The sequence below is a fragment of the Peromyscus californicus genome, unplaced genomic scaffold (assembly GCF_007827085.1).
Source record: "Peromyscus californicus insignis strain IS unplaced genomic scaffold, ASM782708v3 Scaffold_2__1_contigs__length_46816999, whole genome shotgun sequence".
Taxonomy (NCBI): domain Eukaryota; kingdom Metazoa; phylum Chordata; class Mammalia; order Rodentia; family Cricetidae; genus Peromyscus; species Peromyscus californicus.
Genome location: NW_026294540.1, coordinates 3,085,147 through 3,155,071, shown reverse-complemented (window position 1 = coordinate 3,155,071; position 69,925 = coordinate 3,085,147). Strand labels below are relative to the sequence as shown.

Sequence of the window (69,925 nt, the reverse complement as noted above, 5' to 3'; positions counted from 1 at the left end):
GTGTGCTGTGTGTGGGTTTCAGATGGGGGTGCACTCTGTACTCAGCTACAACTGCAGCCCGGGGGGGGAGACAGCAGGAATCTCAAGGCCTCTCTTCTCCCTCCTCCCACACCTGACCCAAAACTCCAGGCCACATTTCCAGGAACCCGTGCCGGGTACAGCCCTCTGTAGATAGTTGGACACGGAGGCACCTTGCCTCCTCTTATGTTTGGGGAGCACCTGTATCTTGGGAGAGTCAGGAGGCCTAACCAGTCCGCTGCCCTTCATGGAGGAGGCAGCTGCTCCACCCCCGTCAGGCTGATTCTGTGCACAGATGAGACCCATGTAGCCCAGTTTCAGCTCTCAGGCCGGAGCTGATGGTGGCCCTGCTGTGAAGTGCCCTGTGAGCTGAAAAAGCCACGTGACCATGGCATGCCTTACTTTCTTCATCTGTGAAATTGGTTTGGTGACCCTGTGACCTCCAGGGGTAGCCATGAAGTTGAAGCGGTAACTGTGTAAGAAGCCCTTTCCTTGGCCCAGTGTATAAAAGTCTCATCTTGGAGATAGGTTGTGCTAAGTTAGGGCATAAAAATCAGGACTCCTGATGTAGGGGTGTAGGGCAGTCATGCTGCAGGAGAGCAAAAGTCAGCAGACTGCAACCCACAGGCTCTTTCCGGCCCTCTGTCTGCTCTAGTCAATAAAGCTTTATTGACATTAGCCATGGCCATTCTGTTATCCTCTGTCTGTGGCTGTTGCCATGTTAAAACCTAAGACAGTCTGTAGCTCCCAGCTGGCCACATTTACTCCCTGGCTCTGTGACCCCTGCAGGCAGAAGGGGCTGACAGCACATACCTGAGGAGGAGGGTGCCCAGAAAGGCCTCCCTCCAGGAGATATACTTTTCCTGAGTCTTGATGATTAGTTGGGCCTCACGGTATGATGAGAGAATTCCAGGTACAGCTCTGCTGTGTGCTCAGGGCCTGCTAGCAGGGCATGTGACCAAGGCACAGAGACGGTCTTGTGGGGGGAGAAAGGCAAAGTCAGAGCAAGGCAGCTCTCACAGAGGTGTGCTCACTGTCCTGGGAATGGAGGGGGGGTCCTAGAGGCATCTGTGGACCTGGGCTTGGGCCTCCTTCTCTGCCATCAGGCAAGGCTGGGCCTGAAGTCTGGGGACCCTGAGCAGTCTGTCTCATTTCAAGGCCAAGGGACAGATCATGCTGAGGGATCATGCTGACTTCACACCTCCAAGTCACCTCATCCATTATCCCTGCACTGCCCAACCATGTCAGCAACTTCCCTAAGCCCTGCCTGGGCCAGGGGCTCTCTCTGTGGGACTGTAAAATAAGTCAGCTGCACACATAGACAGACAGATAGACAGACAGACAGACTCACACAGAGGCAGGGCAGCATGGCAGACGGAGGGCTGGAGGCCGTGTTGCCCTGCCCTGGAGGAACCAGGGTGTGGTTCTCCCTGGACTTAGACAGGCGTTGTGGCTTCAGGTCAGAAGAGGCCTCACCCCAGTGGCTGAAGGAGCTGAAATCCAAGAAGAGACAGAGCTTGTATGACAGACAGAGCCTGTATGACGACAATCAAGCTTGACCAGGTAGGACCCTGGGGATGGAGTGGGGGGGGGCGGGCGTGCTGAGGCCCCTGGGGTCTGGGAGCCTCAGGAGGGAGGCGGTCACAGAAAGGTGGGTGTTCTAGATTCCTGTAAAGAGCCTGGCGAAGGGCATTTGTAGTTGGAGTTTTCTCTCCGGGGCCCGCCAAGCCCTGGCAATCCGACAGCCCACTTATAAAATAAACACACAGACACTTATATTATTTACAAACTGTATGGCCATGGCAGGCTTCTCGTTAACTGTTTTTATATCTTAAATTAATCCATTTCTATAAATCTGTACCTTGCCACGTGGCTCATGGCTTACCGGCATCTTCACATGTTGCTTGTCATGGCGGCGGCTGGCAGTGTCTCCCTCCGCCTTCCTGTTCTCTCAGTTCTCCTCTCTGTTAGTCCCGCCTATACTTCCTGCCTGGCTACTGGCCAGTCAGTGTTGTATTTGTTGACCAATCAGAGCAACACACTTGACATACAGCCCATCCCACAGCAGACATCAGGTAACCGGGGCTCTGACCTCAAGACCTTGACTTCCCTGTTGCCCTCCAAGCCCCTGGGAAAGGCAGGGACATGAAAGGCCGGCTTAGCCGGAGAAGTTTCAGAGGTTTGCATAGGGAAGTCTGTAGTGTGCAAGCTGTGTGATTAAACTTTAATTGGAGACTGTTATATAATCCGTCCCTTGGTATCCACCTGAGATCCATTCGAAGGCTCCACTGCACCAAGATCTGAGGACCCTAAAGTGCTGGGTGTGAAATGTCTGTGGTCTGCGTAGAACCCCCACATCCTCCTGAGCACTTAAGTCGTATTTATTGTTATATAAGCACGTGGTGTGTGAGGGCACGTGTGTCATGGTGCATGTGCAGAGAACAGTTCTGCGGAGTCAGTTCTCTCCTTCCACATGTATGTGGGACCCAGGGATTTGAACTCAGGTCTTCAGGCTTGCCTAGCAAGCCTCTTTACCCCCTGAGCCATCTCGCCGGCAGCCCTTGAAGTCACCTGGATGACTTCTGACACCTCATACAGTGTGTGCCGGTGGGGTGGTCTTGTCAACCTTGCTGTTGTCTAGGCGATGCTGTCACATCTGCACATGCTCAGTAGAGGTGCATCATCACTGTGGGGTTGGCTGACCGTGCAGATTGGGGGTGGCCAGGCAGGTAGGGCTGAGTTTACTTAGAAGTCATGCACTCAGATTGCTGCGTGCTCTGCTGTCTTCACCTGCAGAGGTGGGGTCCCTCGGCTTACCTGAGAATGTAAGAGATGGGGGGAGTACTACTGTGCCCCCACATGGAGAGTGGGGTGTGTACTGTAGAAGCTGGCCTGGGTGTGCTCAGGAGAGGCCTAACCCCTGAATCACAAAAAGCAAAGCCCGGCCTGAGTGGACGTGGTACTGTTTGGACTCTGCAGGCCCCACCCTGTTGGTCTGTTTTGGGGTGTTTCTGGGGTGGGGTGGGGGGCACTCCCTGGAGCTCAGAGTCTCATGCTAGGCCAGTGCCCTGCAGATGCTTCTCAGGGCTCCCCCGCTCCAGCACTGTCTGTCGAACTCTAGATGAGGCTAGACCATTCCCAGCAGACTGTGCGTTTGACTGCGGGGGCCAGAGGGGGAGTTGCAGATATGTATACAGCATGCGCCACATGTTTACATATATGGATGGACAATGTGTATATATATGGTATATATATATATATATATATATATATATATATATATATATATATATATATATATATATATAAAATCATAAATCCAAAGGACGAATAAATTCCCAAGCAAGGCTACTCCAGGGTGGTGGTGGAGGGTTTGGACGGGGTCTTGTCTGGATTCCATGTTGCTCAGTGCTGGCATGGAGTTCAGCATACGTGCAAGCACACACAGGGTGCTGTTCTGGTCCCCACGTGCCCTGTGCTTATGACCCATCCTCCCGAACAGTCCTTGCTTCGTGGTGAGTGTCCAGAGCCGTCTGTTGTGATTTTGAAATCGGTGATACAATCTCCAGCAACCCCACTGGAGGAAGTTAAGGCTCAGGAGGTGATATTGCAATTGGCTCATTGCAGCTGGTCAGAATGTCTGCCCCGTGCCTCACTAAGCCCCTCCAAATCCTTCCCTGGGGGTGGTGACACTCAGGAGGTGCAACCCAGGGCCTCCTGCACCATCGGGGTGCACCTGAGCCCCAGCATAGACCAAATGCCCTGCTAACCAAGGACTGTCCTCTCTCTGCAGACGGGACATCACTACACCCATAAACTCAAGCCTTAACCGCCGGACGTCAGAACCCGAGGCCAAGCCACCCGCTCCTCCCTGGCCAAGCTCACGTGCCTGGGCCTTTCCGCCCTGAAGACACTGTGCTGAGCCCCATGTGGGTCCCCACAGGAAGACCCTGCCCCAGGACCCGCTCCAATCCCCAGAAGGATCTTCCAGCTCTCCTTGCAGAAGTGGATTGGCCTTTGGTGTGACAGTATGGCCTCTGCATACACCTCACAGGACCCTCTCAGCTGGAGAAGAGACCCTCCCTGGGCAGCCCTTCTGGAAGGACTTGGACAAGCAAGCTTGAAAGGCTCTCAGATGGCCAGGGTCACTGTCCAAGCATTACACCGGTGTCTCCCGGGTTTTGATTTTTTTTTTTTCTTCTTTTTGACGGGCTCCTCTTACCCCACTTAGAGCCTGTGTTCATATTTATAAGCACACACCCAACACCCCCGCCCCGTTCTGTCCGTACACTTACTCTCCCTGTGGGGCCGTGTGCATAGTTGGCCCGTGTCTCGCAGCTTCCGTGGTTGCTTTAGAGGGGGATAAAGCAATAATGCAGCCAATCTTCTTTGAAACTTGACGTGCGCCTGTATCTCGGCATGGACAGACAGCGGGAAGGGACGGACAGTGTCCAGTTGCCTCAGGTCGTCTGACCCCTGTCCACGCCTGTGAACGCGTGTGAGTCTCACCCTTGTCCAGGTCTGGGTGGCTCTCCTGATTTTTCCTGATTTCCTCCCCCTCAGTCCCCAGTGTTACGAACCTCAGTCTGAATGGTCCGTGCCTTGGCTGCTCGCATACCAGACCTGATCCGGGCGTCTTTCCTTCTGATCTTTTCTGAACACCTGTGTCCTGCTGGAGTGAAGCCCCAACTAAGTCAGCTCAGACCGGACGCAGCCCCACCCCTGCCATCCGTGACCTGCCTGGCCAAGGGATGGTCCAGGCCCATCTGGATGCTGATCTAACTGAAAGGCTCCTGCAGTGGGAGCCTAAGGCCGGATCCTGGGCCACAAGGTCTACGATGCCCTCCTTCGCATTCTGCTAGCTGAATGCTCACTCCCGGGAGTCTCAATCCTTCTGTTCTCTGGACACCCACTCGGTCTCCTTTCCTTTTGGAAGTCCTCAAGGCCACATCAGAAGCTCCAGCCCCAGCGGTCACCCCAGACATGCCAGGCCAGCCGCCCACTGTGCCAGCAGCTTCCAGAGACCTTTCTCCAACCTTGCCTTGGTGACATGCTTGTGCAGTCCCAAGGTGGTCCGTGGCTGTGGAGGGCCCTGGGTCGGGTGTTCTGATAGATGCCTGCCTGGCACTTGTGCCCACCACTGCCCTGACGTTCTCAGCGGCAAAAGTCGCTCTCTGTAAATCCGTTACTTGCCAATGGTGTCAAGACCTGTTCTCTCTGTCTTCCCACCTCAGCTCCTCTCTTATCCACCCTCTCTGCTGGCTTTCCTGTTGGAAGGGTGTGGTGGGAAAGGGTGGCAGTATTTGATATCATTGGGTTAGGACAGTCACCTGTGCCTGGGGGCTGAGGTGTTCAACACCAAGGAGACTGCAGGCCCCACCTGCACCCTATCTGCAATCCCGTCTGCACCCCCCTGCACCTACCTGCACCCCCATCTGTACCCCCCTGCACCCATCTGCACCCACTTGCACCTCCACCTGCACCCCCCTCCACCCATCTGCACCTACCTGCATCCCCACCTGCACCTCCACCTGCACCCATCTGCACCCAACCCTGTGCTCTGGCTACTGACAAGAGCATAATGTTCACATTTTCTGCATTCTCTACCTTCCCTGAGCTAGTGGTGAGTGGCATCCCTGAAATCACTTGGGGCTCAGCCTCCCTGCAGACGCTTCCATAGTTCCGTTTTCTGTGTTATGTTTTTGGATCCGTTTTGTACGCTGCAGCACTTTTGATCTGGTAGTGGCTTGCCCGGGAGTCCCTTTAAAACACACTAGCAGGCCTGAGGGGGTGGATCAGTGGGTGGAGTGTGTGCCCAGCACACAGGAGGTCCTGGGTTCTGTCCCCAGTACCACATAAATCGAGTGCGGTGGTACATACCTGTGATTCTAGCACTTGGTTGAAAGGAGGAGGGTTGGAAGTTCAAGGCCACATAAGAGAGTTGGAGGCCAGCCTGGGCTGTAAATCTGCTCATACAACAACAACCAAAAACCCTGCAACATTCTCCTCATGCTTTGACCCTAACTTCTCCTGACTCCTTCCTTTGTCCTGGGCGTAAAGAAGCCCACGGTGACAGGAAGTGTTCTGTCTTGAGTATCGAAAGGCGGTAGTGGAATCAAAGTGACCTTCCCTGTGTGTCATTACCTAACTTCCCGTGCTTGATTGATGAGAAATCAGTGTGATTCCACAGGAAGACCCACGCACTGACCCCCCAGAACCCAAAATCTGACAATCTCGCTGGGTCGGGAGTGACCCGTCTGGTGCCAGTTGGCCACGCCCCCTGTTTAGAGTTGACACAGTGCAGGGAGCAGAGGTCCGAGCAGCTGGACCCTTGAGTGAGTGACCCATTTAGTTTCCTTTTCTAAACCAGGTAACGACTCTGGGTGACTCAGTGTGCTGTATGCTACTCCTTGGGTTTCTCTAGGACCCTCCTCTTAAAGGAACCTAAGATGCCTTAAGCGTGTGCAGTTTAGACATCTGCATCTCCCCAAGCCCCCGCTTCCTGGTAACTCTGGCCGTGTGCACAGTCCCACGCATGCTCCATATGACCTCCTCTTTGCCCATTATCATGTTGACATTCGGCCTTTGGAAACCACCCCCACTCCCATAGGTAGGTGGTCTCCCACATTGTCTCTGGCCTCACACGCAGAGGCCTTTGTCCTGTGAAGTCATATGGCACTGTGGGGAGTCCTCAGCTCCCGCAGAGAACCAGGTGGTCCTGGGGACTTGGGAGCCTAGTGTGAAATTTATCTGATGGCCTCATGTTGGGTGGAATGCAGGGACAGACAGGACCAGAGGGGTTTGTCTTGGAGAGGAGCAAGCCAGATTTCTGCCTAGATGCACATTTTCCTCCTTCAGTGAGACCACCCCTAGGAATAGGCCCAGGTCCTCAACCTTAGCTGCTGAGCAGAGATTGGAAAAATCCTAGTGTGGTTTCCCTTAGGGAAACCCAGCCAGTCGTGGGGGGCGGGGGCAGGGGGTTGGGGGCAAGACCTGCTCTGTCAATCCTGGCTTTAACAGGCACCTCCTGGATCTAGGCTTGATTGAAAATTGAAAAGCCACGCCTACCCATGTTAATATTCAGGCCCCGGAAAGTCATTTTCACAACAGAGATGTTGTGCCCTCCAAATGTGCCTTTGCCCCACCATGTGTTGATAGGGAGCTGATCTCCAAATATCTGGGTTTCCGACCTTGCTGGGGATAGTCTTGAGGTGGAGGGAGCCCCAGGAGACTAGCAGGGCCCACTCCACACCTCTGAGTTTGCCTTGGCCTCAAGCCCCTCAGCGATAGAGGACACCATTGACATTTCAGGGAGGTCACGTTCAGGAAGGCTGAAGCCATGTCAGAAGGCAGCAGGAAGGATGAGGCTTCACTTGTCCCTGTCCCGTGGCCCCCATTACACCTCAGAGCATCCTTTTGTCTCTGTAGCTCCCACAGGAAAAGACACTTCACAGCCTGCATCCTTTACCCTCCAAGAGTCTCCTTAAACTGTTCATGTCACCTGTGCCCTGACAATCGCTGGCAGTACCGAGCCAGCTAGAATCTCTGCTGTCCTCTAAAGGACAATCCACTCTTTTTAATGTTCTGGTCCCGTGTCGCCTTACAGATCTTGTTATATGGGGCTCACAGAGGTAATATATTGATATACGGAAGGCATTTGTACCAAGTTGTTTCTTATTCTGTTCAAAGAGTGATCGTGGTCCTCAAACATGCTTTGTATGCTGGGGCGGGAGAGTGGAATGATATATGTGACTATAGGGTATATTTTCCTAACTGTTCTTCTGGGTCCCGCCTGGGATGTTGGCGACATGGTCGGGAAGGACTCGCAAGATGCACGTCCTGTCTGTGGCAATTCTGACAGCTGCCTTACCAAGCCACAAGCTGCAAGACTTCTGGAATGACGGCGGCGGCGGCGGCGGCGGCGGGCAGGGCGCTGCGGCCAGTCCCAGGAAGGACCTAACTGCGTGACTGAGAATTCATCTATAAAAACCTATATTTTTACTGTCAAAACAAATGGGGTTTCCCGGACTCCGCAGTGGCCGGATGCCCCCCACCCCCCCGTGCTTTTATATTTTGTCACCGTAGGAGGTTTTCTGGCACAGACAAGCAGTCAGGAATCCAGCTGACTGCATCAAATGGGGTGAACTCTGCATGTGCAAACGGGGCACACCCAGACTCCAAAAATAGTAAATAAAGCCCTCACAGCGGTTGTGCTGTCAAAGCCGCGTGTCCTCGAGTGAGCGACGGGGTGGGGGTGGGGGGCTCCTGGGTTGACAGGGTCTTCCACACGGAGTCAGGCTGACTTTTGTACCGAGCTGTGTCCAGGCAGCAGGAGGGAGCCGCAGACAGGTGGCCGCCCATCATGGGAGACATGGACACGAGACCGTGACCACTGAGGCCCCAGAGAGTGGAATCCTCACCCCGCCCCCTCCCAGCTGCAGGCGCGCTCTCTCTCTGTTGTTTCTTCTTAGCAATGAAATGAGGGCTGGTGATGGCAGCGTCTGTGGCAAGAGTTACGGTGGGGTGATAGCCAAGAGCATTGCCCACAGAGGCCTTCGGCAATGGTGGAAACACTCTTGGTTATTACAGGAGGTAGGAGATTCTGGGGCCTTTGGTGAGTAGAGACCAGGAGTGCTAATCAGCAGCCTACCCAATGATCATCAGTAATGTACCCTAGATGGCAAGTGCTAGATAACCCAGGGAAGTTAATCAGCAACCCACTCAATGATGCCTAGTTGATAACTTACCCAGGGATGGCAAGTGCTAGCCTATTCAGGGAAATTAATCAACAGCCTATTGCATGATGCTAGTCAATAACCTACCCAGGGATGGAGTTGATAGCCAACCTAGATATGCAACAACCACCTACCCAAGGATATTAATGAACAGCCTACTCAAGGATGTTAATGAATAGCCTACCCAAGGATGGTAATATCAATAACCTAGCCAGGGATGGTAATAACTCAGCTGTTTCAGTTTCCTCTCTGTTGCTGTGAAGAGCCCCACCCCCAAAAGCAACGTAAGGGAAGAAATGTCTATTTGGCTAACACTTCCACATCACCATCCTTCAGTTGAGGGACGCCAAGGCAGGAACTCAGGCAGGAATTTGAAGTAGAAACCATGGAGGATGCTGCTTGCTCATTTGTTTTCAGGCTCATGCTCAGTTAGTCGGGACTACCTGACCAGGAATTGGTGCTGCCCACAGTGAGCCAGGGCCTCCTGTGTCAATTAATACTCAATTAACAATTAATACAGTTCCCTACAGAGATGGCCATAGGCCATCCTGGCCTGGACCATCCCTCAAATGAGACTCCCTTCTCAGATGGCTCTATGTTGTCTCAAGCTGACTAATTAGGACACCATCCAAGGATGCTAATCAACAGCCTACCCAGGGATGCTAATAGATAACACATCTTGGAGGCTGATCGACCGTCTTCTCAGGAATACTACATTAGTCAGTGTTTCCTAGAGGATGGAACTGATAGAATGAAAATATACTCAAAAGTCATGTGTAAGGTTGCCTATCACAATATGACCTGGGCAACCCAACATTAGGTGTCTTCACGCTGGAGAAGCTGAAGATGGGTACTCAGTCTGCAAAGCTGGACACCGCAGTGATCCCTGTCTGGAGCCGAAGGCCTGGAGGATTGCTGGAAATTCGCCAGTCTTCGGTGAGGAACGGTGATGGCTGTGCCACAGAGCAGCCGGCAGGTGGATGCACAAGCTCGTCCCTTAGACATACTTCTGTGCAGGCAGCTCATTTTGAAGGTGGGTGTCCTAATCTCATCTCTGTTGATGTGGTAAAACACCCTGATGAGAAGAGGCTTGGAGAGAAAAGGTTTGACTTACAATCCCGGGGTCAGTCCATCAATGGGACAGCCTTACAATCCCGGGGTCAGTCCATCAATGGGACATCCTTACAATCCCGGGGTCAGTCCATCAATGGGAATGTCCTTACAATCCCAGAGTCAGTCCATCAATGGGAATATCCTTACAATCCCAGAGTCAGTCCATCAATGGGACAGCCTTACAATCCCAGAGTCAGTCCATCAATGGGACAGCCTTACAATCCCAGGGTCAGTCCATCAATAGGACATCCTTACAATCCCAGGGTCAGTCCATCAATGGGACTGTCCTTATAATCCCAGAGTCAGTCCATCAATGGGACATCCTTACAATCCCGGGGTCAGTCCATCAATGGGACATCCTTACAATCCCAGAGTCAGTCCATCAATGGGAATATCCTTACAATCCCAGAGTCAGTCCATCATGGCAATGTCCTTACAATCCCGGGGTCAGTCCTTCAATGGGACAGCCTTACAATCCCGGGGTCAGTCCATCAATGGGACAGCCTTACAATCCCGGGGTCAGTCCATCAATGGGACATCCTTACAATCCCAGGGTCAGTCCATCAATGGGACAGCCTTACAATCCCGGGGTCAGTCCATCAATGGGAATGTCCTTACATTCCCGGGGTCAGTCCATCAATGGGACTGTCCTTACAATCCCAGGGTCAGTCCATCAATGGGACATCCTTACAATCCCGGGATCAGTCCATCATGGGAATATCCTTACAATCCCAGAGTCAGTCCATCATGGGACATCCTTACATTCCCGGGGTCAGTCCATCAATGGGACAGCCTTACAATCCCGGGGTCAGTCCATCAATGGGACAGCCTTACAATCCCAGAGTCAGTCCATCAATGGGACATCCTTACAATCCCGGGGTCAGTCCATCAATGGGACATCCTTACAATCCCAGAGTCAGTCCATCATGGGAATATCCTTACAATCCCAGAGTCAGTCCATCATGGCAATGTCCTTACAATCCCGGGGTCAGTCCATCAATGGGACATCCTTACATTCCCAGGGTCAGTCCATCAATGGGACATCCTTACAATCCCAGGGTCAGTCCATCAATGGGACATCCTTACAATCCTGGGGTCAGTCCATCATGGGACATCCTTACATTCCCAGGGTCAGTCCATCAATGGGACATCCTTACAATCCCAGAGTCAGTCCATCATGGTAATGTCCTTACAATCCCGGGGTCAGTCCATCAATAGGACATCCTTACAATCCCAGAGTCAGTCCATCAATGGGACTGTCCTTACAATCCCGGGGTCAGTCCATCAATGGGAATGTCCTTACAATCCCAGACTCAGTCCATCAATGGGAATATCCTTACAATCCCAGAGTCAGTCCATCAATGGGACATCCTTACAATCCCAGAGTTAGTCCATCAATGGGACATCCTTACAATCCCGGGGTCAGTCCATCAATGGGACATCCTTACAATCCCGGGGTCAGTCCATCAATGGGAATGTCCTTACAATCCCAGGGTCAGTCCGTCTACTGAGATGTCAGAACTTTGGCTGCTCACAGTCACAGTCAAGAGCAGAGAGAGATGGATGCACAAGTCTTTCTTGCTCCTGCTCAGCTCAGATTCAACTTTTATGTAGTTCAAGAAACCTTGCCTGGGGAATGGTACCACCTATACTTAGGGTAGGTTTCCCACATCAATAAACTTAATTAAGACAATTCCCACAGATGTGTCCATGGGCAACCCAGAGTAGACAATCCCTCACTGAGACTCTAGGTTTTGTCAAGTTTAAAATTAAAGCTAATCATTGCAATGGATTTTCCCACTTCAATTAACCTTATCTGGGAAATCCCTCACAGACATGCCCAGGGCTGACTTAATCTATATAAACCCTCACAGGTGTGCCCAGGGCTGACCTAATCTATATAACCCCCCACAGGTGTGCCTAGAGACTGACCTAGTCTATATAACCTCTCACAGGTGTGCCCAGGGCTGACCTAGTCTATATAACCCCTCACAGATGTGCCCAGGGCTGACGTAATCTATATAACCCCTCACAGGTGTGCCCAGGGCTGACCTAATCTATATAACACCTCATAGATGTGCCTAGAGACTGACCTAGTCTATATAACCCCTCACAGGTGTGCCCAGGGCTGACCTAATCTATATAACCCCTCACAGGTGTGCCCAGGGCTGACCTAGTCTATATAATCCCTCACAGGTGTGCCCACAGACTGACCTAATTTATGTAAGCCCTCACAGGTGTGCCCAGAGAGTGACAGTATAATCACAGGTATGCCCAGAGAGTGACAGTATAATCACAGGTGTGCCCAGAGGCTTGTCTTGTGACTGATTCTAGATCCTGTCAAGTTGACAATATTAACTAACCCTCATAGACGCTAATCAATAGCCTACCCAGGCATAGTGGTTATCTTAGGGTTACTATCACTGTGAAAAATCACCATGATCAAAAGCAAACGAGGGGGGGGGTGTTATTTCACTCACAGTTCCACAGAACAGTTCATCATCAAAAGCAGTGAGGGCAGGAACTCAGGCAGGGCAGGAACCTGGAGGCAGGAGCTGATGCAGAAGTCATGGAGGGCTGCTGCTCACTGACTTGTTCCTCGTGACTTCTCAGCCTGCTTTCTTGTAGAACCCAGGACCACCAGCCCAGGGATGACTCCACCCACCATGGGCTGGGCCCTCCCTTATCAATCATTAATTAAGAAAATGCCCACAGCCTCATCTTAGGGAGCCATTTTCTCAGTTGAGGCTCCCTCCTCTCTGATGACCAGCCAGCACCGTGGTGACCAGCTTTGGTAGAGATCCTGATCAGCAGGTTCCCACCCACCGACAGGGCCCCATGCTACCCTGGCTAAGAGCAGCGTGGCCCTGATGGCCGCAGTGCCGATGTTCAGAACTCTGGGTTAGGGAATGGCGGATGGAAGTGCGGAGACAGCAGAGAGCTTGGGACCCTGGAGGATCCAGGGGAGGGTGCCATGCTGTCCCCAGCACTGTCCTTTTCTTTGTATCCCAGCCAGTATTCTGGCTTCATCACCTGTGGCACAAAGTGGCCATTGGTGTGAACTATCATTGGTAGTCAGGGTCCTGGGGAGATGGAGTAAGGCAACGGCCACGTGGTGGCTGCTGGTCTTCACCCACTTGTAGAGAGCATCATGGTGCCGGAGTGTGTGGTGGTCTCAAACTGTCCGCCAGAATAAACTGTCCACCCTTGTTTCCGTCGGATACTTTGATCACAGTGTCAGTAGTAACTCACACATTCGTTTCCGGGGCCGGGGAGATGGCTAGGTACTCCGTGGGAAGCCAGTGGTGGCCGTGTGAGCCCCCGTAACCTCAGTGGTGTTGGGGGTGGAGACAGGAGGATTGCTGGGACTCAGTGAGGGACCCTGTCTCAAAGGAATAAGGCAGAGAGCGCCACAGCAGGACACCAGGCCCACTCAGCTACACGTGTACCAACTTGTACAGTACATACTCACACAGCAAAAACCCCAATCCTTTTGTGGCTATGACTGAGAACTCAGCGACTCACCCCTGGGGGGTCATGGGATCTGCAAAGTTCAGAGTTCAGGGGTCACCAACAACATCCCCAGGATCCAGTGATCAGGTCTTAGGCTGACTGGAGGACTTGAGACTGTAGCAAACAGCTCTGTGACCCTACGTAACTGGGGTGGCCTCTCTGAGCTCAGCTTCTTCACCGTCTTTAATATGGAGATGAAAATTCCTCCCCTAAAGACCAACATACCAGTCACAAAACCAAAAGTACGTAATAGGTCTACAATGGCAGCTATCACTCATACATGCTGCCCTCGTGAGGAACATGTCTTCACTGACGTCATAGCCTTTGGAAATGGCCGCATGGGTTTACAGGGGAATTTAGAAAATACATTTGTGGTAATCTGACTTCAATCCATTGGCCCAGCCCTTGGATTCAGGGGTGCCCTGATTCAAGGTCTGGAGCCTGTCTGGGATATTTTGAGAACTCTAGTAGGAAAACGGCGTCGAGAAGCCAAAGGGGAATCGAGGGTCACTAGAGGGATTTGTGCTCTGGGCCTCCCGTCTAGCCTGTTGGCCTCCCACCAAGTCAGCAAAGACCGTGGGTCCCTAGGGAGTCATCAGGGTTTCATCAGAGGTGACTGGTGTTGGGGGCCTCCCCAGGCTTACCATTAGGGTGAAATGACCCGGACAGGATCGGGTGGACAGGGTGCTTTCTCAGCAGGCCATGATGTGCTGGGCCAACAGAATACACCCATAAATAGGCCAGCCTTGGAGGCAGGCCAGTCTGGGGACAGCAGGTCCTGGAGGCAGGTTTGTTCCAGACTGGGTGAGGCAGGGGGATGTGCAACACGGTGCAGGGCGGGCCTAACCTCGTGTCTCTCTGGGTGTGCGTGGCTGGTGCGTGGCTCATTCGAGGGTAGGGGCTGACCTCCAGGACCCACAGCTGCCACTAAGCCTGGCCACAGATGGAGCTGATGACCTGTAGTGTCTGTGGGTCCCAGCTCTGTGTGTGGGGGCCGGGCCTGGGCTGCCAAGGACTGGGTGGCTTTGAGAAAGGGAAGAGACCCTCTGCATATACTGGGGCATCCCTATGAGGTGGGCCAAGCCCGTGCCCTGCTGATGCTAGTTAGATGTGTAGCAGAAGCCACTGGACATCATGGGCCTCAGGCAGGTCGTAAGGGAGGTGAAGGTCGGGGGCAGGTGTGTGTGTGTAAGACAGCGTATGTGCACATGTCCATACATCCATGCTGGTGAGTAGAAGTCTGCAGAGCCTAGGTCCTGAGTCTCTGCACCCTGAGGCTAAGAGAGACCATCGGGGTCCACTATTCAAATGCCTGGAACACAGAGAGCATGCAATAAGTTTGTGGAGTGAGTAGCCAGCTTCGTGGCCTGGGATGATTTCACGGACCTGGCCCATTTCACAGCTGCTTGGTCTGTCACTGTCTGTTTCTCCTGTCTGCTGTTCACCCTGTCTGTGGTGTCCAGACCTGGGCACCGAGGCTGCAGAGAGCCCACAGAGATGTCCAGCCCTGGGAAGGGAGCATTTTGGTGTGTGGGGAAAGGCGCCGATCCAATCCGAGTCCTTTCTTCCTTGTGGCCTCAGTAGAGTGGTCTTGCTTTCCTGGGCCCCCGAGACTCCCCAATCCCACTAACTAGCCCAGATGCATGACCCAACGCAGGTGCTCAGGGGGCGTTTGCTGAATGACTGAGTGACTGACTTGTGATCTTGATTTGTGGTCATGAGACGTGGGCAGAAAGGGCCTCACTGCTGTTTGGTTCCAGCCACATCAGCGCCTGTTATTGCTGCGTGGAGCTGGTGACACCATTCCCCTCCAGTCTGAGGCAGAAGTGTCCCTGGAAAGATGGCAGAGCAGCATAGTACGCCTGAGCAGGCTGCAGCTGGCAAAAGCCACGGAGGCCTTGGGGGCAGCTACAAGGTACCAGGGTCTTGACGGGACCTAGAGCCCAGGGCTGAGGGCAGCGACGGACTCACTGGACTACAGGGGCACCAGGCTTCAAGGGATGTAGCTTCAAGCTCTGTCTTTCCTGTGTGACTTGGCTTGAGTGTCTTGATGTCTCCGGACGTTAACATCTTTAAAATGGAAGGGATGCCTGCTGCTGTGCTTGGCCCCAGAATTGTCATGAGATAAAACAGGTTGGAGTTTTCCATGACTGGAAGATGGGGGAAGTGTGACAGAGTTGCCTCCGTCCCTTCCAAAACCTGTTGGGGCTTCAGAGGGGACATCCCACGTGGATGGGGTGGGCATTTCTGAGGCTGCCCTGGCGTTATTGTAATTGCTCATGGTGGCCACCGGGGGGCGGTGTGGACCCGTGTGTGGACTCCCTGCCGTTCTGAGGAAGCTCCCGGCTTTTGGAGCTCCGCAGGGGACGAGGCTTTCACCTCTGTTCTTCCAGGTGATTGTGTATGAGTTAGAAAACTTCCAGGGCAAGCGATGTGAGCTCTCGGCCGAGTGCCCCAACCTCACCGACAGCCTGCTGGAGAAGGTGGGCTCCATCCAGGTGGAGTCTGGACCGTGAGTACCCGGGCAGTGCCCACTGCCCCAACCTCCTGCAATCTGAGGCCCCAGATCCGCCCTGGGCCCTGGGGCAACTCCCTGCCCTGCTGGGCCACGGTTTCCCCATCCATAAAATGACAGAATCCTGGCTTTCGATTCCTGTAATGTATGGCAGGAACAGGAAGGAGGCGCTAGCCGAGGAACCACCAAGTTAACACCAGCTGTATACAGTCATATAGATTAGGGGCTGGAAAGACGGCTCAGCAGTAAGAGCACTGACTGTTCTTGCAGAGGATCCGGGTTCGATTCCCAGCACCCACATGGCTACTCACAATTGTCTGTCTCTCCAGTTCCAGGGGACCCGACACCCTCTTCTGGTCCCTGCAGGCACCTTGCACGCAGGAGGGGCACAGATATGCATGCAGGCAAAACACCCACACAGATAAAAGTTTTGTTTTTTTGTTTTTCAAGACAAGGTTTCTCTGTGTAGCCCTGGTCATCCTGGAACTCACTCTGTAGACCAGGCTGGCCTGGAACTCACAGAGATCCACCTGCCTCTGCCTCCTGAGTGCTGGGATTAAAGGCATGTGCCACCATTACCACCCCATGAAAGTTTAAAAAAAAAATAGAAATGGTACCTACCATTAAATAGCTTTAGGAATTATTACCCTGTCAAGCTTCATATGAGTTTTATCACGAGGCCTCATCCTGTGAGAGCTGCACTCTTTTCTATAACTGGATAGCATCTCTGAGGAAACCGGCCAGGAAAACTAGGTGTCTGGAGCCTGCGCTCAAGGCAAGCAGGCCCCTCGCTGCCCACACTGAGCTCTGGCCTTCAGACTGAGTCCAGAGCTGGGACTTCCCGTTTGTGATCTCAGGCGGCATGTCTGCCAGCTCTGTCTCCTCATCTGAGGACAGAGATGTGGATTTCGGAGAGTGTAGGGGATGAGGTAGTTGATACTTACAAGGACAGAGAGAAGGGGGGGCAGGGAGGAGGGAGGAAGGGACAGGGCGAGGGGGATGAGGAGGAGAACAGCAGGACTCACCCGCGGATCATTTTTAAAGTTTTATTTAATTTGATATATATGAATGTTTTGCCTGCATGCATGTCTGTGCACCCAGTGTATGCAGTACCCTTGGTGGCCAGAAGAGGTCAGTGGATCCCCTAGAACTGGAGTTCAGATGCTCATGAGCTGTCATGTGTGTGCTGGGAGTTGAACCCAGGTCCTCTGTTACAGCAGCCAGTGCTCTTAACAGCGGAGCTATTGCTCCAGCCCCTCACCCAGGATCTTTTGCTCAGCCTGTGGCAGGCACTGCGGGGGACTTTACCTCCTCCCCCCACACACACCCAAACTTGGCCGCAGTGGATTCTCCCCGTGTCCTAGGATGGGTTTCTGGGCATCAGTCCCAAGCAAGTCCCCGCAGGCCCCTCACAGCAGCACAGGGGTCTGGACTGGGTTAGGGGTGAGGAAGGTCTTCTATTCCCATTCTTCCCCCTGCGTGTGGGTCCCTGCTCAGCCACACCAGAGGCGACCCTGTTCCTTCCCCCCTCAGGTGGCTGGCGTTCGAGCGCAGGGCCTTCCGTGGGGAACAGTTTGTCCTGGAGAAAGGGGACTACCCTCGATGGGATGCCTGGTCCAGCAGCCGACGCAGCGACATTCTCCTGTCCCTCAGGCCTTTGCACATTGTGAGTCGGGACCCGTTGCTACCCAAGTGTACGTGCGTGTGTGTGTGTGTGTGTGTGTGTGTGTGTGTGTGTGTGTGTGTTCGAGTGTATGTGTGTGCACCTAGCTTTGGCCAGTTTGGCCACTGTGATCCCTCCTGGACAGGCCTCGGATTTTTTTTTTTTTTTTTACCTCAACAATGGTGTGGGGTGAGAAGAAGCCGGCTCCCGAGTGGGCACGGGGGCAGGACACGAGGGTCCTTGTCCTGAACTGGCAGACATGACCCTGAACTCCTTCGTAGTACCCCAGTTAACCTGAGAAACCTCAAGGTCCAAGCTCAGATCAATGCTGTTCAAAGAAACACAGAACTTAGAAACCCAGAAAGTCACTCCAAGGCTGTTTTCTCTCTTCCCTGGTACTTCCCGACATGGTCCACGGGGACACTAAATCACCGGTGTCCCCAGCTCCTCCATCAACACAGAAGCCACCCAAGCCCTTCCTCCCGATGTCTGAACAGAGTTCTCAGACAACAGAGGAGGAGAAACCCGGAAGATGAGGCCAGAGTCAGCCTAGGAGAGGGGAGGCTGGGGCATGAGTCATTGGGGCCCCTCTGGGCCTCAGTTTCCCTTTCTGGTGGTGATGGCTGGTGGGAGGAGATCTGTTCAGCCCCCCTTCCTCCGCCTTGCTCAGCTCTGGGGTGTCTCTTGAGTTCCTCTCTCTTGCAGGGGGTTGGGGTGACTTGGTTCTTCCTGTTGTAGGTGTGTGTGTTGGGGGGGCTCCACTCACCCTTGACCTTTGCCCCCAGGATGGCCCAGACCACAAGCTGCACCTGTTTGAGAACCCAGCCTTCAGTGGGCGAAAGATGGAGATCGTGGATGATGACGTGCCCAGCCTGTGGGCCCATGGCTTCCAGGACCGTGTGGCCAGCATCCGGGTCATCAACGGGACGTAAGGGAACCCCCAGCCCCCTCTGCTCCAGCTCTACCCGCTGGCGGCCGCTCCTTTAGCACCAGCTCCACACACACGAGGGACTCAGCCCGCACTCTGAACCCATCCTCACTCAAAGCCCATGGGGTGGGGCATGATGGCCCAGTCCAGGATCCTACCATTCTGGAGGCAAGGCAGGAGGAGAGTTTGAAGGTGGCCTGGACTCCAGAGTCAGGTCCTGCCTCAAAAATCCAAGAACTGCATCACCAGCAAGGTGGCGCACACCTTTAATCCCAGCACTCGGGAGGCAGAGGCAGGTGGATCTCTGAGTTCAAGGCCAGCCTGGGCTACAGAGTGAGTTCCAGGACAGCCAGGGGTACACAGAGAAAACCTATCTTAAAAAACAAACAAACAGCCGGGCGGTGGTGGCGCACACCTTTAATCCCAGCACTTGGGAGGCAGAGCCAGGCGGATCTCTGTGAGTTCGAGGCCAGCCTGGGCTACCAAGTGAGTTCCAGGAAAGGCGCAAAGCTACACAGAGAAACCCTGTCTCGAAAAACCAAAAAAAAAAAAAAAAAAAAAAAAAAAAAAAAAACCAAAAAACAAAAAACAAAACAAACAGACTCCCAAGTCCAGGACAGCACTGTGCAATGTTCATAGTCTCCCTCCCTCTCTGTCTCTCTGTCTCTCTCTGTCTCTCCCTTCTCCTCCCTCTTCCTTTTGCCCCCTCTCTCCCACCCTTCCCCAATCTCTCTTTACTCCCTCCCTGCTCTTTGCCCCTCTCTCCCCCCCACCCCCGTCCCCTTCTCCTTACTCTCTGTCTCTCTCTCCCGCTTCCCTCCATGGGAATGCTCTCGCACCCCTCTGCTCCATTGACGGTTCTAGACAGCCTAGGCTCCCAGACAGTCTGGCTCTACTTCAGTCCAGTGACTCGACCCCACCGCATGGTCCCCACCCAGGTCTCCATGGCTATCCTAACTCCCCAGGCCTGGAACCGATTCTCAGAGTGACCTTGACCTCACGTTCTCTGTTATTATCAGGGGCCTGAGTGAGTGTAGTTATGAGCAGCCTTGCTATGTCAGCTGCTAATGTGACCTCGGGGCCACCGCAACCTCAGGGTCACCGCAACCTCGGGGTCACCTTGCCTTTCTTCTCCACCTGGGTTTGAACCTGCGACTGAGCCTGGAAAGATGACAGTGAGACCGTAGTCTGTGCCTTTCCCCTGAGCGTCAGGGATGGGGGTCCTGTGGTCAGTTAGAGTTGGCAGCCCTTCTGCTCAGGTGTGCCAGTCTGAGGGTGAGTGTGATGGGCACACTGGGGGAAGGTGTCTCTGTGAGTCCCAGGGGTATGTGTGACATTCCCCTCCACACACTCCAGGAGACAGGAGGTCAGGTAAGGAAGGACCCTGCAGTCAGAAGGAGCCGAGGTGCCGAGGCTCAGACTCAGCCTGGCGTGGGAGGTTGGAACGGTGCCGAGAGGTGGTGCAAGGGACGCTTTGAGAAAAGTAGATGGTTAGCCGCTCAGGAGCGCTGGGGAGCCAAGAGGGACTTGAGGCGGGTGGAGAGCATGGCAAAGGCAGGCTTTAAAAGGGCTGGGCCTGGCCCGAGTGGGGAGACAGGAGGAACATGCCTCACGTGTGATCCTCCGCAGGTGGGTGGGCTACGAGTTCCCCGGCTACCGCGGGCGCCAGTACGTGTTCGAGCGGGGCGAGTTCCGCCACTGGAACGAGTGGGACGCCAACCAGCCGCAGCTGCAGTCGGTGCGCCGCATCCGCGACCAGAAGTGGCACAAGCGTGGCTGCTTCCTGAGCAGCTGAGGACACGGACCCCAGGGCCCAGCGCCTGTGTCCCCCTCCCGCACCTACTCAATAAAGCCCACCAGCCACGCCGCTCTGTCTGCGTCACTTCCTGTGGTGGGGCTGTGGAGGCCAGTCTGGAGGGGCCCAGACCCGCAAGGAGGGGAGGAGGGTGTGCCTGGACCGCAGGTCCAGTCCTCTCAGCTGAGTCCACGGCCCCCTCTGCCACAGGTTGACTTCCACTACTAGTGCCTACATCTGAATAGCCGTCCATCTGTCCATTCATCCACTCACCCATCCATCCTTTCATATGATCATCTACCCACCCACCCACCCACCCACTTACCCACCCATCTACCCATCCACCACCCACCCACTCACCCACTCACCCACTCACCCACCCACCCATCCACCCATCCACCACCCATCCACCCACCCACCCATCCATCCACCCATCCACTCATCTGTCCATCCACTCAGCTAGCCAGCCAGCCACCCATTCATTCATCCACACATTTATCCATCTATTGACCCATTTATTTATTCATCCATCTACCCACCTACTCATGTATCCATTTACCCTCCCTTCCATCCATCTTCCTGTCTGTCTGCCCACCCATTCATCTGTCTATCATCCATCCATCTTTCCTCCCTTCTTCCCTTCTATATGTTCTTCTTTCCATCAATTCATGCATCCCTGTGACCACCCACCCACCCACCCACACATCCATCCATCCATCCGTCCGTCCGTTAGCTATCCACCCCCCCCACCCGTCAGTCAGTTCGTCTGTCCTTCCACCCTTCCTTCCTTTCTCCCACCCTTCGAAGCCTGGGTCATTTCTCTCTCCCCCATCAGGCAGTTAGCCCCATTGCCGCTCATTCTGAGGGAAGCAAGCCGCCTGAGTGCAGGGCTGCCCCAGCTGAAGCCATGTGCATTTGTAGAGACACAGAGGCGCAGAGATCTGGCCCGCACACCCCTGAGCAGACAGCTTTCAAGGGGGAAGACCGGGGCCCCTTGGCTGCTCTAACATCCACCATCCTGACACAGCGGGCCGCCGATGCTGTACCCCTGAGGCAGCCACGCCTGCACTCCCTGTGTGGCGGCGAGGATTCACTGTGCCCCAGGAATGGAGCCCCAAAGCTCTCTGCAACCATGGCAGCTGGCTCTGGCGTCTCCTGTTGAGGAGCTCATCAATAAACCTCACCCTAGCTGGTGCTTGAACAGCTGGGGGGTCCCTACCCCTTGGGTAGAACCTCCTTACCACCCTGGCAAATCCTGGCATCCACCAGGCAATTTCTCTCGTGGTGTTTGAACAAGTGCTTCTGGCTAGGGTAAGAAGAGGCCAACGTCCATTCACTCAGTAGTAACCGCCTAGCCAATGCTGAGCCAGTTAAAAATAGAAACTTAGGTCGGCCTCTGCACCCTGCCCCAGCCCTGTCAAGCCCTTGTGTTGCATCATTCTTTACACTATCTTCAAGGGAAGGCCTTTTGTATGTCTCACGCCTCTTCCCCAGCCCTGTGGAAGCCCTTAGCTACTGCAACATTGTATCACACGGTTCTTTACGCTGTAGTTCAGGGAAGGTCTTCTTACTGATTTAATTTGAAAATTTGTATGCAAGTGGGTTATAGTGGATTTTATTTCAAGAGACCAAGGGGTGTCACGAATGACAGGCACAGATAACAGTCCCTTTGGATAGATTTGAAAATTCCTCCCAACTGGATGATCTGAGAGGCCCTTTGACTCCTGACTGCTTTGCATCCAAGGACTACATTGTGTTTGTCCAAAAGGGGCACCAAGGTCTGCTGTCTTCACGGCCATGGGCATTGGTCAAGCTCGCTGCAATGATGGGCATCCTTGTCTCTCCCTCATACCACTGTCCTGGTCAGCAGGAGCTTGGCCACACGTGGTGTTCAGGGTGGATAAAGACTGTCACCCCACCCTGCCACCATCTCAGGAACACGCAGGAGAAGAGAGCTTTTAAAGGGTCTGTGGTTATTATTTGGCTAGAAGGAGTCACGTGGCCTAACATGCCCGTGCACAATGTCAGGAAGCCCCAATGACAATCTGCTCTCAAGTGTTGTACCTGTGTTCCACCAGTGGCATCCCCAAGTCCCCAATAAAGGGTCCAGCCTGGAGCTCTGGTCTTGAAACCTCCTTCTGGTAGAGACTTCTCTCTCTTTAAGTCAGTCAACACACATTTTCTGAGGACCTACTATGGGCTGAGCGTGTCCAGAGGATGCAGAAGTGGCTCAGCTGTGGCTCCTTGCACTGAAGCCCATTGTCCACACAAGGGTCACGCCACAGCAGAGGGCTTTGCAAGCTTGTGAACCTGTCAACTGTCAGCTGCACCCAGATGGTGTGTGTGTGTGTGAGTTCATTCCCACCGAGTCCTCCGTAGACTCTGGGGAAAAAATGGATGATGATGGAGTGTGTGGCCGACCAAATACAGAGAAAGGTTCAGGCTGCTGGACAACCCTGTCCCAGCATGCCCTCCTTTGATGGGCTGAAAGAATGGAAACACCCCACCCCACCCTGGTTTGAAGGAAGCCTGCAGCAGGGGGAGCGAGAGGAAGCCTGTGAAGCCGGCCAAGGCTTCTGAGATAGTTGAGAATTCTTTTGTGTGGTGGATAACGGTGGGTCTAAAGGTACATAAAATAGTCAAATATTTCCTGATAATGAATCATAAAGAAATTTAACACAGTACTTTCTATGCACATGAATTTGAGATTTATTATAAATAAAAGCAAATTTAAAAACTAAGGGGATGGTGTGTTTGCCTATTTTTGTTGTTGTTTATTTATTTTTGTTTGTTTTGACACCCCAGTCAAAGTTTTCCATCCCTCTCCTCTTCCCAGTCCCTCTCCCATCTCCTCCCTCCCCCTCCCCCCTCCGCCCCTCCTCCACTGTTCCTCTTCAGATATGGGCAGGCCTCCCACCGATATCAGCCAGCCATGGTACATCAAGTTGTGTTTGTCTTTTGTTTTGTTTTTTTGTTTTTTTGGTTTTTCGAGACAGGGTTTCTCTGTGTAGCTTTGCGCCTTTCCTGGAACTCACTTGGTAGCCCAGGCTGGCCTCGAACTCACAGAGATCCGCCTGGCTCTGCCTCCCGAGTGCTGGGATTAAAGGCATGCGCCACCACCGCCCGGCTTGTTTTGTTTTTGAGACAGGGTTTCTCCGTGTAGCCTTAGCTGTCCCGGAACTGGCTCTGTAGACCAGGGCTGGCTTTGAACTCACAGAGATCCTCCTGCCTCTGCCTTCTGGGTGCTGGGATTTTTAAAGGTGTGCGCCAGCACGCCTGGCCATGTCTGTCCATGTTTACGTGGATGTCCTAGCGCGCTTTTCTGTTGCTGTGGTGAAACACTCGGACTCAGGGAAGGAGAGCATTTATTTCATCTCGTGCTTCGAGGCCGCAGTTCATCATGGAGTCAGTCAGGGCAGGAACTCAGAGCAGAGCCCACCCGTGGAGGAACGCTGCTTGATGGCTGATCTCTGACGTTCTCAGCTACCTTCCCTAGACAGCTCAGGCCACTTGCCTGGGGACAGCACCACCACAGTGGGCCTTGTCCTCCTACATCAAACAGCTCCTCATGTCGTGGTGACCCCCCAACCATAAAGTTATTTTCACTGCTACTTCATAACTGTAATATTTTTTTTGCTGCTAATAGGAATCGTAATAGAAATAGTTTTGGAGATAGGGGCTTGCCAGAGGGGTCGTGACCCACAGGTTGAGAACCACTGTTCTAGATTGTGTTGAGTTGACAATAAAAAGTCACCAGGACACTGGGCGACCCACCGGTAGCCACACAATAAAAGCAAAATGACTCCCCTTCTCTAGCATCCATCAAAATGCCACTCTCTCCTTAGCTAAGGGTGGTGCTTCTTCCATCCCTTTCTAAACCGTACTGAAATGTGGGGTGGCTTGATCTTATGTGCTGTGGGTTCGTGTGTGCAGTAGACCTGTGTTGTCCACAAGACAGCATTCTGCGGCTCTCCTCCATCCTCAGACTCACGTTCTCTCCATCCCCCTTCCCTGATGTTTCCTGAGCCTTGAGTGGGGGTAGATAGCGATGTTCTTCCATTCCAGGCTGAGCACTCAGCCGATTTCTTAGCACTTTGACCAGTTACAGGTCTCTGCATCGACTTCTGCTGGCTCCGGGGAGAAGCTTCTTTGAGGTTGAGAGTTCAGGTCTGTGGCTGTAAATAGAAACATTTAGGCAGTTTGACTATGTCCATTTAGCAAAACAGTAAGTTCCTCCCCAGGGCCCATGACCCTCCCAGCCATGGGCTTTTGACCAGGTTTACAGTACTGGGCATGAACTTCCTTCTGTGGAGCAAACCTTGAACTCGGTTGGAGAGCAGTTGGTTATCCCACAATGGCCAGGCCCCCATTGCACCTGCGGACAGATCATATTGTACTAAGGGTCTACCGATAGGTGAGTTCACCAGTCACTTTTCCCTGCAGTGGCCCTTCGTGACGTCTTCAACACGCCAGCCAGGATGGAGTTTCCCAGTGAGTTCCAACTTCGTTTCTCTACTGCAACCAAAATAAATAGCTTTTAAAGACAGAGTCTTAGGTAGCCCAGGCTGGCCTCAAACTCGCTATGTGGCTGAGGATGACCTTGAACTTCGGATCCTCCTGCCTCTACCCTCTCTGTTACTGGGATTACACGTGTGTATTCCTTTGGTGCCACAGAGTGAACTCCGTGCATGTAGGTAAGTGTGGGTCCCCAAATTCTTCTCGGCTTTTGTCGAGGAATGAAGAGAAGCTGGAGGGCAGGGTCTCAGGCAGCAGGGAGTACGTCAGGTATGAACAACCTATGGGAGACCCTTGCGGATGACAACTCATTTATTGAAATGGGGGGGGGCGAGCTTAAGTGGGGGGAGGGGAGGAAAGAGGTCAAGGGGGGGGAAGTGCTGTAGGAGGGAGGGGGCGACTCTTCCAGCCTATCAGTCAGATTAGCAGATGTCACGTGATTTCTGGGAAGCCATTTCCCTGGGGAGGAACAGAATCGTGACGTGACGTGACGTGACGTGGCCTTTGTCTCTGTGGAGCTAGCAGGCCCAAGCCTGATTTGGGTCGGGAGCGGCCCCACTCCTGCTGTGCTCTCTTGTCCGAGAGATGTTGGGGGTATGGGCAACGCTCCACCGTCCTCCTCTGGCTGGGGAGCCCACAGGCAAGCACTCTGCCAACCGAGCCTACCCCATCACCACCCCCATGCAGTTTTTGAGGGACCGCCATGTTGATTCCCTTTCACATGCCAAGTGCCTGCAGCTTTCAAGCTGCCCAGCTTTTTCTTGCTTGGTCTGTGTCGGGCTCCAGGCTTTGAAGATGCCACAGAAGGCAAGCTGGGCAGATGGCACCTCTGCCCTTGTGATGACTGACAGGCGGGAAAGGCTTGAGCAGCAGTGTTGGGACAAGTGAGAAATAGTGTGGGCCAAGGTGTGTGTGTGTGTGTGTGTGTGTGTGTGTGTGTGTGTGTGTGCAAGTATGTGTACACTGTGTGGTGTATGTGCATGTGTGTTTGTGTACTATGTGGTGTGTATGTGTGTGATTGTGTGTGTGTGTGTGTGTACTACATGGTGTTATGTGTATGTGTGTATGTTTGTGTACTGTGTACATGTGGTTTGTGTGTGTGTAGATGTGTGTGTTTGTGTTGTACGTGTACAACTATGTGTTGCATGTGTGCGTGTGTGTGGTGTGTTACGTGCATGTGTATTGTGTACTACGTGGTGTGTATGTGTGTGTGCATCTGTGGCTGTTGAGAGGGTGGAAAATGGGTGAGACAGGGGGTCTGCTATCTTGGCCTCAGCACATCCCCTCTCTCTTGCTTGACCTTGGATTGAAGGTCAAGACAGAGGCTGGACTGCACAAAGACATGCACTCTGGAGGACACGCATCCAGGGCAGTGACAGGCCAGGGGTGGAGCTCTGAGAGACTTCTCTCACATGGGGACACAGGTTCCTAGGCACACAGTAGGTGTGGGCAGCCAGGGCACCTTGGAAGTTCAATCTCCTCAGCCAGCCTCCTGGTCTGCCTTGTCCCTGCAGGACAGGAACTCAAGCAAGGCAAGAACCCGGAGGCAGGAGCTGATGCAGAGGCCATGGAGGGGTGCTGCTTACTGGCTTGCTCCCCATGGCTTGCTCAGCCTGCTTTCTTATAGAACCCAGGACCACCAGCCCGGGGATGGTACTGCCCACCATGGGCTGGGCCCTCCCCCATCAGTCACTAATTGAGAAAATGCCTTACGGTTAGATATTATAGAGGCATTTGTGGTGATATTGTGTCCCCCAATATATTGTACACCTTAATACACTTATCTGAGGTCAGAGAACAGAATAGTCACTAGATAGACATAGAGGCCAGAAAATGGTGGCACTCACACCTTTAATCCTAGCATTCTGGAGGCAAAGATCCATCCGGATCTCTGTGAGTTCAAAGCCACACTGGAAACAGCCAGGCATGGTGACTCACGCCTTTAATCCCAGGAAGTGATGGCAGGAAGTAGAAAGGTATATAAGGTGTGAGGACCAGGAACTAGAGCCTGGTTAAGCTTTTAGGCTTATAGCAGCAGTTCAGCTGAGATCCATTCAGATGAGGACTCAGAGGCTTCCAGTCTGAGGAATCAAGATCAGCTGAGGAACTGGCGAGGTGAGGTTGGCTGTGGCTTGTTCTGTTTCTCTGATCATTCAGCGTTCACCCCAGTATCTGGCTCCTTTGTTTTTTTATTAATGAGACCTTTTAAGATTCGTGCTACAGGCATTTTCTCAATGGAGTTCCCTCCTTTCAGGTGACTCTAGCTTGTGTCAAGCTGACATAAAACTAGTCAGGAAAGTGCATGATGGGTGGATGGGTGGATGGGTGGATTGGCACGGGAGTATATGGATGGGTGGATGGGTGGATGGATGAATGAATGTTGGCCTCTCCCTGAAGTGCCTCTTCGCTTGCTTCCCCCAGTAACACTGAGAAGGCCTCTGACTGCTGTGCCCTCGGGCCTGGTGACTGCACCCGTGAACCTGGCATGGCCCCGTCCTGGCAGCGGGATGGCTGATGCATGCAAAGTGGGCATCTTCTTGCCCGGCCGCCTGACACACTGGCGCAGCCGAATCTGAAAGCTAATGACATTATTGTGTGGAGACACAATGTCTGTGGGCATTTGCTGACCCGGGCTTTGGTGTGGGCTTAGCCTGCATTCTCACCCCGCTTTTCGCAGGGCCACAGCAGTCACCCATCTTGGCACCAGCTCCCCTGGGGAAGGTATAAATACCACCTCCCACCAGCCGGGCTTCACGGCACTCGCGGGGGCTGGCGATCTGGTAAGAAGGCTTTTGCTGCTTGCTCGGCCCTTTGCTCTTCTTTCCTCCTTATGGCAAAGTGTGGCGCGGAGACCAGCACCTGGCCTCAGTTTTCCCTTCTGTTAAGTGGGGAGAGGGGGTAATCTAAGCCCCTCTGCCGTGGGTTAGGAAACAACACAGTAGACTGACCCGGTGCACAGTCAGAGCCTGGACAAAGTTCCTCCTTTCTTCTGCTTGGAGACGGGAAGGAAGATGCGTTTGTGAACCAGAGGTGGCCCTACCTTGACCGTGTCTAGGTGGCTGAGCCAGCTTTCTCCTGCCTGGTCGTTGTGGCTTCACTGGGCCAGCCTTGGGGGAAAACTTGTGTGCTGAACTCAGCTGCACCCGCTCTTTGGCGCAGTGATTTCAGTGGCACTAAGTCCCACTGGAAATGTCCCTAATCATGCCACCCTGGCTGTCCCTTCCTGGGTGCAGAGTGTGTTCCAGGGCCCTGTCAGAGGCACACAGTTGTACGGAGTCCTAGTTCACAGAGAGGGTGAGGGACCACTGCTGCTTTCCTGGTGTACTGAGTGGGAAACTGAGGCACAGGGAGAGGGCGGGGCTTAGGGGTGGCTGTTCAGCTGCCAGATGGCAGAGCAAACATTTAGACCAGCTCAACTGAGTTCAACATTTGAAGGTAGAAAATTCGGTGAGCTGGTAGTGGACGTGGGCAAGTCTCCCAACATAACGCCATAGCTCAGGAGCCCAGCAGCGGGGAGGAACCGAGGGGGAGGGGGTCCTTCCATTTAGCGTGGGGCTGGATCATAGTGAAGGGGGGGACAGAGGCCAGGTGGCTGCTTCTGGAACAATCTGAAACCAGGCAAAAGCAAAGCCTGAGTGCCGAGGGCCGGGCCGGGATTGACCCAGCGCTCCCATAGCAGCTTGAAGCCGAGGACCAGCAAGGTCCTCATGCGGCTTCCTCATTTTTTTCAGGTCACCTCGACGCCAGAGAGTCCACCATGGCCTCAGACCACCAGACGCAGGCGGGCAAGCCCCAGCCCCTCAACCCCAAGGTGGGTACCCTGCTGGAGGGAGGCGCAGGCGGCCTCCACACACCTAGTTCTCTCTGCAGAGTGGGAACAGTGGGAAGAGCATTGTGCAAAGGCCCTGAGGTTGCCAACTCCTCCCTTCCTGGTGCCCTTTCTGCACCCTGCCCTCCGGGGACTCAGTCTCCCCCAGCTGCCCACCTGGGGCCGATTCCCTGCGCCCCACCCCACCCTCGTGCCCAGCATCCGCTTCCAATTTTAGAGTTAAATTCCTCTGCTTATCTGCTGTCCCACGAGCTATTGCCCACGGGACTCCCTAAGCCTGGGGAAGAGACTCAGTCCCAACTGAAGAGGATTCCCAGCCCCACTCCTGCTGTGTGGCCTAGGCCAGTGGCTCGACTTCTCTGAACGTCAGCCTGTAGAAGGGGGAGCATCAGTTACACACAGAACAATTGTGCAGGCCCAGACACCAGGCCCAGCTTACACACACACACACACACACACACACACACACACACACACACACACACACACACACACCCCGCTGCCAGCTCTGACTTCCCACACTCCTCAGGGGGTGGAGCTTATTCCCACCTCTCAGAGGCTGGCCACACCCAATCTGGCCCAGCCCCATCTCCTCATTTCCGGCTCCTTGAGCTGCATGTTCCCTGAGTGACCGTCGGCAGGCTGTCTTAAGGCGGACCGTAGCCTCCAGGAGTGAAAAGCATCGAGCATGAAGTAGGTTAAAGGGATTTTGAGGTGGAGTACACAGCAAACAGTGTGTCAGCTTGATGCTTACGGTGGGGCCTCCCTGAGGAGGTGCCTGGGGTCCAGTGAGGGAGCCACCACGTGGAGAGAGGGAACCGTGAGGACACCAGGGCAGTGGGAACAGCATGTGCAAAGGCCCTGAGGTTGTCGACGAGTTGGGTGAGTTGGAAGAGAAATGAGGTGGCTGGGTGCAGGGTCCAGCTCGTCAGTACTGTGATGTCATGCACAGATGCTGTGATGTCACATAGGCGCTGATGTCATGCATATACGGTGCCCTCACATACACATACAGTGATGTCACACACGTTTTAGGGTGTCACAGATGTACAGAGATGTTGCATATATTGTAGGAATCACACACGTTATTTAAGATCTTCCGACAGTCATAGCGGGAACTGTGAAAAGCAACCGGTGATTAATGTTCATATTCCCCTTGTTACACAGTTCATTCCCACTCTGCCTTGATTCAAATCTGTGTTTCCGATGAACAGCGCACATGAGCGCTGAGTGCATGTCCGGGGCCATGCAGCTAGGGGCTTCTGAACTGGGTAGTGCGTGGTTAAAGGTTGGTTAACAGGAAAGAATCTAGACTCTATAACAGCTATTATTATTATTATTATGTTGTTGTTGTTATTGTTATTATCCTCTTCACACCAGCAGCAGGGTGCAGCACCCCTGGGACCCAGGGCTTCTCAAGTGTACAGGAAGCCTGACCCTTCCCCACTGGCCCTTATATCCCAGGCCAGGTAATGGCCACTGAGCCCCGACTTCCATATCCTAGAGCCTTCTCAACGCCCCTGTGAACAGGTTTCCTGGCCTGCCAAGCAGAGAGCTTGAAAGCCCAGTTCCTTCTCAGGCCACACAGAGCCGGGGACCAGAGCCTGTCCCCCGCTGCTGTCCCTGGAGGGGTCAGTGACCATGACTGCTGAACTGAGCCCGTGGAATCTGCCCCGGAGCCCTCCTGGCCACTCCCTTCGCTCTCTTGATCTCACTAATCCCCAGCCTGGGAAACAGAGGTGCTTGCTCCAGCCAGTGCTGACCTCACAGACCCTGCACCCACCCCTCACCCCTCTCCTGTCCACTTCTTCATCCAGAGGTGGCTGCAGGCTCCCATCTCCGGGGGACAGAGAGGAGTGTCTAGAAAGGCTCCATGTTCTCAGTTGTGAATGTGGACTCTGTCCGTGTTTAGCTCACGGCTGCGGGCCTTGCGTGGGTCCCTTCACTCTGCAGAGTCTCGGGATCCTGATTGGGGTTTCTGCAGGACCCCTGCCAAGGGCGATGAGGAGACAGAGCCGAGACAAGGGGGAGGATTTCTAATAAGATCCGTCTCATATGGGTGGCCACTGGGAGACCTGGAGACCTCCAGGGGTAGAGGCTTGGGGGAAAGGACCCAGGAAAGTGTGGGTTCACAGGAGACACATGCGTGTGTCTGTAGAGGGGCATCTTGGACCTCCTGATGTGACACCTCCTGGGAGCTGAGTGGCATCTGGAATATGGGGTGTGGCACCCCAGAATCAGTGCCATGAGACTACCTTTTGTCAAGATCCCAGGTTTGGTGTGTGTGTTCAGCTTGCATACTCCCCACGGATTTCTGCTACATCACACAAGTCCGGGCCACGGACCCAGCCCTGCTCCGTAGCGGGTGCCCTAGTTGGTGCATTTGTGGGAAGCCGGGTTATTGCTTAGGAGGAGAGTGACTGCTGGGCGTGTGGAGCGGCCCTGGTTCATCTCTAGCACTCCATGGACTTAAATGGGAGGACACCATGTTGTCCTCTCTCGTGACTGAGCTGACCTTTGCACCCATCATCCTGACAGCTTCCCTGCTCCTGGTTGGCTCTGCCACTCATCTTACTGGCAGAGGAACTGAGGCTCGGAGAGCAGCACCTTCAGGCTCCAAGTCTCCGGCCCTCACTTCACGCTTTATGCCTGTTCTGAATCGGAGGGGTGGAGGCCTGCAGCCCCGAGGCTCTCTGAGCTGACTGCTCACCTCCTGTTCCTCCCATGGTCTGACTCTTTCCCATTCCCTCCAGATCATCATCTTTGAGCAGGAGAACTTCCAGGGTCACTCCCATGAGCTCAGCGGGCCCTGCCCCAACCTGAAGGAGACTGGCATGGAGAAGGCGGGCTCTGTCCTGGTGCAGGCTGGACCGTGAGTATCTGGGCGGTCTTACCGAGTCGGAGACTGTCAGTCTGGTGATCGGATGTTGAATTAGGGGTGTCTGGCCTTTCTGGGCTCCTAGGTTGTGCGTGATGGCGCAAGACTTGGGGTCTGGCAGCCCAGAGGGAGTTTGTGCTGAGGAGGCTGGGGTCGCATCCCGGTTTGGGGACTTCTAGGTTGTGTGGTGTCTGACCATGGACTGCCCTCTCTGTTATTCCATCCCCTTTCTGTAGCTGACAACTCCGCTGTCACACTTCAGGCCCTGTCTCTACTCAGGAGAAAAGGGACGCAGTCATGGGGCCGCCTCTCCCCTCACCACGCAGCGAGGTGCATGAGGGCCGTGTGTGTGTGTGTGTGTGTGTGTGTGTGTGTGTGTGTGTGTGTGTGTGTGTCTCTCATCTCCCTCCTTTGTAAATGTCTTGTGAGTTTGGGGGCACAGTGACCCCCGAAAGTCAGTAGACCAGTATGCCTGGTGGTTCAGGAGTCCTGCACCAGCAGGTGCCGAGTGTGGCGGCCCACTCATGCCCGAGTCTAACGGAGCTGCACACGTGCAGTTATTAGCATGCACAGGGGACCGGGCTCTGCCTCTGTGGAACACACGTCTTCACCCTTTGAGCATGTCTGGCCTCCTCTGCTTTGGCCATTTTGATGGGAGAATTTCCCAAACATGCTTTTAATATTGAAAATAAGTTTTAGTGTGTTTGGTGAGTTGTGTGTGTTGGGAGGGGGTGGTTACTGAGGGTGGAATCCATGGCTTCGCCTATACAAGGCAATCTCCCACCCCTGAGCTCCTCCTCACCCTTCAAAACTGTTCTATAGACATTAACGCTCTTTCTCAGAATGTCTTGATTTTTAAAACTAACTTTTAAAATTGTTTTCTGTTTTGTTTTGAGGATCTCACTACTTAGCCCAGGTGGGTTTTGAACTCCCTGGTGCTGGAATTCTAGAAAAAAAAACTTGTTTATTGCTTAAAATATGTGCTCAATTTTAAGAAAGAAAAACCTTAGCAAAGAGTCATGTCCCCCTGCTCTCAATTTTGACTTTAGCTTACCCTTCAGAAATATTCATCATTAAGATTTTGGTATAAATGTAGATTTTTTTCTTGTGCATGTATTTGTGGGGTTTTTTAAAGATTATATTTGGATGGAATTATGCAGTGTTTTGTGAAATGTTAGAAGGCACCACAATGTTCTCTCTGTCGTAAGTCACACTTCACATTGGCATCTTTCAGAGCAATTTGAGGTCCCTATGCATCAAAACCACAGAAGGGAGACTCTTTAGATGCAGATCCGGGGCCCCACCTCAGACTCCTGGGCTTAGAGCTCAGGAAGCCACCTCAAGCCAGATCTCCTGGTCGTATATTTATGTCCAGCTGAGCTTGTGAACCTGTATCATCTGTCATTATGTATGGTGGCGTTGTATGTGTTCCCCAATCTGCCCACTCTCTCGGCTGTTGGGTGTTGTAAACACCACTGTGATGAACAGCTTTGTTCAGTCACGCCTAAGCTCTGACTGTTGTGCTCAAGAACACAGTGCCTGAAGCAGGCTCGCAGGATGTACTTACTGTACATCGTCCTTTAAATGCTTGTGACAGACGCAGTTGCCTCTCTCACGGACAACCTAGATCTGAACAGACACTGTTGTCACGCAGGGGGAGAGTGTCTGTCTTTGCCCTGGAAAGCCCCAGAAACTTGGCATTTGAAGTTCCCACTTCCTCTTTCCTACTTCTCTGTCCTCTACGGGCCACACCCTCCCAAGAGAGTGCTGTTGATTATAGTCAACCCTGTCACATCCATGGGTGTCACATTCCTGGGTTCAGACAATGAGCAGCAGAAAGTATCTGGGTTGTGTGTGTGTGTCGGGGGGGGGGGGGATCGCCTCTAAGCAAATACACACTCACTTCTGCTCCCTAAAGTGCGATAGATCGTCCCTTGCACAGTGACCCCAAGGCATCTGATGTCCTGAGTCACCTGCAGGTGATTAGGGTGCACAGGAGGCTGTTGCCATTGTAGAGACGTGACCTAAACCTCTTTAGATTCCAGCCCAGTTTCTCACCAGCACAGAGCAGCCGCTGGACATCTCTCTACCATGAATCTAGGAGCTAGAGTCTTGTGTCAAGGCAAGTAGAGAGACATTGGGAGAATTGAGTCTGCAGCCTGCTGAGGAAGAAGCCGTGACCTGCATGACCTTGAGTCCAGAGCTGTGCTCAGTGGCCAGCTGATAGTGCTCTCCTCTCTCCAGGCTGAGGTCACCCCGTCCTCTCATGGTCTCCAGGCCGAGGCATGAACACTGTGGACGCCAGCCAGCAGCGCTAGATAGATAGGGTCATGGGGTTCTTGTTCTGCATTTGGAACGGGTTATGACTTTCCCAGCATCCTCTTGGCCTTAGGACACTGGGGGTAGGCACTGTCATCTGTGGCCAAGCTGTCCTTCAGCCTCATTGTTTAGTTCTCCTGTGTGCTGCAGGAGGTGGAAGGCAGTGAGGCCTGGGTTCTGGATAACCGAGGTCACCTTGTACTTATCTCCTCTGTATTTGGGTTGAGATGGGGCCAGTGCAGCGGGGTGGAGTGCCAGGACCCTGCCGGCCGCAGGATGCCCGGCAAGAGACCCACTAGCCCTTTCTTTTGTCTTGCAGCTGGGTGGGCTATGAGCAGGCCAATTGCAAGGGTGAGCAGTTTGTGTTTGAGAAGGGTGAATACCCACGCTGGGACTCCTGGACCAGCAGCCGGAGGACAGACTCCCTGAGCTCTCTGAGGCCCATCAAAGTGGTAAGCCAGAGGGGCAGGGCCCAGGAGACTCCCCACCCACACTGTGCTCTGGCCGAGGACCTCCATTGCAGGGTGTGGCCAAAGGCATTTGGCCTCCTAAGCCTCTGTTTGATTTTAGTTCTGCTGCTGGCAGAGACTCCCTCATTCCTAGCCCATTCCCAGGACAGCTGTCTTGTCCTGTGGGTCGTGTCCTTTAGGGTCAGGCTCAGTTAGCAATCATGAGTATTAAAGACATCCTGGGGTTATGCGGGGGAGGTGCTTTAGTCCAGACTCAGGCAATGAGCTTCTGGTCTGTTTCTGACCCTGATTCTTACTAGCATGTGGACGGTTGGGTAGAGAAAGGACTCAGCCACGCTCACTTATGTGCCCCAACCTTCCAAAGCCAGACTTGCACCTCCCAGACCTCTGTCTAAGACTGGATCTCCCCAAGATCTGAGCTCTTGTGTGGACTCTGCTCCTCTCAGCTGGGTGACTTTGGGCAAGTCACTTGACCTCTCTGAGTCTCAGTTGTCTCATACATTGTAAGAACTGCTGAAAGGGTGGATAATAATTGAGGAAAACCTCTTCACTGGGACGGTAGATCTGGAGATGGTAGGTGACCCTGCACCTGCTGAGGCCACCAGAAGCCTGCACGCTGTCTGTGTGCAGGCAGGTGCTGTATCACAGCTGCTGTTTATGAAACAGGAAGTGGAAGTGAAGGGAGGGAACCTGGATTCTCAGGACCAAATGCTCTCTGAGCGCAGGATCTGAGGTGGTCTGTCCCATGCCAGTCGCTCCGTGGGCATCCGGTTACCAGCCAAGGTGCTTGTCCCACCTCCTCCCATGAGGTGGGCTGTTGGCAGAGGTGGGTAGAGGGTTGGCTTCACCCACCCCCTCTGTCTGCAGGACAGCCAAGAGCACAAGATCATCCTGTATGAGAACCCCAATTTTACCGGTAAGAAGATGGAGATCGTAGATGACGATGTGCCCAGCTTCCACGCCCACGGGTACCAGGAGAAGGTGTCTTCCGTGCGGGTGCAGAGCGGCACGTGAGTGTGACCCCAGACCTCAGCATCTGGGAACCTGCGTCCTGATCTGCCCTGAGCTCACTGGTTTTTTTTGGGGGGTGTCATTGCTCTGTCTTCCACCCACTCTCACATCACCGGGTGGGAATCACCAGCCTGTAGGCTGTGGGAAGTTCCGTCCTGGGCTGTGCTCCCCTCCCCTCCCCCGGCGTCTACCTGGGCAGGTGGAGGCAGCAGGTGCCATGAATGGAATGATCTTAGCTCAGAGGGAGGAAGTGGAGCTTCTGCCCTGCGGACCCCTGAGCCTGTGAACAGACACAAGGAGAAATTCCACTTGGACACGTGATCTTGGCCTCCGGCCTGTGGAATTCTCACTGTGAGCCGTGGCACCCATGAGGTCCTAGGTGGATCCTCAGGCAATGTGTGTTGGGGTGGTGCATACAGTAGGCATTCTACACCCACAGCTCAGTTGCTGAGCTTTTTAGCCAACCGTGAGTGGGACATTCTGGAAACACACACACATGCATGCGCATACACCCAACACATGCACATGCACACACTTTTGCACACATACACATGCACACACACCCGCACACACACATGCACACACACTCTGGAACACACACGTACATGCACACACACATGCATTCACACACACACACACACACATTTTTGCACACATACCCACACACATGCACACACACACCCATGCACACACGTGCACCCACACTAAACACAGATGTGTTTTTCTGTCACTGCCCTGAACAGTAATGACTATTCTCATGACATTGTGATGGCAGTAGGGTAGTCACCTGGAGGGCTTTGCGGCTCAGACCACTTGCTGCATAAGCACAAGGACTTGAGTTCGAATCCCTAACACCTATGTAAAGGCCACGTGTGGCCCACATCACACCTGTCACCCCAGAGCTGTGGGAGGTGGAGACAGGGGGATGACTGGGGCTTGCTGGATGCCAGTGAGAGACCCTGTATCGAGGGAATAAAAAGGACCGTGACAGAGCAGGTCACCTAATGTCCTTCTGTGGCTTCATACAGAGAGCATGCAGGCATGCTCACCCCTCCCCATCCGCACATGCGTGAATACTCACCCCCTACCACACACACACACACACACACACACACACACACACACACTGTCACTGTTGTATATGTAGGTCATGCTCATAGACACCGGGAAACATAAACACACCTGTGAAGTTGACTTACTCATGGCGAAAACAGGCAGTTTATCAAGAAAGAACAGGACACTCTGAAAATGGGGGTGGGCTGGGTGGGATGGGGGAGGTCTGGTTGTTCATCCCACATCCCGAGGTGTTCAGCGAGTGCCAGGCTCTCCCCATGGGCTCTGCTCCACGCAGCCTGAGCTCTCAGGGAATCACCAGGCTGCCGCCAGCCTTTCTTCATGTTACCCTCAGTGCTTCCCTCCTCATGCCCTGCCCCGTGGCCGCCACAGCTGCTGAGTGCTGTGGTCCCAGAAGCCTTTGGGGGAGCAGCAAGGCAGTGATCAGTCACTGTGGACTCAGGTTCCCTCACCAGTGGCATCTTGCAGTCAGACCCACTGGCTTTTGTTCACACCCCAGAGATAGGTGGACCCTTTAAATCCCAGTGTTGGTGCCCCTGACAAAGCAAGCCTGTGTGCCCTGGTTTCCTGGGATTCATCAAGCCCCACCAGCGTAAACCTCTGTGCACAGCCAGGCATCTGTCCCTGGCTGATTTAATTTGCCCGTCGCTGCCAAGTGCCGTGAATTGTGCCGGGGACTCCAGATTCGAAGGCAGATGAGGACCTAGTGCCTGCTTGGTGTGGCCGACCCTCCAGAGGGACAACTGCCAATCATTTAAGGGTCCACACAGATCTAAGGGGCTTCCCCGAGGCTCTTGAGCCGAGATCTGAAGGCAAGAGTAGGAACTGAAGGCCAGAAAGGCATCTAAAGGAAGCTGCGGCACCGCGGCCCTGCGGTGAGAGGAGACCGTCGGGGGGCGCTCTTGCTCTCCGTGGTTGATGGAGGTGATGGCGTGCAGGGCTGCTGAGCAGGGATGGAAGTGTCTAGAGTCCACTGGACAGGTCCCTCAGCTTGGGCTGGGGAAGATTTGACATTTCATCAAATGGTACCCTGCCTGGCGAAGGCTCTAAAGGTGGGTGGGTGATAGACGGTTCCTGTTGTCTCTCCCCATCCCCGGGCCTCGCTGCTAGGCACCGGGCCAAGATGGGACTGTCCTGAGCAGGTGCAGGAGCCCGTGTGAAATACAAGGTTTGGGTTGGGAGGTAGTGAGCTCCCCATCAGGAGAGGGAAGTAAGCACCGGTTCAGAGTCAGAGGGGTGGGTGGAAAGTGGCGTCCTGGTCTTTCCCCCTCCTCCTCCTGGTGTCAGGACGCCCCCACCCACCTCTCCCTCCAGCTCACCCGCCCCTCCCCCGCCTCTGCCCGCAGGTGGGTCGGGTACCAGTACCCCGGCTACCGTGGCCTGCAGTACCTGCTGGAGAAGGGGGACTACAAGGACAACAGTGACTTCGGGGCCCCTCACCCCCAGGTGCAGTCTGTGCGCCGCATCCGTGACATGCAGTGGCACCAGCGAGGCACCTTCCACCCCTCCAGCTAGAGCCCCGACCTTCCCCTCCCCAGGGGCCAGGCCCACCACCCCGGGGCCTCCTGACACCAGAGTGAATAAAGTGTGGCTTGCAACATGTCTGCCGTGGGTCTTCTATCTGTGGTGTGCCTGGGGGGCACATGTGTGTGCACGTGTGTGTGTGTGTGTGTGTGTGTGTGTGTGTGTGAGAGAGAGAGAGAGAGAGAGAGAGAGAGAGAGAGAGAGAGAGAGAGAGGTGGAGGGGGGAGAGGAGGATAGAAAGGAGGGAGGGAGGAAGGAAGGAAAAAGGGCCCTTAATGAACATCTGGGCTAACTGCAGCAAGGCTCCATTGAATCTTACATCTCCGCCACTGCATAGCTGTGTGACCTAGAACACACAGGCAACCTCTCTGATCCTCTGTCTATCTGATTTACCCACCCCCTGCCTTGCACATGGCCAGCGTGGCTGACCTTCTGGTCCTTGCCCAACATAATGCCAACAGTCATTCTTAGGGTGGGTGACAGGTTGGTTATCTGTCGCCCTCACTGCTCCGTCGTGGCTTCTTGGTTTACTTTGCTTCTGCCAGAGGATCCAAGGCCCTGCAGCGTCCTCTGCGTCCAGGGAGAAGCCTTAGCCACGTGTCTGCGTGTGTCCCTTGCTCCCACCTCTGTCCCTGGGTTGGTTTGGTCTCTTGTGTGGCCGTCCTAGAGCACAGCTAGGAGGTCACATCACAGGAGAGGGAAGGCCTTGTTCACGGGCCTCACCTCAGGTGACCTCTCAGAACTGTGCTGTTCCCGTGAGGGGGTAAGCAGGCATGGAAAAAACAGGCACGGGCAGGCGGTGCCGCCTTCTTCTCAAGGTGGATGCTGGGGTCGCTCTTCGCCTCTCTCCCGGTAGCTCTGAATATCGTTTTAAAATGTAACATACTCAGATTTCAAGCTCCCACCCCCACCACGGTTTTCACAGTCCTTAAAAGGTTCATTCGAACCCCAGGACTCAAATCCAGTCTCCAACACCCCCGATGTTTGAGAGTTTTGGTCTCAGTGCTCACTTTCTTACTTTTTCTGGAGGCGATTTCTGTGCCTTGAATGCAGTAAGACCCGGTTTCTCCTTTGATTTTTTTTTTTTTCACTCTGGGCAGCCGCTGGCCTGCGGGCCACTGAAGAACCCCACTCAGAGTCTGTCCGTGGACTGTCGGCTCTGTCTGTCATCTCCTGTGTATTCTGACCCTGCAAACCTCTGCTTTGCGGGGGTGGGTTGGGGTGGTGGTGGTGGTGGTGGTGGCAGCCGCCAAGGCTTTAGTCCGCAGGAACGCTTGGACATGCTTGTCCATCTAGACACTCTTTAGAAGGACCCCCTCCAACATGGACACGTGGGAAACCATGGAGGCTTATCAGTCTGTGATCTGTTGCTATAACAAAATACCAGAGGCGACTTACTCATGAAGCCAGAGGTTGGTTCCACAGGCTGGAAGTTCAAGACCAGGCAGCCACCTCTGGACACAGGGGTCCTTTTGGAAGGGTGACAGGGTCAAGCAATGGAAGAGAACCAACTGTGTACAGAAGGGCCAAGCTCACTCTGGCAAGGATGTCCCTCACCCCACCAGACCAGGTTCATGACTTCCAAGGATGGAGTTCCAAGGACTTTAGCACCCTGCCCTTAGACCATGCCTCTTTTCTTTTTCTTTTTTAATTAAAAATGTTTTTAGATTGATTTCACCTTATGTGTGTTAGTATTTTGTCTGCATGTACATTTGTGCACCTTGTGTGTGCTTGGTACCCGAAGAGGGCCCTGAGTCCCCCAAAACTGGAATTACAGATGGTTGGGAACCATCATGTGGGTGTTGGGAGCCAAACCCAGGTCCTCTGCAAAACCAGACAGTGAGTGCTTTCAGCCACTGAGCCTCTCGAGTCCCTCGGCCCTGATTCCCCTGAAAGGTCTCAGCACCACCACGCCGGAGGGTTCGTTTGCAGCACCTGAGCTGTGGGAGACCCACTCAACCCACCCCAGGAGGGGATCAATACATGGTAATAACTTCCGTTTCCCTGTTCATTCTTCAGCCTCCTCTACGAAGGGGCTACTTCCTTCCTGGGACTAAACAAGAGGGAAGTTGAGCCCCGGTGAATATTACGGATGGAGTTGCATCATTCATGAGTTGCAAACCCGGCCCCAGGGGCTCAGAATAGGGGGCATTCTTTGGATGTCAGTTGCTGCAGATGTAATAAAATGGTACCTGACAAGGGAGCCCCTAACCCAGCGTGAGGGTGTCCTTACGCAAAGGGGAAACACAGAGACAAACACGCGAAGTCACAGAGGGTTATGTGTGATCGCTGGTCTCCACGGTCAGCCTGATGGGACTGGAATCACCCGTGGGACACACTCCGAGTGAGTCTGTGAGGGGGTGTCCAGGAAGGAGCAATGGAGGGTGATGATCGCCCTCCAAAGGGAGGCAGCTCCTTCCAATCGGAGGTCCACTGAGGGAAGCGGGGTGGGTCCACCTGCTTTCGCTTCTGTCTGAGTGAGTGTCTGTTGCTGCCGCTGTTGCCCTGCGTGGACACCAGACTCCAGCGGCCTCAGCCTTCCTGTATGGACTCCACACCAGCTTCTCTGCAGGAACCTCCCGGATTGTAGCACTGTACTTAGGCTTCCCTGGCATCTAGCCGTGTGGACTGAGCGGCTTCTGGGTTCTCTGTATGTCTGGGGTGTGAGGCGTCATTGTTGGACTCCCTAACCCGGCTGTAAGCCAACAGGAATACATCTCTTTTATTGTGTCTTTTGCTACGTCATTATGTTATTGGTTGTTTCTTTTCTTTTTCTTTTGGTTTTTTGAGACAGGGTTTCTCTGTATAGTTTTTGGTGCCTGTCCTGGATCTCGCTCTGTAGACCAGGCTGGCCTCGAACTCACAGAGATCTGCCTGGCTCTGGCTCCCGAGCGCTGGGATTAAAGGTGTGCGCCACCGCCACCCGGCTGGTTCTGTTTCTTTAGGGAAACCTGACTAACACACCACACTAAGAAGAGTGCGTTGCTTCTATCTCCCAAGGAAGTCCTAAGAATGCTGGGGGCAGGCTCCCTGCAGCCCGCAGGTGTGGTGGTATTGTGTTCCCCAAAATATTGTGCATGCTAATAAACTTATCTGGGGTCAGAGAAGAGAACATCCACAATATTAAACATGAGGACAGGCAGTGGTAGCACAGGCCTTTAATCCTAGCATTCCAGAGGCAGAAATCCATCTGGATCTTTGTGAGTTCAAGGCCACATTGGAAACAGCCAGGCATGGTGACACATGCCTTTAATCCCAGGGGTGATGGTAGTAAGCAGAAAGATATATAAGGTGTGAAGACCAGAAACTAGAAGCTTTTGGCTGGTTAAGCTTTCAGGCTTTTGAGCAGCAGTTCAGCTGAGACTCATTCTGAATGAGGACTCAGAGGCTTCCAGTCTGAGGAAACAAGATCAGCTGAGGAACTGGCAAGGTGAGGTAGCTGTGGCTTGTTCTGCTTCTCTGATCTTTCAGCATTGACCCCAATACCTGGCTTCAGGTTTGATCTTATTAATAAGAACTTTTAAGATTCATGCTACACGCAGGAGGAGCAGATTTGCCCTGGCTGGCACTCAGTCATCGATGCTCAGCCACCAGGAACAACACCCGCCCGCCCGCCTAGTTCTCTGTCCCAGAAAACTCACATGGTAGTGGTAAGAGGAAGGAGACATCCCTGGGCCAGGTGAGGGCTTCCCCAGAGGCGAAGTGTTTGAAAAGACATGGAATTTTCCAGGTGAAGTTGAGGTAAGAAACGGTCTCGGAACAGATGTGCAAAGTGGGACAAACCAGTCACGTGGTGATTCTCCCCGCCCCCGCACGTGGGAAGCTTGAGAGGCCTGGTTGAGCAGGGTCCTGAGAGATTAGGGATGTGTGTGTGTGTGTTGACTGTGATACGTGGGTGTGCAGGAGGGGTGGGGTACCAGGGAAGGCACAGCCAGATCCTCATCGTTGAATGATCAGCCTCTCTTAAGGTAAGTGGTAAAACTTTAACAGTCGTTTCTTTTGCTCAAAGATCCGCAATTTTGGGAGCGCCCAGTGGGTCAGCTCGTCCCAGATGGGTTGTCCAGGGTGGCTCTCGGCCACCGGGAAGGGCTCACCCGGCTGAATGCCGCTGCCGGGTGGGCAGCTGTCCTCTTGGACATCCCCAAGTGGGTGCTGGCATACCCACCCCATGGTGATGGGTTTCCAGGAGCTGGTACCTCAGGAGGAAGACGCAGCTTTGGGACTGGCTGCTCATTCTCTAAGAGGCATCCGGGTCATGTGGGGTTGCCCAGGGTTGGGAGGAAGAGACGAAGTTCCCACCAGCCGATAGGACATCTGGTGATGGCCATCTTCAGAAAACACAGTCTTCCCCCGAGGCACTGGGGATACAGGGAGTGGGCTTCCACGGGGCAGGGCGGGAACCCGGTGTGTGAACTCCAGCAGGACACGGACTCCCTTGAGCCCGTACTCAGGACTTGGTGGCTGGTCCTGAGTCCCTGCCCCACCCCCCGCTTTGTCTGTCATGGTAGAGTGTGATCACACCCTTGCCCTCCTCACTTCCATCCCCCACTTGTCCTGGAAGCCCACCTACAGCCTCTTCTAGTCCCCAAGGACCCACCTGCCCCCTTCCCCAGCCCCTCTGGGAGTCACTTCCCCTGCTGGCCACCAGGTGTCAGCAAAGCGCCATCCTCAGCGCGCCGTCAGTCACCGAAGTGGGCGGGGCCCGGTGCCCCCCAGGTTGCAGATCCAGTGCACCGCTGAGTTCCCCGGTTCCCCGACGCGGGATGCGGGACACGCACGGACTCTGGAAACACAGGGTGCCTGCATGGAAAGATCAGCGTTTTGTCTCATGCTTCCAACCCCTGGAACGAAAATTGGAACACAAACCACCGCGGAGACAAAAATGGAAAACGTTTTATTCTTGTCTTCCACGCGGCCCGAGCGCTCGGGGTTGCTCTGGGTGTCTGCGCGGGCCGCCTCGCGTGGGCGCCCACGAGCCTTTCTAGCAAAGAGCTGGGTGAGTGGGCGGTGTCTTCCGCAGGGAGGGCCCTGCGCATGTGTAAACCACAGCACCCGACCCGCTTCCACGAAACTTCAGGAATCCAAAATTTTAATTTCATTCTCGTTTATACAAAAAAAAAATAAATAAAATAAATAAAAATAAAAAAGATGACTCTTTGGTTTCTTCCTCTCCCCCAAACATTTAAAATACAAAAACATTGTTCAAAAGAAGCCGATGTGTGGCCTGGGAAACGCACTCCTGTCGCCCCAAACACCACGTTCCCGCACGGCCAGTGTTTCATAAAAGTTCTGCTGCCACAGAACAAAAGAGAGCCACAAGTCAAGGCGCTTTTTAAACAGTGGTGGTGACATCCGGGAAGAGGGTTACCGCAAAGCCAGGACATCGCAGCTACATCTCAGATGCTGTCTGTCTCTCGGCTTTCTCAGCCTGGTGGTCGGTGGACAGTGCGGGGGGGCGGGGGGGGGTGTTCCTACAGCACAAAGGAATTACCTAAGGGTCACAAAAGCTGCCGGATCAGGCACAGAGAAAGGCACTAACTGAACATGGCTATCGAGAGGCTAAACAGGCCCCAAGATGACTTGGCTCGGGACTTGCAACGTTCCAACCTGTCCACATCGCTGCATTTCTGGTCAGCCGACACATCCCCACCCCAACCTTTGTACAGTTTCTGTTGCTGTGGTAAACACCGTGACCAAAGCAACTTGGGAACGAGAGGATTTATTTGGCTTATGCTTCCACATCATTAGATGAAGTCAGGGCAGGAACCTGGAAGCAGGAGTTGATGCAGAGGCCATGGAGGGGTGCTGCTTACTGGCTTGCTCAGCCTGCCTTCTTATAGAACCCAGGACCTCCAGCCCAGCGATGGCCCCACCCACCGTGGCTGGACCCTCCCCCATCAATCACTAATTTAAGAAAATGCCTTACAGCTTTTCTCAATTGAGGCTCCCCGCTCTCACATCAACTCCAGCGTGTGTCAAGTCGCCGTAAAACCAACCAGTGCACGGACGCGGCTTCTTTCCAGAAATTCTCCTTCACAACATGGACCGGGGACAGTTCTGCTACAGGCCTCAGGTGATACCTGGTGACATTCTTAGCTCTCAGGCTGGCTAGAGGTTTGTTACCGTCTTCCAAAATGTTTCCCTTGGAAGTCAGAAGTTCGGGAGAACTGAACTGGGGTCCGTCACTCAGCCATCTTCTCAGGGCCCCTCAATCTTTCCCTCCTCCAGACTCTGGGTAGCTGCTTTCTATTCATCCTTATTAACCCCAGCTCACCCACCCTCACTAGACCCGCAACAGTTCATCAACCCCTCATCTCCCTCCCCCTGCACCTGTATTGGTGCAGAGTGGGCCTCCCCACTGGACTGTGAACTAACTTCACCTGGGCAGGGCCCAGGTCAGCTCATCCCAGGGTCCCCAGGGTGTCACACAGTCCCCGATACAGAGCAGCTGTGTGGCAGGCAGCTGCTGACTGGGCAAAGGTGTGAAGATGGACCTCCCCTTCTCCTGGGCGGAGCCCTCTAGGCTTCAACCGCTGCTGACATTCTCGGTGGGAAGGTGCCATTGGGGGTGGACGGTGGGGTGTGCCTTCACTCACACCCCAGGGACCTCTCCCTGCCCTGGCTCGTCAGAGTCTCCCCTTTTCTCTCCTTCCCACTTGCACCTGCCCCTGAAGTGCAGAGGCCAATCGCCAGGAGCTGGTGGCTTTGATGGGAAGCTGGTTCCGCTCAGCAGCTGCCTTTACACCCTCTGCCACACTTGCAGGCTCCCAGCAAGGCACCGAAGAAGCCACCGGAGCCTTCTCACGGATGTGGATGCCTCACACCTCACACAGGAGCCATAGACTTAGAGCTGGGAGAGAGCTTGCTTTCCCAGCTGCCCGTGGGCGGGAGCTCTGCAGCCTCCACCCTGTGGGCATCTCTGGTGTGGGGCAGGGTACTGGGTGAAGGACATGGATCGTGGGGATCAAAGCCTTTAGAGATTCCTTGTCATAGAGATGTTGGTGGCCTGACACAATGACCCCCCCAAAAAAAACCCACTTTTAAATTATTTCATTATTTCAAGTATACCAGTGTTTTGCCTACGTGCATGCTTGGTGCATCACATATAAGCCTGGTGCCTTCAGAGGCCAGAAGAGGGCATCAGGTCCCCTGGAAGTGGAGTTACAGATGGTTGTGAGCTGCCATGTGGGTGCTGGGAACCAAACCCAGGTCCTCCACAAGAGCAGCTGATGCTCTTAACCCCCGACCGAGTCCTCTTTTCCAAACCTACACAGGTAGTTTTACAGCATCTTGTCTGATTCCTTGGCCATGTCCTTCTCCTTCCCGGGTGGAAGTCTCTATGCAGGCAGAGACCTGGGTTCTTCATTTCATGTCCTCAGAGCGTGGTTCACAGGTTGAGTTTGCTGGCTGGTGAATAGGCAAATGCACGAGAGACCTTAGCGTCAGTCACGTGAGGCAGGAGGCTATGGAGGAACCAGACAGCTGGGATACTGAAGTCAGATGATGTACCAGTGTTCTCCACTGACCAGTTGCTGGATAGTTGCTAGTCTCTTCCAGAGCAGGGACTCTGGCATGTGTTATGGGACTCAGCAGGACTGTGTGTGTGTGTGTGTGTGTGTGTGTGTGTGTGTGTGTGTGTCCATGTGTATGTGTGTGTGTTTGGTTCTCGTCTCTGGAAACAGGATGTGTGTGTGTGTGGTCTGCTCAGCTCGGTGGAGGGAGGGGTGTGAAGCAGGAGTCCCCAGCTCAGGGTCCAGCAGCAGGGGTGAGGGAATGAGGCCCTGGCTATCTGGGATGCTGTGCCTTTCATACCGGCTGTGGATACCGTGGCAAACCAGGCATGTAGAGAGAGGCATCCTCCACTCCAGGACCTCTCTGTGTGACATGGGCCTGTCCCCTGCATTGCAACATGAGGGTGATAAACAGGAATGTCTCCACACCTGACCCTAGACAAGTGGCCCTGGTGAGAACCGTCTGCGTTAGGAGTAGTTAGGACAGATGGGTAAATACTTAAGCATGATACTGGGGGAGGGGGGATGGGATACTTCAGGACCTGTCCAAGGAGGCACACACTTGTCTCCACCTCCTATATGTATCCACTGTTTGGAATAGCAGGGTCAGGAGTCAAGCCTATCAATGCTAAGATGGGGAAACTGAGGCCCAGAGCTTTGCTACTTTGTGAGCTGTGGGAACTGAGTACCTGAAAACAGTCTGGACAGGGCTGCAGGGTGGCTTCCTGGAAGAGTGCCTGCCTGTCATCAGCAAGTCCCCTGGTCTGACGTTCTGTTCTCCCACAGTCCAAAACACGCATTTAGTGTGTACGTGTGTGTTTGGTGGGCACCTACACAATCACTCTTACAAGTGGACGAGGGTGGGGCTTCCAGGTAGAGAAGGAGTTTGGGGGACAAGCTCGCGTGAGGGGAGCCAGGGGTTCCATCCACATTAATCCGTTCGCTCACCAACCTTGTATGGTCACGCATGTCTGGAATCCCGGAACTTCTCCAAAGGCAGAAGGGTCAGAAGCTCAAGGCCATCGTTGGCCACGGAGGTAGCTCAAGCCCAGCCTGAACTGCTTGAGATCCTGTCTCAATAAAGGTAAACAGAGAAAAGGAAGGGGGCTCCATAGTGTTCTCTTACCCACCGATCCACACGAGGCTACTCACGGGCACACACGCTCCCCCACCAGCACCCAACCCCTCATCCCTCCCCTTTGTTCACGGGTTCATCTGGGCACTGCCCACATGATTTGGGGCTGTGGGGAGCAGGGTGAGCCGCTGTGGAGCAGGAACCTTCGTCAGCCAGGGAACACTTGTGAGTTACTGATGACATCCCCATCTGGCCTCTGAATTGTTTCCTCGGCATCAGTGTTTTTATTTTGTTTTGTGGAAAGAACTGGATTTGAGCCTTGATTTATGCGGGAAGTTGTTAAAAAGCAACAAACAAGCAAACCAGCACACACACATAGACACACATACATACACACACACACACATACACACATACACACACATACACACACATACACATACATACACATACATACACACATACACACATATATACACATACACACATATGAACACATACACACACATATACATATACATACACACACATACACATACATACACACATATACACACATATGCACACATACACACATACACACACACACACACACACACACACACACACACACACACACACACACACACATGGCTCCAGGAAGGTGCTGGGGGACAAAGACAACATCCACCCCTGCCTGTCTTTGACACCACCTTCCCCAGGCTGCTGTGCCCTGGGGGAGGGGGACAAATCTAGAGTGATGACGTCCCCTGGTGCCACAACCTTGAGGACAGTGCATCTGACTGGTGTGGTGGGGTTGAGGCCGGACGGCCCCCACTGTGTGAAAAATACCAACAGACTTCACCATGGTGTCCAGGGACGCTAGGGTGTAGAATGAGACCTCCAATGGCTCGTGTGGGAGATCCGACAGCTTCCTGTGTGAGCGTGCCATGCCCTGTGGTCCTGTCCTGCACATGTACCGATGAGTAAGATGCATTCTTCCGTTTTCTGCCTCAGATATTTTAGTTACAAAGTCCCCACAGATCCTGGGTTTCTGTTATAACCGGTTTTGTTCATTCAGAGGAACGTGGAGTGTGTGTGTGTGTGTGTGTGTGTGTGTGTGTGTGTGTGTGTGTGTGTGTGTTAACTGGCATATAAAAACAGGCTCAGATGTGATGTATGGGAAACTATATGATGCTTCAATCCACACAGCTTTCTTCTTTTTTAATAAGCATACATTTTAATTAATTTATTTTTGATTTTATGTACATTGGTGTTTTGACTGCATGTATATTTGTGTGAGGGTGTTGGATTCCCTGGAATTGGAGTTACAGACAGTTGTTGTAAGCTGCCATGTGGGTGCTGGGAATTGAACCCCGGTCCTCTGGAAGAGCAGTCAATGCTCTTAACCACTGAACCATCTCTCCAGCCCCCAACCAAACAGCTTTCTTGTCTGTCTATCTATCTATCTATCTATCTATCTATCTATCTATCTATCTATCTATCTATCTATCTATCTATGATCTATCTATCTATTTATCTATCTATCAGGGCTAGGGATTGAATCCAGAGCCTTGCACATGCCAGGCAAGCCCTCGAGCACTGACTTATATCCCCAGTCAGATTTCTAACCCCCCCTTTCTACTCTTTCAAAAACTCATTTGCCAACAGGGCTTCAGAAAGCTGTGCAGGCTGTCCTTGAACTTGCACTCCTCCGGCGAGTGCTATGGGCATCTTGGAGGAAGGAGACAGGCTCGGAGGGGCCGAGAGGACTCTCACAGCGTGTTGACTGGGTGAGCCCTGCTGGTGGGCTCAACACTTGGGGGACCTGCGCGCCTCATCCCGTAGTCTTCACCGTACACACCCTGTCCCCCTCTCCTCGGCCCTGGCCCGAACCCCAATCTTGGCCCCCCCACTGTGTTTTCGCAGGGAGGGGGTGGACCTCATACAAACTGGACCACATGACTTCTCAGAAAGCTGCCACCAAGTGCTGGTATCCTGGCAACCACAGGATCAAAACAAGCTTGGAATAAAAGATGGAAAAGGAGGGGAGGGAAGAACTCACGGGACCCCCGTCACCCTCACAGCGACCCTCTGTGGGGGCCCGAGCACCTGAGTCTGTGGTCTGCAGCCTGTTTGAGGAATTCCCACCCTAAACTTGTGTACTGTCTCAGACTGCCCGGAGCAGAGAAGCATACTTGAAAATGCTCGGGAGACAGTGTCCCTGTGGGAATGAGTTCTGGGGATAGCAAGGCAGGCAGGCAGCTGGATACCCCAGGGGCCAGGAGCACCTCGGGTGGGGGAACATCTGGGTGGTGACATCTCAGTGGGGAGCACTCCGAGTGGGGACCTTAACAATGGGGAGCACCTGGAGGTGGTAGGGAGCACCTGTGGTGGGGAGCTCCTCGGTGGAGGCATCTAGGAAGGACTGGACAGTCTCTGAACTATAAACCCTAGCCTCAGGAGCCTCGGAGTCTTAGCCTGGTGGTTCTGTAGGCCCCACTGATGGAACCCCAGAAGGCAGAGCTGTGGAAGACTGTTCCCACCCAATGGTCTCTCAGGACTTCATTGGAGTAAGAGGTTGCCCACCTGAAGTAATGTGTGAAGCAGCCAAGCATGCATGAGGTAAGCTGGAGCCTGGAGCACTGCCTGTGGGCCTGGAGCACTGCCCGTGGGCCCGGAACACAGCCCTCTAGCTGTGGGGGTCTCAGCATCCATGACCCATGGTTGGCATGAAGGGTGGCTGAGGGGGAAGTGGGGCCCTACCGCTCCAGGGGAGCCCAGCCATCCACAGCGCATGTGAGGCCTCCTGTGTCTGAGACCCCAACACCCTCTGGACCAACTACAGCTGACTCAAAGCCACCCAGAAAGCGTCACGTCTGTATTGAACATTGCGGTGGCTTGAAGGAAATGTCCCCCGCAGTCCTGCGCATTTGAAGACTTGGTTTCCCAGTCGGGGCTGTTTTGAGAGTTTTGGGTGGCACAGCCTTGCTGGGGGGAGGTCCGTCACTGGGGGCGGTCTTTGAGAGCTTAAGACTTTGCTCGACTTCTCGGTGGCTCTCACGGCTTCCTGCACGGCAACCATGTTTTCCCGACATGAGGGCCTTGTCAGCCCAAATAAACCCTCCCTCCTCTAAATTGCCATGGTCATGGTGCTTTACCATGGCAACAGAAAAACAATGGAAACAAACATTTTGGACTCCTTTTCCCTGAAGTTGGTCCCTGAACCGGGCAGGTGACAAGGACCACGGCACTCCAGCCTAGGGTCCCAGTCTCAGTCCTCTGAGATGACTGTGCGGAGAGCATGCTGGGAGACGGCAGGGACTTGTAGGGATAGGACATTTTGCCAGGCAACTCTCTACCACCGTGACAAAATACCCCTGAGACAGAGAGATTTTAAGAGGGAAAAGGTCTGTTTAGGCTCAAGGTTTTGTAGGTTTGTATCCATGCTTCTTCTTTTTTTTTTTTTTTTTTTTTTTTCCGAGACAGGGTTTCTCTGTGTAGCTTTGAGCCTTTCTTGGATCTCACTCTGTAGACCAGGCTGGCTTTGAACTCACAAAGATCCGCCTGGCTCTGCCTCCCGAGTGCTGGGATTAAAGGCGTGCGCCACCGCCGCCCGGCTTCTATCCATGCTTCTTAAGCTTTTCACTTTGGGCCTGTGGTGCAAAGTACATGGATGAAGGAGCCAGGAAGTAAGTGTGTGTGTGTGTGTGTGTGTGTGTGTGTGTGTGTATGTGTGTGTGTATGATTGTGTGTTCATGTTCATGCCCTCCCGTGTGTCCCAATATCCCCACCTCAATGACCTCAATGGCATTGCCCCAATGACCCAACTTCTTCACACTAGGCCCTGCCTCCTAAGGCTCCACAGGCTGCAGCCCATAGGAGATGCCCTGTGGCTTCCGCCTGTCTCCCTGCGGAGGACTGGCTACCCCCCTGTGAGAACACTCAAGCACCCGTGGAGAGGCTATGAAGTGAGGACCCGGAGCCTGCAGCCATAGACAGCTGTATGTGAACCCCTGTGAAGGTGCGAGCCCTTGACTACACCCTCAGAGGAGCCCCCAGATCAGAACCCCGGGCCGGAGAGCCACTTCTCAGTCTCTATGGACAGTTCTCAGCTGCGATCTGCAGGCGTCTCACGGGCAGCGGCCAACAAGGAGTCCGGTTCCTTCACTGCCATTCGGGGTGCATGCTGGCAAGGGACTGAGGGGGAGGAGGGGACTGTTCTGTCTCCTTGTCAGGCTGCCAGCATTGTCCCTGCAATTTCCTAAGATTGGGGGGGACCAAAAATACCCTTGGTAAGCTGCAGTTGTGAGGGGAACACCTGCTCCTCAGAGGCACAGAGTGGATAGATCTCAGAGGGAGAGAGAAGGATCAGCAGATAGGGACAGCTGTGTGGGGAGCAAGCCAGAACCAAGGCAGACTCAGCTCATCCCTGGGGTCCCTCCACGGAGCTGAAGGGGGTGAAGAGTCTGAGCACAGACAGAGGATGGAGTGAACCAGAAGGAGCTACTGCTGCTGTAAGTGCCGAGGCTCTGCTGGGGATCCTGGGGTGCTTACGCTCAGTGCACCCCGGTGGACATCCACCTCATCGACTGGACTGGGATAGAGTCACCCGGAAGACACGGCTCTGAGCGTGTCTATGAAGATGTTCCCAGAGAGGTTCAGACTTAATCTGAATGTGGGTGGCACCATCCCATGGGATGGGGACCTGGATGGAAGAGAACCAGCCTGGATCTCTCTCTGTCTCCCGACTGCAGACGCAATGTGGCAGCTGCCTGGCACCCTGTCACCATGCCTTCCCACCGTGATGGGCTGCCCCTCACCTGTGAGCTGCAGTAAGCCCGCCCTTCCTGAAGTTGCTTCTGTCCTGTTCTGTGCAGCAACAAGAAGCAGCAGGTTCTGGAGACCTGGGGCTCGGGCTTCTGAGACTTGGGCTTGTGGCCAGGTCTACAGGGTTAGAGACAGCGTGGCGTTCACAGGCCACAGCAGACCTCACATGATGCTTGCTACCTGCCCTCATTTGGATCTGGAGTGTTCTTCCCCCAGAGTCCCTCATGTTGAAGTCAGGGTATGGGCTTACCATACCTCCACCCCGCTCACAGCCAGGGACCTCACCGTCCCTCTAGGATGAGGCAAATGGTTCTGGGCCATCTGCTGCAGTGTGTGATGAGGTTAAAAGGCAGGGACCATCCTCAGCTTGGCTCAGCTGCCCCGTCTCATTTTCTTGTTAAAAGCCAAACACGGGCCGGGCGGTGGTGGCGCACGCCTTTAATCCCAGCACTCGGGAGGCAGAGCCAGGCGGATCTCTGTGAGTTCGAGGTCAGCCTGGACTACCAAGTGAGTCCCAGGAAAGGCGCAAAGCTACACAGAGAAACCCTGTCTCGAAAAACCAAAAAAAAAAAAAAAAAAGCCAAACACGGTCTCTTTTCTCATTGTGTGTTCTGAAATAAATCCTGATGTCCCAAGTCTAAGTGGATATCCTGGGCTACACAGGTCAAGGGTTATGTTCAGGAAGCAAAGCATGCTGGGAGCCTTCCCATTCTGTCCTTGATCTATACTGTCCTGGGCCCAGTGGGGGCACTGGCTTAGACAGCAACATCTCTTCCTTGGTGTCCCCGTCACCAATGACACATTGCCAATCCAAACCTCTCTTTGTATTCCTATGTAGATGCTGAGAGGGGAAGAGAAAAGTACATAGGGGGAATATGGAGGTGGGGAGGGGAGAGGGAAGGGGGAGAGGGAGCTCCTGAGCACACCATTTTGGATCCAGTCACCTGTTACTGTTCCTGCTGCCTTAAAGATGGGGTCTCACAGAGGTTGAAGAGGAAGAGAGAGCTGAAAGGATAGTGTATCAGCCTGGCGGTGGTGGCGCACGCCTTTAATCCCAGCACTCGGGAGGCAGAGCCAGGCGGATCTCTGAGAGTTCGAGGCCAGCCTGGTCTACAGAGCGAGATCCAGGACAGGCTCCAAAACTACACAAAGAAACCCTGTCTCAAAAAACCAAAACAAAACAAAACATAAGAACAACAACAACAACAAAAGAATATTGTATCAACGCCTGGACCCAGCCATACCTGAAGCAAGTAACATTTTTTTCCATCTTACTCGAAACCCTTTGCATTGAAGCTCACGATCTCTGGCTGTTCTCATTGCTTAATCTCACTTAAAAACTGGCAAGTAGGGGGAGGGGAGATGGCTCAGCAGTTAAGAGCACTGGCTGCTTTTCCAGAGGACCTAGGTTCGACTCCCAGCACCCATATGGCAGCTCACAACTGTCTGTAACTCCAGATCTGACACCCTCACACCAATGCACATAAAATAAAAAATCAAATCAATTATTTTTTTTTTAAAGCGGCAAAGGAAGTCGCAGACACGTTTGTGTTTGGGCCCTCAGGTTTGGGTTGGCCTGGGCTGGGCGTCAAGATGCCAGATGGCCAAGTGATCTGCTGCCGTGGTGTCGCCTGGAAGTCTGCTCTGCCGGCTCCAAGTTCAGGCTTTGGATCCGGGGGAAGCCCTGCATCCTGACTCAAGCCTCAGTTTCCCCCTGTGTAATTTGTAGATCCCAATGCTTTCGTTCTAGGGCAGCGTGGGGACTCAGGGAGGTCACAAATACTGAATGTGCAGCCCGGTGCCCAGCACAGAGGAAGCGGGGTCAGCTGGAGCTGTCTGTCTGCCCATTCCTGCAGCGTCCTGCCCGCCTTCTCTCCAGCCTGACCCACTTTAACCCACGCTTGGCCGGAGGCCCAGGCCCTGGCCTATTTTAGATACACCTCTTTTTGTCAGAGGAAAAAGAGCCTTGCGCAGGCCACCTCCAAACAGGGAGGCTCTTGTGGGGATGAGATGGCGCAGGAGCATGAGCTCGGGCAGGGACAGCCTGGGGCTGGATTCTTGTGGCGCTTGTCCTCTGCTCCGACCACTTGCCCCTGAGGGAAGGGCTCTGACCATGCCCAGAATCACGTTTTAAGGCATGATGGGAGGAGATGCCCGCTCTGTCCCTGTAGGGAAGGGATGAATGGGTCGGTTTGGGCTGAGAGTTCGGGTTCTCGGTCTAATAGCTGTGCAGTTCTCCGTGGCCACCGCGAGAGAGGAATCGGCTGGGATGTTTGCGTGGAGCGATGTGTGGGTGACTGTGACTTGCCCTCCAACCGTGGACACTGAGAGAGAAAACAGGCACCCAGGGAGCAGAGTCCAGCCAGGACTACGTATGTTGTCTGCCTCGTGACAAAAGACTTTCAGGTGTGGCTTGACCCAGGGGCTTAGACGATGTCATGAGGATCCTGTTTCTTTCTTTCTCTGGGTTTAAGGAACATTGCTGTATCTGTAACATGGGCATTTGGCTCTCAGAGGTCTTGGAGTATGCACACCCTGGGATGTTTGTAAGAGGTCCCGTGCGCACACATGTGTTTCCGGCATGCTTATTCATGCTATCTTTTTTTATGTAGAAACAGAGCCCCTGATTCATGAGGGTGCAGACCCTCTCATTCATACCCATTTTCCAAACCTCCAGGAAGCTGGCTCCACGCCCAGGATGCAGAGTGGAATGTTGTGATCACCTGGTGTAGTTGGCACAGACACCAGCCCGGCCACTCGCAGGCCTAGGTGTGGGGTGACGTGGGTGTGCCAGGCCTAGATCCCTGAGAACGATCAGGGCTTCCTCCCCGTGCTGGGGGGAGGGAGGGATGCATGAGGCAGGGGTGGATATAGAGATGGAGCTGCTGCTGCTGTTGCTGCTGCTGGGGTGTGGACATGACTCCAAGCTGCAGATTAGGAATGAGATAGGGTCCTGGGAACATCCCTGGAGCCCCTGGTCCAAGCTACACCTGAGATCTGCCCTTGGGCCGTTCAAATGCAGAAGCTCACACGACCCCTTCCTCAGGTCAAGTTCTCTGCCACCTGCAATTGACGACATTCTAGCTGCATATCAGGGTCCAGGGCGTTTTGTTCTGAGGGGATTGTTGATTGGGTAGAGTTGTTGGCTGGCTAAATCGGAACTCTAGTGGACTCCACTGTCTGCAAGGTCCAGCTTCAGAAGGAGTGGGGCTCACTCGTGGTCCCCGGCTTCTGGGCTGGGTTCGGCCACTTTATCTTGTGTAATTATTTTTTATATTGAGGCGCTCTGTGAATGCTACACAAACCTGTACCCCGAGCCACACCCCTGCCATGGCCACTTTAATATTATTCTTCACGGTCCCCAAAGGCTCCGGAGTCCAGTCACCCCCTTGGAAGTGGAGCGGACAACTTCTAGACGTAGGGACTAACTGACAAAGACAAATGGTATCAGGTCGCAGCTGAGCCGGCCCCGGTTCACTCCCTTTTATGGTAACGGCCAGCGTGTGGCCGCCCTGTCTCTAAGTGCCACCCATGTCACCGAGCCCCTGCGAGAACCTGGCCCTTGCCAAGTCGGTGGCAGATGGTTCTGTGGAAACCGGGGCAGGGGTGGGCCTTTGTCCAGGCTGCTCACCGCGGCGGCGGCAGCGGCAGGGCCCGGTGCTATCATGGCAAGTCACTTCTCCACTGGCCAGCTGGCTCCAGGCCCTGCGAGCCGTGGGGCCTCCGTGCTTTGAAGTAATTAATTATGCAGCATGGCAAGGAGACAGCAAGATTTAGAGCAGAGGCAGCGACAGATGGCCCCGGGAGGAAACCAGATCTTCCGGGAGACAGGATGGTTGTGGAGAGAGGCGGGCCTGTGTGCCTGTGTGTGTGCCCATGTATGTGCTGTGTGCCTGTGCGTACACTGTGTGCACATGTGTGCATGTGTGTGTATGCCTGTGTGTGCATCTGGGTGAATGAGCGTGCCTGTGTTTACATGTGTGCTTGCATATGCATGTGCATTCGTGTGCATGTGTATGTGTGTGCATGTATATATGCCTGTGTGTGCACCTATGTGTGCATGTATATGCCTGTGTATGTGTATAGCCTGTGTGTACCTGTGTGTGGGGGAGGATGTGTGCTTGTGTGTGTGAGGAAGGCTGTGTGTACAAGTGTGTGCCTGTGGAGGGTGTTGTGTGTCTCTGTGTGTGTGTGTATGAGGGGTTCTATGTGCCGGGGGTGGGGTGGGGCTGTATGCCTGTGTGCCCTGTGTGTGCATGTGTGTGCCTGTGTGTGTGTGTGGGTGCTGTGCCTGTGTTGACGGGGGAGGCTGTGTGCTTGTGTGTGAACAGCTGTGTGCTCTTCTCCTTCCCCCGCAGCTCCTTCTTCCCCTGGGGAATTCTGAATGTCCCACTTCTCAGTGGCTTCCAGGGTGTCTGTGCTGGAGGAGAAGGTGTCAGTGGGGAGAAACAGGGAAGTGATAAAACCATAGACAGGGTGGGCTTGGCTCCACGCCTGTGTGAGCTCTGAGCGGCTGCGCATTGGGCTGGAGTTTCTGGATCAGAGGAGCGATCCTGCCCGGGTGCCACCATTGCCCTGAGGTACCACCAACACCTCAGCACCGTCCTCACCAGGCCCCTCAGTCCCTGGAACCTTCACCATCAAAGTCTGCCTCTACTTCATCAAGACCTAGAACACTCACCTGGGGGCCACCAGCCTGCACCTAACAGTCCCCTGGGGGCCACCAGCCTGCACCTAACAGTCCCCTGGGGGCCACCAGCCTGCACCTAACAGTCCCCTGGGGGCCACCAGCCTGCACCTAACTGTCCCCTGGGGGCCACCAGCCTGCACCTAACTGTCCCCTGGGGGGCCATCAGCCTCCACCTAACTGTCCCCTGGGGGCCACCAGCCTGCACCTAACTGTCCCCTGGGGGGCCATCAGCCTCCACCTAACTGTCCCCTGGGGGCCACCAGCCTGCACCTAACTGTCCCCTGGGGGGCCATCAGCCTCCACCTAACTGTCCCCTGGGGGCCACCAGCCTGCACCTAACTGTCCCCTGGGGGCCACCAGCCTCCACCTAGCATCTTCCAGACTTTCCTTAGCCCTCAGAAACAGGTGAACATGTCTGTGGGACACCTGAGACCCCTTACAATCCTGGCCTTAGGTCCATCTCCCCATCCCTCCCTGGTGCCCTCTGGTGTCAGCTCTGCAGTTTCTGACCCTGTGCCCTTGGGAAGGCTGTTCCCTCTGTTTGGCTTGCCCCTTCCTTCCCTTGGTTTGCCCAGGAAGCCCTGGCCAGGCTCACGGTTTCCTCCACAGCCCTCTCTGGTGCCTGCCTCAAGCGTGTGGCCTGTTTTTTTTTTTTTTTTTTTCTCGAGACAGGGTTTCTCTGTGTAGCTTTGCGCCTTTTCCTGGAACTCACTTGGTAGCCCAGGCTGGCCTCGAACTCACAGAGATCCACCTGGCTCTGCCTCCCGAGTGCTGGGATTAAAGGCGTGCGCCACCACCGCCCGGCGTGGCCTGGTTTTTAACTGGCCTGAGTTGGAGATGCCATCAAAGTCCTGGTGAGTGCGCATGCTCCATAGAGCCCAGAAGGGGCGCTTCCAAGCCCTAGGCCAAGGGCGGAGCTGGGGAGGAGCTTGCTGTAGCCCCGCCCTCTTTGTCATTCCAGGGTACCAGCCTAGCTGAGCCTCCCCTCCACAAAGGGGCTGCAAAGCACCAGCCAACAGCAGGTGGAGCCTCTGGTCCCAGGCTGTGTTCTGAGACTCAGTGGACCCAAACAACAAAGGTGGAAGTGATTGTGGACCTAGCTGACTTCCGGAACTCCGCCTTAGCACCCTGCCCGGCTGCCATGGGAACACAGGAGTCCCCCATACACAAGGGGTGTGTTCAGATTCCCTCTATGGAGGCCTGAAAGTGGCGATACTGGCCTTGTGTGCACAGCGATGGTTAGTCATCATAGTAACCGGGCTGGATTTGGAGTCACCTAGGAGACACTGTGGATGCCTGTGGGTGGGTTCCCGGGACGGGAGATCTGCCCTTACTGTGGGCTGCACCATCCCTGGGCGTGGGTCCTGGGCCGGGTCAACAGGAAAATCAAACAGAGCGAACATCAGCATCATCTCCCTCTGCTTTCCTGGCTGTGATGCCACGTGGGCAGCCGCCTCGTGCCCTCCCTCCCACGTCACTCTGTGCCTCGGAAGTGCAAGCCACAGCCACAACAAGCCACCTTCCTTCAGCTTCCTTTGACAAAGTGTTTTGTGTCAGCAATGAAACAAGTGGGGAGGGGCCTAGACGCTCGCCGGGACCGTGGGTCGGTCTCACAGCGTAGGGCTCTGAGCGCCAGGTTTTTGCTTTTTTGTTGTGTTTCTGGAACTTTGTTTTCCAGGGAGCTCTTCCGACGGACGTGAAGATGCTGTCTTCCTGGAGGGCCACAAGGCTTTTGTGCGGTAACTGCTCTGTGTGGAGCCCGAGAAGGCGGCCAGGGTTTGATGAGTCGAACATGTTTTATCCTTTTACTCTAGAGTTGAACCGGATGCAGAGCTGGCTAATTTTATGTCAACTCCACACCAGTTGGAGTCATCAAAGAGGAGGGAACCGCAACTGAGAAAATGCCTCCATGAGATCCAGCTGTAAGGCATTTTCTTAATTACTGATTGATGGGGGAGGGCCCAGCTTATGGCGGGTGACGCCATCCCTGGGCTGGTTGGTGGTCCTGGGTTCTCAAGAGAGCAGGCTGAGCAAGCCATGGGGAGCAAGCCAGTAAGCAGCACCCCTCCATGGCCTCTGCATCAGCTCCTGCCTCCAGGATCCTGCCCTGTGTGAGTTCCTGTCCTGACTGCTTCTGATGATGAACTGTGAGTGAAATAAACCTTTTCCTCTCCGAGTTGCTTCTGGCCATGTTTTCATCACAGCTATAGTGACCCCGACGGGGACAGATGTACTTTGGAGAAGGCTGCACTTCTATAAGCGTCCTTCGGGAATGTGGGCTCATCTGTATCATTCTTGGAAGAGGTCGGGCCACCCTGACTCAGCAGGGAGTCATCGAGTCATCTACAACTGGTGGGACCCTCCTTAATGCAGCCAACACTGGACCCCTAAATCACCGGGCATTTCAAAAATGTCACATACTTTTTACCGTGGGTGTGTTTTGCCTGGCTGGCTGGCTGTGTACTGCACGTGTGTGCAGCACCCTCAGGGGCCAGAAGAGGGTGTCAGATCCTCTGGAACTGGAGTTATAGGTGGTTGTAAGTTGTCCTGTGGGTGCTGGGAATTGAACCCTGTTCCTCTGGAAGAGCTGTCAGTGCTCTTAACTGCTGAGACATCTCTCCAGCTCCCACATTCTCTCTGTGGATCTGACGACAGTCTTTTATCTCCTGCTTCACAGGCTCCACGCTCCAAGCATCTCTTTCATGAGCAAAACATGTCAGATTCCTCAACTACACCTCACAGCCTGTCTCCAGCTCCTCCTACCTCTGACCTGGACACACCCCTTGGCAGCGGGAAGACAAAGCTAAGTCCAGCACCCAGGTCTGACAGTGTTAATTCTTTCACCTGGACACCCTCCCTGTCAGTATGGTTTGAACAAGAATTGGGGTGTTCTCTTCTGATTCACATTTAGTTTTCTTACAACAGGAATCCGTTCCTTTTATCTCTGTGTGCTTTTTTTTTTTTTTAAAATTCTGTAGATGTAAATCCATCTACACTGTGTGCCATTTAAAAGGCCTAAACACAAGATTATACTTATCCCTTGTAAATGTCACCGCCTTGGATTTGCCTCCTGACTTCTTCTGTGTTCCTGTTCTGCTGTCTTTCATATGTTCAGCTCCTAAATGGACTCTGCCTACACCACACAGTGTAGCATGCGACCTTTGGCGTGGTAGTGTGTGTTCATGCACATGGGGTAACTCCCCCACTAACCAGAATTTTCTCTTGTAAATCCCCCTCTTCAGTCCTCAGGAAATGTTACTAGACTTGACTCTACCTCCCTTCCATGATGAGCACGTGACCAAGGTCTGGCCAATGGGATATGGTACCCACTTCCCATCCCTAATCGGAGAGATACCTATAGACATCCCTGGGACTTGTCCCCTGGGGGAATCTGGGAGTCTCCAGGAGAGAAGCACTGCTGTTCTGTCCAAGTGTGCTGCAGAGAGGGTGGAAGTGTGGCCCCACTCCTGGTGGGGTCACACCCAGGAGTCCTGGGGTGGGCAGGGGTATCCCAAGGGAGGTAGAAGTCCCTTAGCCAGTCTGTGGAGGCTCTTAGGTGATTGTGCCCCCCCCCCAGCACTGTGTAAGTGGGGTATGGTGGTGCTGAGATCTCACTGTTGGAGAAAAATGCAGTTGGTTTCAATGCATTTGTACAATAAACTCAAGAGTCACCAATAATGTTAAGGGAAGACATCAAAGCACTTCCTCCTGGGGTCATTTGACCGAGATTGAGCTCAGATTGTGGAATTATCTACCTCCCTCTCCCTGGGTTTTCCTTCTGTCCCCTGCCTGCCCTGTGAATCTGTCCCTGTCCCTGTGTGTCTGCAAATCTGTCTGTGTGTCTGTCCCTCAGGCTGTCTTGTGAATCTGTCTCTGGGTCTGTGTCTGTGTGTATGCAAATCTGTGTGTCTGTCCCTCACGAAGGGATTCGCTCTGTCTTTATCGAACAGCAAAGCAAGCATCACATGGTGAAGGAATGGGATGCTTTACAGAAATCTTCAGCAGAGTTTTACAAGGGATTAAGTCACTGGGTCCAACAGATCCCAACTGACCCAGATAGCAAATATCACTGTTTATCAACTGATAATCCAAGTGTTGTGTTTAACGTTTATGGCGGATATTCATTTTAGGAGGTTTCTTTCAGCCTCTATTTTTGCCGCTTTCAGCAAATTGCTTCTTAGAACTTGGATGCATTACTCTGGGTCAGGGCCACGGAAAGAGCGCATAATTTAAGATTACAGCTTCCCATTAGCTCAGGCTGTAAAAGTTGATTACATGGGAAATCCAAGGCAAGTAAGGTTGGCTGTTCCAGTGTTCTCATAAAGGCAGATTAAAAAGACAGGCTGCAGACACAGTAGGGCAGTGGTCTTAAGTCTTACATGACCTCCGGGTGTCACACTAACTCGGCTGTGAGGCCCAGCAAAAGTTCCAGCCTCTTAGCATGTAAGAGATATAGATTTTTTTTTATTATAATGAAGCTGCCACAGAAAAACTGGAGAGGTTGAGACAGAGGGGTCAGAAGGTCAAGGTCATCGGGCTACGTGGTGACTCTAAGACACCGGAGAAGAAAACAATCAAGCTCACTCTCCCTCCTTTCTGAAATTTTTCTTTTTGGATCTTTTGATTCCTTTGCTTCCGAAGATTGAGGGGTCCGTTTCCAGGGCACTTGTGGCTATTCCATTTGGATTCTAAAGTTTAAATTTGAAGCTAACATTTGCCTCCTTAGGTGGGGGTGGGGGGTGGGGGGGTGGGAGGGGAAAAGCCCTTCAGCTCAAGTTCTGGATCCTGAACATGGAGGCATGTGGCAGGAGCTCGTTAAGTAAAGCCCTGGCCCCAAGACTTGAGTTAAAGTTTCCAGAGCCCATGGAAAAGTTGTCTGTGGTGACAAGCACCTGTACTCCTGGTGATCCTCCTGTGAGGTGGGATCAGGAGGGAGGAGAGGAGACAGGGGCGTCCCCAGAAACTCTGGGCCGGCTAGCCTGGCAGAGATCCTGTTTGAACCAAGGTGGAAGGTGAAGACTGACACCCAATGTCACCCTCTGTCCCTTACACACCTGCTCTGACACACCCGTACCCACACCTGTGAACAGACAGACGCAGATTTCTTTTTAAGTTGGTATGTGGCTCTTCATGCTTTTTGGGTGGTCCATGATCCCTTGAGAATTTGCTAGAATCTATGTGTGACCTCTCTCCAGAAAAGCAGACCCAGCACTATGCATGAGACCCGGGGCCTTGCACACGCTAGGCCAGTGCTACCCCGCTGTACACAGCGGTCGTTTCCCTCAATTCCAGGTCCTGCCTTGTGAATTCACTGACTCTCCTCTCCTGGCTTCTGATAGCATCTGACTTTCCCACCTATGGCTAAATCCAAGCACGACACATGTTTATAAACAGAATATCCGCGAAGGAAGATCAGAATGAAACTGGGCAAGACGGCGCGTGTCTTTCATCCCAGGGCCCGGCAACAGAGACTGGAGGATGGCTTTGAGTTTTAGGCTAGCCTGGGCTATGACTGGGAGATCTTGTTTCCAAAATGAAAAAAAAAAAAAAAAAAGAATAGCCATCTGGAGGGATAGCTTAGTGGGTAGGAGCACTTGCTGCCCTTACAGAGGACCTCGTGGCAGAGGATCCACACCCTCTTTTGTCCTCCGTGGGCACCTGCTCTCAGGTGGTACACACACACACACACACACACACACACACACACGCTTAAGATAAAATAAATATTTTTTAAATGCAAAACCAAAACAAAACTTACCAAACAATCAGAAAACTTTGGACAGAATGGAAATGGTTTGTCTAAACTCATCAGGTTAAAGAGAAAAGCCTTTTAGTTCCCTGGGTGTGGCTGCTCTTAGCCACAAACCACGTACCTTCCAAGCTGAGACACTTGCCTGGGTCTTCCCACACTGGGAAGTGCCTTCCCACACTCACCAAAGTGCCAGAGCCTCCTCCCTTTGGAACTCTCCGCTCAGCGCCATGGGCCGCTACACTGGCTCCAGCCTATCCTGCCCATGATGTGCAAAGCTTAATGGAATGCACTCGAGTGTGGGGAGTCAGTCTAGGGAGAGAAGGTCCTCATTTTCAGGAAAGGTCTGGGAAGACCCAGAGAGAGGTGACCGATGGCTGAGTCATTGGACACTGCAGTGGACAAAAAGCAGAACTGAAGCCATGCTTAGGCAACACTTGTGGCCATAGGAAGCTGCTGTCCACCTCAACTTGGTCTTGAATAGTTGAAAGATGCATTAGCTGTCTGAGGCCCACGGGGGCCATTAAAACTGCCACCAGGGCCTGGGGAGAAGATTCTGGGGGTTAGGTGCTTCCGGCTGGGCAAGTGTGAGGGTCCTGAGTTCAGATCCCCAGCACCCACCTACAAGCTGGGTGTCCTGTACCCTGGCATTCCCAACACTGGGGAGGCTGGGACTCACTGGCCAGGCAGCCTAGCCTCCTCAGTGAGTGCCAGGTTCAGTGAGAGACCCTGTCTTAAAAACCAAAATGGATGTCATCCGGTACACACACACACACACACACACACACACACACACACACAAAAGCCGGCCACCGCTCCAGGGCTGACCTTGCTCATAGTCCTCTTGCGGCTTTTCCTTGCATCTGTGACGGTGACTACCACCCCTGGTTGTGCCAGGCAGCTGTCGGACTTGGCCGAGATTGTCTAAAAGTCAGGTGTTGGGGGTGGAAAGCCACTCACAGTGGGAGATTCGGGTGCACGGGCACAAAGTCACGTGTCTCCCCTAAAGAGCTGAGGCTCCTTCGACAGCAGCACCCAGGACAGACGCTGCAGTCTGCTGTGCTCAGCTGGGCAGGCCCTTGCACTGGCTCCAGGCACCAGCTTTCCCAGCAGGGATTCCCACACCTTGATCTTCTGCATCAGGAGGATGCCTCCCAGGCTGCAAGTTGCCAGAGGCCTTGGAAAGCCTGGCTGAGGGTCTTGGAATGGCAGCCTCCCAGGAGAGTAGGGTGGGCTCTGAGGGGATCCCTCTCACTCCCTGGTGCTGGGACCACAAGGCAGTGCCACCACGCCTGGCTTTTCATGTGGGATCAAACTCAGGTCCCCGTGCGTATATGGAAAGCACCTTTCCATTGAGCTGTCTGCCAGACCATTGTTACGTTTGCAGACCACACTTAGCAAAGCAGGATGGAGTCTGGGAGGGTAGCTTGGCAGTGAATGGTGCTTGCTGCTCTCCCAGAGGACCTGAACTCAGTTTCCAGGGCCCGCATCAGACAGCTCACAACGACCTGTAACTCCAGCTCCAGGAGTTCTGGCCTCCGAGTTCGCTTCACTTGTGTGCACAAATGCACACGCACACACATCACTGAAAATAGAAATAAAATCTTTCAATGAACAATCGTGAACAAGAGGGTGACAGGTATATGATCCAAACACAGCACTGCGGACCTGAGTGTAGGTCAGACGCGTCTGTGTTCCTATCCCGGCTGAGTGACCTTGGGCAAGTTTCTTGATGTCTCTGGGCCTGAGTCCCCATCTGTGAAGCACAAATTAAAAATAATAGTATCTATATTATGGGAGCGTGAAAATGAAATGACACCATAGGTAGCACAGAGCCTGACAGGGGGTTTTTTTTCTTTCTTTGTTTGTTTGTTTGTTTGGTTTTTTTTTTTTTTTTTTTTTTTTGGTTTATCTAGACAGGGTTTCTCTGCGTAGCTTTGAGCCTTTCCTGGAACTCACTCTGTAGCCCAGGCTGGCCTTGAACTCACAGAGATTCGCCTGCCTCTGCCTCCCGAGTGCTGGGATTAAAGGCGTGCGCCACCACCGCCTGGCTGAGCCTGGCAGATTTATTTTACATTCACAAATATTTATTTATTGAGCAATACTGTATGCAGATGGTATTCTAAGTGCTGAAGGTGTAACCAGGGGTAAAACTGACACAAAGTCGTGTCTTCTTAGCCCGGACATCAGCTGGATTTATCCAGGAACTGGGAGCTCAAGGTGACTGCTTCCCCAGTGTACGGTGACAGGAAGCCCCAGTGCAGAGCAGGAACACTGAGGTGGGGAGAAGAGGGCAGCCCATGCGGGTAGCCATGGTGCCTCTCTTAGGGACTGTCTTTGGCGAGGGCATGTGAGCCACAGAACGAACATCCCTAATCCAGAAACCTAAAATCCAAAATGTTCTGAACTTGGAAGCTTTCTGAGCACATGCATGATGTCACACACCACGCGTTTCCGCACCCGACCTTGTAATGGGCCAGCAGACAGGTGCACCTCAGCTCCTGGGACCAGTCCATCCATTTCGGTAGCCGGCTTACCGATTGGGTCGCTTGATTTCTTGGTATTTAGTCTTCTGAGTTGTTTGTATGTTCTAGATATCAATCTTCTTTTAGATTGCAGCTGGCAAAGACTCTCTCCCATCCCGTGGGTTGCCTCTTCACTCAGCTGTTTCCTTTGCTGGTTGGAAGCTTTTGAATTTCATGAAAGCCCACTCATTGGCTCTTGTCTCTGTTTCCTATCCGAATCTTCTGCAGAAAGACCCTGCATGTGTCTATATCTTGAAGTGGTTTCTGTGGTTTTTCCCTTGACAGTTTTAGAATTTTAGGTCTGCCATCGAGGCCTTTGATGCATTTAGAATTGCCAGTAGACATGTGAAAATGTTCAACACTACTAGCCATCAGGGAAATGCAAATTGAGACCACATTGAGATTCCCTCCGGCTCCAGCCAGAACGGCTGTCATCAAGAAAACAAAGAGCAGCGAATGTTGGCTGGCGAGGATGCGGAGAGAACGGAGCCCTTAGATACGGCTGGCGGGAATGTGAGTCACTGCAGCCACCGTGGAAATCAGGATAGAGGTTCCTCAAAAGGCTGGGAACAGAACTTCCCCGAGACCCAGCTACACCACTCCGATGTATTTGTTCAAAGGAATCCAAATTAACACCCCAGAGATACCTATGAATGTGTGATAGTTTTAGCTGTCAACTTGATACAGAGGAGGAGCCTCAATGAGGGGTTGTCTGCATCGTGTGAGCCTGTGGGAATGTCTGTGGGGATCGTCTTCATGCGGTTGACTGATACAGGAAGACGCTGTCACTGAGGGTGGAACCACTCCCTAGGCAGGGGGACCGGAACTGTGTAAGAGAGGAGCGATGGAGCTGAGCACAAGCCAGGGAGCGTGCGTCCACTCATCTCTCTCTGCTCTTGGCTGTGGATGCAATGTGTCCACCTGTTGGGAGTACCTATCATTGCGATACTCCCCGCTATGACAGACTACAACCTGGAACTACACCCTGAAACAAGCCCCCTTCGTCCCTAAGTGTTTTTTTTTTTTTTTTTTTTTTTTCAGGATGTTTTTTCACAACAGCAGGAACGAAACCAGGCCACCACCCGCGTTTACTGTAGAGCTGCTCCTAAGAGGCGAGTTGTGGAACCAGCCCAGGCATCACCCACAGGAAGCACAGTGAAGAAAATACAGTCTCTAGACACAAAGGAAAACGGAGTTATGTCATTTGCAGGAAAATGGTACAACTGAGGACGGCCACGTTTAGCAAATTAAGTCAAACTCAGAAAGACAAATATTGAATGTTTCTCTCGTTGGTGGGTCCTATATTTAATATAGGAACATAAATTCATGTGTGTTTGTGTAACATGAAAGGAGACTGAGAAGGAGGGAAGAAGGGAGGGGAAGGGAAGGGAGGGCCAAGGTGTGTGTGTGTGTGTGTGTGTGTGTGTGTGTGTGTGTGTGTGTGTGTTTAAATGCATTACATACTCGCATGGAAACGTCTATGAAATGCCGTGCTGTGCACACAGGATACCCACAAGCTCCAACAGCCCCCGACACAGTGAGCCACAAGCAGGCCATGTGAACACGGTGTCTGTATAAGTGGATTTGGGGTTTGGACTTGCTCCCAACCCCAAGGTATCTATCAAGTATTCCAAGATGAAAGGGAAATGAAGCCCCCACATTTCTGGTCTCTAGCGTGTCCTTGTCCTCTCTTTCTGATGTCTCTGTCCAGCTTTGGAATCAGAGCAATGCTGGCCTCAAAGAATGGTGAGGACCTGGTCCCTCTTCTACCTCTAGAAGAGCTGGGGGATCACTGCTCAGCCCTTCACACGGTTAGCAGAACTCACAGTACCGTCTCTGGGGCCCTGGCTTTTCTTCCTGGGGTCTTGGGTGACTGATTCCATCCCTAGCCATATTCTGGGGCCACATAGACGTTCTATGTCAGTGCTCCTCAACTGGTGGGTCAGGACTCCTTTGGGGGTTGAACGACCCTTTCCCAGGGGTCACATATCAGATATGCTGTCTATCATCAGATATTTACACTACGATCCGTAACCATAGCGAAATTACAGTTATGAAGCAGCAGTGAAGATAATTTTATGCTTGGGGGGTCACCACAACATGAGGAGCTCTATTAAAGAGTTTCAGCATCATGAAGGCTGAGAACCGCTAGGTCCTCTTGGGTTTGTTTTCGTGGCTTCTGTGCTTCTCATTTTCTGCTTCCTATAGGCGGTCACAGTTGGAGACCATCTCTGTTACAGAGCACCAGGTGAAAGCCGACAACAGTGTGTCGGGAGCCTGGAGGGGAAAACATCTGATGAAGCAGCCTGGGAGGGAGGTTCAAAGCTTCAAGAGATCTCAGTGTATCTCAGCTGGAGCCCCGGTAGAGTTTTGGGGTGGGGCCAGGAGAATGCAAGTGGGTCGGGAAGCAGAGAGCAAGGCAGAGCCAGAGAGACTCCATCTAAAGGTTTCACACCCTTCCTCCAAAGGGCACCTCCCTCAACACTCAACTCTTGAGCCTTTGGGCACATTTCAGGTTCAAACAATAGAATGGTTAGTTTAGGGTTAGTGGCAGAGAGAGGAGAGGGGGTGGGTAGGAGGAGCTGGTCATGTGGAGGGGAGTTGAAAATTCCAGTTAGGTAAACTGAGTAAAGGCAGGGTAAATAAACAAAACAAAACAATGAGAGATGCTGTGGTCGGGGAGAGTGAACAGGCTTGCTGGACCACAAGAGGTGAGATTGGAGCCGGATTATGGAAATACTTTGCTAAGAACTTCGGATTTTGTTCCTTGATTGACAGGCGGTCACTTGCATTTTCTAAGCCCGACCTGAAGGCCATTGGCTCAGTGACTATCTAGGAAGACGGTTTCAGTGGTTGCATGGAGAGACTAGCAGCATACAAGCCAGGCTGCTACTTCTGTCCGTTGGGAAGGAGATGCTGAGGATGGGTGGAGGCAGGCAGGAGGGAGCTGGAGGCTGACCCTCTGAGAGCCCAAGCAGTAGCATCAATGAGCCAGAGGGTGAGTTATCAGTGAGGGAGGGGAGTGATGGAGGAATAGCTGAGGCAGGTCATTTGCTGGGGCCTTGCTCTCAGGGGTCATGGCCGCATCGCCCTCGGAAGCTGAGTGCCAGATCTGTGCACCCCTGGAAGCAGGCTGCAGACACGGTCTGACTGAAGCTGTCATATTAATTCCAAAAAGCTTCAAGGAAAGAAATACGGACGGGAATGAAGAGCTTCCAGAAAGCGTGCTTGCCTCCTGGAACCAGCGCGCTGGCAGGAAAACCTTGACATTGAACTGATTTCACTAATCACCAGGACAGCATGCATGCTTTCAGGCTTCGCAGCAGGCTTTGGAACTGTGGAGGGCCGGCGTGCGGGCTCAGGCAGGTGAAATAAAATGCCTAGTTTCAGAGTAGAATTTTTTTTCTTTTTCTCTTTTCATAGGAAAAACAAAAACCGTAGAGAGAAACAAACGCCACCCTTCGTTGGCAGCCTGAGTACACTGACCTTGCTTCTCCTGGAAGACAGAAGCTTTTACAGGTGAGGCCATCTGTGGAGGGACGGCGTGTGTAAACACTGAGGTGAGCAGCAGCTTTCTTCGTGGCTAAGCCTCGGGGTTTTCCTTAGAACCGTGGAAAGGCAGGAGAAGCAGTTCTACAGAAGTGAGTGGACACTTGGTGACCTAGCTCCCCCAAGTGACTCCAGCTGCACGCCCTCAGCCAGAGACGCTCCAAGGACAGAGGCAAGCGAAACTCAAACCTAGGTTGGTTTTGTGAAGCTTGAACAGTTCTGCGCTGGGGGAGAAGGCTCCATGTGTCAAGGGCTTACCACGCATGTGTGAGGACCTGGGTTTTTGTCCCCAGCACCCGTGTGAAAGCCAGGTGTGGTGGCGCATGTCTGCACTCCAGAGCTGGGGAGCTGGAGACATGAGGGTCGTGGGGGTTTTCCACTGGCCAGTCTAGCTGAATTAGTGGGCTTTAGGTTCAGGGAGAGCCCCTGTCTCACTAGTAAGGGGGTGAGTGATGGAGGATGACATATGGTGTGGACCTCTGTTGTACACACACACACACACACACACACACACACACACACACACACACACACACACGGGCACGCTCGTAAACTTGTACACATACATGTGTGTACATTCATGCGAGTGCATCCGTGAGCATGCTCGCACACACATGCATGCACACATGATACACACATGATGCACACTCGCAAATGCATGCTCACAGACACGCATGCACGCACACACGCACACACACACAATGCATCGTATTGCAATGCGTATTTCTAGGTTCAGCCTTGTGAATTTTTGCAAACAACAGTCAACTCAACAAGAACCCAGCTTCTGTTCTGTAAAATTTTTCTTGGTAAAAGGAGCCAGTGATCCTTGGAGACGAGGTTGATTTTAGGAGCTTGCCAGAAATTCGAGAGATGACCCAGGTATCCTGCTGTATCAAAATCCAGGAAGCCAGCTAAGCCTGCCTTGGCTGTCTGGAAAGTTCTCAGGTCCAACCTGCTGGCTTCCTCTGTGTGAAGTCAAGACTCTGGGAAGCAGCAAAAAGCATGACTGTAGGGCTGGGGAGAGCCTCAGTGGCTTGCAGCACAAGGCTTGAGGGCCTGAGTTCGAATCCCCACAAGGCACGTGAAGCCAGGTACAGTAGCGTGTCTATAACCTTGGTGCCTTATGAGATGGGAGTTAAAGAAGAATCTCCCAGAATCCTCTGGGCCTCCTGCCTGGCTTACACCGTGGCAGAGGCCAGGGTGGAAGATAAGGAAGAGAAGTTTGTCCGAATGACCTTTATCTTACTGTGACAAAATGCCTGCAGAAATGGTTCCTGGAAGAGTTGGCTCTGACTTGTGGTTTCAGAGCCTCTCGGTCCACCACGTTGGGGGAGGCGTGTAAGTGCCGAGGTGTGAGCGTGTATTGCTGAGGAACACACACGGAGGACCAGGAAGCAGAGGCCAGTGATCACTCCCTCCATCCTAAAGGGTCCTCCGCCTCTCAGACAGCACCACCAGCTGGGGACACTTGTCTGGGGACGCTTGTCAAAACAGGAGGTTAAAGGGGGCATTTCAGATCCCAATCACCAATCAGGGCATCGTTCCTGTGAAAACACCTGGAGAGAGGAGCCCTGTCCCGCATGGACGTCACTCAGGTGACAAGTGATGGGCAGGATGGTAGGCACAGGGTGGGTGGGCAGTCCTGGCTGTTGTCTGGCTCTGTGTGGCCAGTAGACCTGACATGCTGTCTAACAGAATGAGGTAGCCCCGACTCCTGTGAGGTGCCTCCATGCATCCCTCCTAGTCCTTTGGGAGCACACCGAGGTGGTCTTGGTGATCTTGTGTCGTAGACAAAAACCTTGTACTGTTGGGTTGTAACTTGGTTCTAGTATTATCTCACTGTGTAGCCCTGACTGGTCTAGAACTCTCTATGAAGACCCTTTGAGGCTCTGGCCTCAACCTCACAGAGATCCTCCTGCCTCTGCTTCCAGAGTCCTGGGATTAAATGTGTCCCCCTCTATGCTGGTGTTGATTTTAGTCTTTTTAATCAATTTTTATGCTGGGGAGAGAATGTGATTCCAGACAAGCTCTTTGCACCCAGAGCCTCCCAGAGTCTATGTGGCTAGGGCCTCCTCCTCGGTGTGGCACCTTTGGTAGTGGGAGCCTTGATGGGGAAG

The 69,925-nt window shown here is 53.4% G+C and overlaps 3 protein-coding genes and 1 long non-coding RNA gene across 4 annotated transcripts in view; all 4 read left to right on the top strand.

The window, feature by feature from the left end:
• Kiaa1671 (KIAA1671 ortholog) overlaps positions 1-8,239 on the top strand; it is a 146,555-nt gene extending 138,316 nt beyond the window's left edge. The window contains 2 exon segments of the mRNA XM_052755008.1: positions 1,478-1,581; positions 3,812-8,239. Of these exon segments, the coding sequence (XP_052610968.1) occupies positions 1,478-1,577 (100 nt within the window). The 3' untranslated portion in view covers positions 1,578-1,581; positions 3,812-8,239.
• Positions 8,240-15,219: 6,980 nt separating this feature from the next.
• Crybb3 (crystallin beta B3) lies at positions 15,220-20,280 on the top strand. The gene is made up of 5 exons (XM_052754831.1): positions 15,220-15,294; positions 15,773-15,891; positions 17,428-17,560; positions 18,343-18,485; positions 20,115-20,280. The coding sequence occupies exons 1-5, from the start codon at positions 15,220-15,222 to the stop codon at positions 20,278-20,280; spliced, it is 636 nt and encodes a 211-aa protein (XP_052610791.1).
• An 8,272-nt stretch (positions 20,281-28,552) lies between these two features.
• Crybb2 (crystallin beta B2) lies at positions 28,553-37,940 on the top strand. The gene is made up of 5 exons (XM_052754820.1): positions 28,553-28,606; positions 31,378-31,496; positions 34,141-34,273; positions 35,159-35,301; positions 37,723-37,940. The coding sequence occupies exons 1-5, from the start codon at positions 28,553-28,555 to the stop codon at positions 37,889-37,891; spliced, it is 618 nt and encodes a 205-aa protein (XP_052610780.1). The 3' UTR covers positions 37,892-37,940.
• Positions 37,941-53,247: 15,307 nt separating this feature from the next.
• On the top strand, positions 53,248-60,554 carry LOC128120794 (uncharacterized). Its single transcript, XR_008221952.1, has 3 exons — positions 53,248-56,839; positions 56,947-57,907; positions 58,071-60,554. It is a non-coding gene; the product is annotated as an uncharacterized LOC128120794 (long non-coding RNA).
• The last annotated feature ends 9,371 nt before the right edge of the window (positions 60,555-69,925 follow it).

Coding starts and splice junctions, on each gene's coding strand:
- Crybb2 (XM_052754820.1), top strand. CDS start 28,553: ATGGCCTCAGACCACCAGACGCAGGCGGGCAAGCCCCAGCCCCTCAAC. Junction 31,497..34,140: donor GTCCTGGTGCAGGCTGGACC/GTGAGTATCTGG, acceptor TTTGTCTTGCAG/CTGGGTGGGCTATGAGCAGG. Junction 35,302..37,722: donor GTGCGGGTGCAGAGCGGCAC/GTGAGTGTGACC, acceptor CTCTGCCCGCAG/GTGGGTCGGGTACCAGTACC.
- Crybb3 (XM_052754831.1), top strand. CDS start 15,220: ATGGCAGAGCAGCATAGTACGCCTGAGCAGGCTGCAGCTGGCAAAAGC. Junction 15,892..17,427: donor ATCCAGGTGGAGTCTGGACC/GTGAGTACCCGG, acceptor TTCCCCCCTCAG/GTGGCTGGCGTTCGAGCGCA. Junction 18,486..20,114: donor ATCCGGGTCATCAACGGGAC/GTAAGGGAACCC, acceptor GATCCTCCGCAG/GTGGGTGGGCTACGAGTTCC.